General features: G+C 41.6%; 3 protein-coding genes and 1 long non-coding RNA gene across 6 annotated transcripts in view; 3 read left to right on the forward strand and 1 right to left on the reverse strand.

The window, feature by feature from the left end:
• The window catches only part of LOC139759250 (uncharacterized), an 8,048-nt gene extending 4,117 nt beyond the window's left edge, over nucleotides 1–3,931 (forward strand). Inside the window, exons 2-3 of the mRNA XM_071681379.1 lie at nucleotides 201–424; nucleotides 2,648–3,931. Of these exons, the coding sequence (XP_071537480.1) occupies nucleotides 201–424; nucleotides 2,648–2,876 (453 nt within the window). The 3' untranslated portion in view covers nucleotides 2,877–3,931. The remainder of the gene's footprint in view (nucleotides 1–200; nucleotides 425–2,647) is intronic.
• Nucleotides 3,932–8,509: 4,578 nt separating this feature from the next.
• LOC139759251 (neuferricin) lies at nucleotides 8,510–19,015 on the forward strand. Its single transcript, XM_071681380.1, has 6 exons — nucleotides 8,510–8,951; nucleotides 10,475–10,615; nucleotides 11,789–11,975; nucleotides 12,177–12,436; nucleotides 14,848–14,898; nucleotides 18,072–19,015. Exons 1-4 carry the CDS (start codon nucleotides 8,597–8,599, stop codon nucleotides 12,391–12,393), a joined length of 900 nt encoding a protein of 299 aa, XP_071537481.1. The 5' UTR covers nucleotides 8,510–8,596; the 3' UTR covers nucleotides 12,394–12,436; nucleotides 14,848–14,898; nucleotides 18,072–19,015.
• Nucleotides 19,016–23,256: 4,241 nt separating this feature from the next.
• Nucleotides 23,257–53,177, forward strand: LOC139759252 (glutamate receptor ionotropic, delta-2-like). Of its 3 annotated transcripts, none has more exons than XM_071681383.1 (17): nucleotides 23,257–23,288; nucleotides 27,517–27,571; nucleotides 27,760–27,859; nucleotides 30,230–30,330; nucleotides 30,537–30,709; nucleotides 33,628–33,729; nucleotides 34,837–34,913; nucleotides 35,115–35,360; nucleotides 36,044–36,171; nucleotides 40,036–40,157; nucleotides 40,810–41,041; nucleotides 42,206–42,351; nucleotides 43,553–43,651; nucleotides 44,112–44,278; nucleotides 49,926–50,052; nucleotides 50,479–50,589; nucleotides 52,178–53,177. In XM_071681383.1, exons 2-17 carry the CDS (start codon nucleotides 27,535–27,537, stop codon nucleotides 52,262–52,264), a joined length of 2,055 nt encoding a protein of 684 aa, XP_071537484.1. In that variant the 5' UTR covers nucleotides 23,257–23,288; nucleotides 27,517–27,534; the 3' UTR covers nucleotides 52,265–53,177. The 3 variants fall into 3 exon arrangements, with proteins under 3 accessions (XP_071537484.1, XP_071537482.1, XP_071537483.1); XM_071681381.1 differs by lacking the exon at nucleotides 52,178–53,177 and adding an exon at nucleotides 50,897–51,552; XM_071681382.1 differs by lacking the exons at nucleotides 43,553–43,651; nucleotides 52,178–53,177 and adding an exon at nucleotides 50,897–51,552.
• LOC139759253 (uncharacterized) lies at nucleotides 52,350–54,824 on the reverse strand. Its single transcript, XR_011715018.1, has 3 exons — nucleotides 54,415–54,824; nucleotides 54,026–54,249; nucleotides 52,350–52,484 (listed from the first exon to the last, which is right to left on the reverse strand). It is a non-coding gene; the product is annotated as an uncharacterized lncRNA (long non-coding RNA).
• Nucleotides 54,825–72,089: the final 17,265 nt, after the last annotated feature.

Below are 72,089 nucleotides of genomic sequence, written 5' to 3' on the forward strand. Positions count from 1 at the left end.
ATTCAAAATTACGGAGTTAGGGATAGATCTAGTGGGCGATGGTAACTTGTGAAAGGTGTCATTAATGAATAGTGATTTAATTCGTGGTTATTTTGCATGGAAGATGGTAAGACAGCCAAGTCAAATAATGTAGGGGTAGAGAAGGTGTAGGGAAGATGGTAATGTGGCCTCGTGACTGACGGTAGACGTGTGTGTTGCAGGTGCTAGCCGTGGTGTTGCTGGGGACGGTGTGCATGGCGGCCGCCTACCCTGACAAGCTAAGGGCCCTGGACAACTCCGCCGAGGACGACGACGACGACTATATAGAGGAACCCAAGAGGCCTTACAGTTTCTCTTGGACGGCCTCCAGATACTACAACGGCGCCCCGGACAGGGAGCACAAAGAACAGCGAGGCGAGGACGGCATCACTAGGGGCGTCTACAGGTGAGTATACCAGGTGACATGACCCATGAACCTGGAGTGGCTAGTATTGAGGGTAGTAGGGACAGGTAGTGGTCCAGGGACATGAACCATGCGATCTAGGGAGACTAGTCATGGGTATGGTGGGAGAGACATACCGCGGATGGATGTAGAAAATGGTGGTTGGTGCGAAAGAGATGAAATGGTGATGTGGGTAACCAGCTGTGCTGGGTGTAGCGAGAGATGGTGCCTGTAGCAAGCAGTTGGGGAGCCGCAGCAGGGAGAGAGGTGTGGGGAGAGCCTCAGTAGGGAGGGGTGTGGGGAGAGCCTCAGTAGGGAGGGGTGTGGGGAGAGCCTCAGTAGGGAGGGGTGTGGGGAGAGCCTCAGTAGGGAGGGGTGTGGTTGTCATGGTGGAGGTGCAGGTGACCGGGGACTTGGTGGTGGTCAGAGGGAAGGGCCTGTCTGTACCCGGCCTGTGTTTATATTGCCATCAACTGGGTGTAGAGTGTTGGAAAAACCAGGCAGGGAAGAACACAGCTTGGCCCTAATTACCCCTAGAGAGAGAGAGAGAGAGAGAGAGAGAGAGAGAGAGAGAGAGAGAGAGAGAGAGAGAGAGAGAGAGACAGACAGAGGCTTGGCCCTGATTACCCCTAGTTGATATGATTTTTGTCTCTGGAACGTAAAGCACGCGCGTGTGTGTGTGTGTGTGTGTATGTGTGTGTGTGTGTGTGTATGTGTGTGTGTTGTGTGTGTGTGTGTGTGTGTGTGTGTGTGTGTGTGTGTGTGTGTGTGTGTGTGTGTGTGTGTGTGTGTTCTCGAGGTTGTGTGTCTTTATTTTCATGACTCACATCTGTGATATTCGACAACACAACAGCTGCGTCGTTGCTCCTCAATTATACATATGAAAATATGGATCAAGCTTTCATGACTATTAATATGTTGTTGATGGTTTCATGGAAGGAGAGAAGCAGCGCACTGGTCTGGTGCGTCCAGCGTCTGGAGACGCTTCTTCTGGACTACAACTGTTGACCCGGATGACTGGCTGACGACCTCATGTAGAGAGTGATATATATGGCAGACGTGGTCAGCCATATATGGCAATTAAGGCTGAGGTTGGTCCAGTTTAGGGACAAGGTCATGTGTGTCTTTGGGCAAGTAGCAGGGTTAGATGAGTGTCAAGATAAAGGAAGTAATCAGACTGGAGTACAACGTGGAAGTGTTTCATAAAATGAAAGAAAAAAAATCTCATGTTGTTTGTGAAGATATAAAAAGATGAGGCAGCTCCACCGGGCCAGCAACCCTGACAGAGAGGCCATGAGATACCTGCCAGACGCCAGCCCTCAAGGTCATAACCTTCAACCTCTACAACAGGATGTACAGTCGACGTACACCTGCACACGTGTAGTGTACTACACTGGCACCTGCTCCTCCCGGAGAGGGCCTTTAGTGAACACACACACACACACACACACACACACACACACACACACATATATATATATATATATATATATATATATATATATATATATATATATATATATATATATATATATATATATCATCTGTAGCCACAGTGCCATACACCCACACCTGTGTACCTCACCAAACCATTCCCCTGGCTAACCCGTCATACATGTATGTAAATATTTATTACGAAAATGTTGACCATGTACTGTACGGTCATCAGAGTTTGTTAGTAAGTGGTACATGTTATAGTGAGTGTGTTGTGAGTGTGTTGTGTGGGGATTGCGTGCAGGAGGGAGGGAGTGCGCGTCAGGGTGCAGAATGTGGGGCACCTGAGGAAATGGTTGAGGAGGGAGTCGACCCTGACCCAAGGCCAGTAGCTTGCCATTTACGTCGTTGTCGTTGACGGGTGGGGAAGGTAAGTAAGGTAGGAGGGCCAAGATTATCTTCGGGTCAGGTCAGACCATCATACCCAGTGGTCGTACCATCGTCGTGCTCGAGGGTCGTGTCATCGTGAAGTGAGTCTTGCAGGAGCTGCCGTCATAACGCACCGTTTCTTCTTGTCTTCCATAACTTTCTCCTTGCAAGTATTTTATCATCCCGTCTTCCCCTTTCCCTCACCATGTCCTCCATGTATATGTTTGAGTGTGTATCGAACTGGTAAGGTTACACTTTTACGGTGGTCGATAATGTGTATTTGCACAATATTTGTCCAATATCTGTGTATATTTTCTTGGTATTGTATTGTATTGGTATATTTTATTGTGTCATGTGGTGCAGGTACACGGACCCCAGCAGGACTATACAAGAGGTGGTTTACTACGCTGACGAGGACGGGTTCCATGTGGAGTCGTCTAACCTTCCACAAGACACCGTTGCCGTGCAGGCCGCACGCTCACGTCACCAGGAACTGTTCGACAGGATCCAGGAGGAACATGCACGCATCGCAGAGGAGAGGGCGCTCCTCGAGTCCAATGAGAAGCTGGACACGATCGAAGTGTATCAGTAACACGACCAGCCACGGCGCCACGACAGGAAACACCATAGAAAACGACTCAGTAAATCTAAAGGCTATTGAAGAAAAATGGAATTGAGGAAGTTCGGAAACGTATGTAATGAGTGTTAATAACAAGTGCAACACGTAACACAAGAGTGGAGGTAGGAGAGAGGGGTAAAAAAAAAAACCCACGGGATGATAATCAGAAGGCTCTGTTGCTTATATTAAGTCTAGATTAGCTGGTGTCGCAGGAGAGAGAGAACCTGGAACGTACCCCAGTCTTCTGGGAAGGGGAGAGGGATATTTATAGTTTCATATTTATTAACTGCTTTGTTCATCAGTCATCTGAGAAACATATATGTAGGTTTATGTAATAAAGTAAGTTCTTACATGTAATGGTGTCATCACTGACGCTGAGTTTTAACTTCAGCTATTCTCCGAATGTATGGATATATTAACAACATCGTCTGTATATTGACTCTCTTGAATTGTATGACTACATTATTAACATTATGCTTTGATATACTGACTTCATCTCAGAATATATGGATATAATCACGTTATACTCCAGTATACTGACTCTTGATCATGACAATGTATGGACACAAAACATTATAGCTTTCACATTCCACTAGTTTATTAACACTTCTCGTAACATCTAGAACAAGTGTAATGTCTGACATGCCCTGGTTACTGATCTAGTCAAATTTTATTCTTTGTGTTACTGTCGACTCAACTAAACCTGCAACACACTGAGATGTTTTGCATATGCTTCTTCTTGCACTGTTGCCTGTCAACCTACCTCCGTCCAGGAGTCCTATGTGAGCACCTGTGATTCGTAGTTGGGGACGCTAACCATTACAACACCTTACACCGCCTATGATTACCTTGATAATATAACAACATCTTGAAATACTCTAACGTGTAATGTGGGATTTTTATCTTTGTATGTTGCTGTATGAAGTAGAAGCAGCATGCTTTTACTGGCTACTGCTAATTCTGCCCTGTATCTTGTATGTGCAATTATTGTAGAATTATTTCCTTGATGAAATAAAGTTAGGAAAAGCCATTATTTTGAGATGATTCCTCTGCAATATATATATATATATATATATATATATATATATATATATATATATACTTTTTTTTTTTCTTTTTTTTTTTGCTTTGTCGCTGTCTCTCGCGTTTGCGAGGTAGCGCAAGGAAACAGACGAAAGAAATGGCCCAACCCACCCCATACACATGTATATACATACGTCCACACACGCAAATATATATAGCTACACAGCTTTCCATGGTTTACCCCAGACGCTTCACATGCCCTGATTCAATCCACTGACAGCACGTCAACCCCGGTATACCACATCGATCCAATTCACTCTATTCCTTGCCCTCCTTTCACCCTCCTGCATGTTCAGGCCCCGATCACACAAAATCTTTTTCACTCCATCTTTCCACCTCCAATTTGGTCTCCCACTTCTCGTTCCCTCCACCTCCGACACATATATCCTCTTGGTCAATCTTTCCTCACTAATTCTCTCCATGTGCCCAAACCATTTCAAAACACCCTCTTCTGCTCTCTCAACCACGCTCTTTTTATTTCCACACATCTCTCTTACCCTTACGTTACTTACTCGATCAAACCACCTCACACCACACATTGTCCTCAAACATCTCATTTCCAGCACATCCATCCTCCTGCGCACAACTCTATCCATAGCCCACGTCTCGCAACCATACAAAATTGTTGGAACCACTATTCCTTCAAACATACTCATTTTTGCTTTCCGATATAATGTTTTCGACTTCCACACATTCTTCAAGGCTCCCAGAATTTTCGCCCCCTCCCCCACCCTATGATTCACTTCCGCTTCCATGGTTCCATCCGCTGCCAGATCCACTCCCAGATATCTAAAACACTTTACTTCCTCCAGTTTTTCTCCATTCAAACTTACCTCCCAATTGACTTGACCCTCAACCCTACTGTACCTAATAACCTTGCTCTTATTCACATTTACTCTTAACTTTCTTCTTTCACACACTTTACCAAACTCAGTCACCAGCTTCTGCAGTTTCTCACATGAATCAGCCACCAGCGCTGTATCATCAGCGAACAACAACTGACTCACTTCCCAAGCTCTCTCATCCACAACAGACTTCATTTTTGCGCCTCTTTCCAAAACTCTTGCATTCACCTCCCTAACAACCCCATCCATAAATAAATTAAACAACCATGGAGACATCACACACCCCTGCCGCAAACCTACATTCACTGAGAACCAATCACTTTCCTCTCTTCCTACACGTACACATGCCTTACATCCTCGATAAAAACTTTTCACTGCTTCTAACAACTTGCCATCCACACCATATATTCTTAATACCTTCCACAGAGCATCTCTATCAACTCTATCATATGCCTTCTCCAGATCCATAAATGCTACATACAAATCCATTTGATTTTCTAAGTATTTCTCACATACATTCTTCAAAGCAAACACCTGATCCACACATCCTCTACCGCTTCTGAAACCACACTGCTCTTCCCCAATCTGATGCTCTGTACATGCCTTCACCCTCTCAATCAATACCCTCCCATATAATTTACCAGGAATACTCAACAAACTTATACCTCTGTAATTTGAGCACTCACTCTTATCCCCTTTGCCTTTGTACAATGGCACTATGCACGCATTCCGCCAATCCTCAGGCACCTCACCATGAGTCATACATACATTAAATAACCTTACCAACCAGTCAACAATACAGTCACCCCCTTTTTAAATAAATTCCACTGCAATACCATCCAAACCTGCTGCCTTGCCGGCTTTCATCTTCCGCAAAGCTTTTACTACCTCTTCTCTGTTTACCAAATCATTTTCCCTGATCCTGATCCACTCATCTTCTACCACTTCTAAAACCACACAGCTCTTCCCCAATCTGATGTTCTGTACATGCCTTCTTCCCCTCAATCAATACCCTTCCATACGATTTACCAGGAATACTCATCAAACTTATACCTTTGTAGTTTGAACACTCAACTTTATCCTCTTGGCCTTCGTACAATGGCACCATCATGCATTCCGCCAATCCTCAGGCACCTCACCATGAGCCAAACATACATTGAATATCTTTGCCAATCAGTCAACAACACAGTCCCCCCCTTTTAATGAATTCGACTGCAATACAATCCACACGCGCCGCCTTGCCGGATTTCATCTTCGGCAAAGCTTTCACTTCCTCTTCTCTCTTAACCAAACCATTCTCCCTGACCCTCTCACATCGACCAAAACACCCTACATCTGTCACTCTGTCATCAAACACATTCAACAAACCTTCAAAATACTCCATCTTCTCACTTCATCACTACGTTATAACATCCCCCTTGCCCCCTTCACCGATGTTCCCATTTGTTCTCTTGTCTTACGCACGTTATTTGTCACCTTCCAAAACATCGTTTCTATTCTCCTTAAAGTTTAATGAAAACCTCTCACCCAACTCTCATTTGCCCTCTTTTTCAACCATTGCACCTTCCTCTTGACCTCCTGCTGCTTTCTTTTATACATCTACCAGTTATTTGCACTCCTTCCTTGTAAGTATCGTCCAAGCGCCTCTCTTTTATCTTTCACTAACAACTTCATACCACCACTCGCTACCCTTTCTAATCTGACCTAACCCACCTTTCTCGTGCCATAATAATCTTTTGTAGATGCCATCACTGCTTCCCTAAATACACTGAATTCCTCACCCACTTCCCTCACGTCATTTGCTCTCACTTTCTGCATTATACATTATACATGACAGCTAGAGACAGTGTGAACGAATGTGGCCTTTGCTGTCTTTTCCTTGCACTACCTCGCGCGCACGCGGGAGGAAGGAGTGCTACTTCGTGTGTGGCGGGGTGGCGGCGAGAATGGATGAAGGCAGCATGTATGAATATGTACGTGTATGTATGTATATGTATGTATACGTTGAAATGTATAGGTATGTATATACGCGTGTGTGGGCGTTTATGTATATACATGTGTATGAGAGTGGGTTGGGTCATTCTTTCGTCTTTCCTTGTGCTACCTCGCTGACGCGGGAGACAGCGACAAAGTATAATAATAACATTTAGCCCCCTTATCTGTTCCTTTTTCTGGAAAGGTGAAAACCGGAGGGGAGGATTTCCTACCTCCCGCTCCCACCCCTTTTAGTAGCCTTCTGCGACAAGCAGGGAATACGTGGGAAGTATTCTTTCTCCACTATCCCTAAGAGACGATATATATGAATATATATATATATATATATATATATATATATATATATATATATATATATATATATCCCTGGGGATAGGGGAGAAAGAATACTTCCCACGTATTCCCTGCGTGTCGTAGAAGGCGACTAAAAGGGAAGGGAGCGGGGGGCTGGAAATCCTCCCCTCTCGTTTTTTTTTTTTTTTTTTTTTTTTTTTCTTTTTTTTTTTTTTTTTAATTTTCCAAAAGAAGGAACAGAGAAGAGGGCCAGGTGAGGATATTTCCTCAAAGGCCCAGTCCTCTGTTCTTAACGCTACCTCGCTGTCGCGGGAAATGGCGGATAGTATGAAAAAAAAAAAAAAAAAAAAAAAAAAAAAAATATATATATATATATATATATATATATATATATATATATATATATATATATATATATATATATATATATATATTATCGATATCACTATCTGGCATTCGTCTGTAAAGAAAATTAACGAGATTTTAGTTGTGTTTTATGGTAAAAACATTTCTTGGGAATTCCTGAGCCACTCATACTGCATTAGGAGTAAAACTATATTTGATAGTCTTTACCTAGGAACAGATATACAGAGAACATATAATGTACGTAGTTTCGTAACTGATCATTACATGACTTCTTTGTACAATGTACGTAGTTTCGTAACTGATCATTACGTGACTTCATTGTCCTGTTAGATTACAAGTATGATAAGATAACTTACATATTTAAGGAGTGTATGTTCCGCAGTTCGGATCGAAAATCCTGCACATTATGAAAGATTTATATGTATTTAGATATTTGTTTAGTTTTAGATTTCGTCACAATAAGTGACGCATACACTTGCCAAGGTTAGCCGTGCTTGGTGGACAAGGGTGCGGCACAAGGAGCTTGCCGCACCCACTAGTTTCTTTAATGTTGAATATTTCCCCTAAAAGTGCAACGTTATGAGCGTGTGAAACAAAACTTCATGCTGTTTGATGTTGGTATTTTTCCTCTTATTTCATTTGTTAGTATCCACAGCTATATTATTCTTGCTTATTTCTAAGCTTGTCTATTCATTTTTTCTTTGTTCTATGTATGTAACTGACATAGATATCTTTAAATTACATCATTAATTTACTAAAAAGTCATATCCCCAATTGATCATCACTAACGCATGATTATAATTGATTCTCAAGGTAATGTAATGGATAAAAGCATTGATATTCCGTAATATTCTTTGTTATACCTCGCTGACGCGGGAAACAGCGATTAAGTACTAATGTGTGTGTGTGTGTGGGTATGTGTAACGCCATCTTTGGAGTGAAGATTTGATTAACTGGTGAACATTAGTTGTAGTTCTCGCCGCCAGGAGTGTCTAGTCTGGCTCAGTTTCCCATGAAATTCTTCCCATTTAAACTTGTCATTGTGATGTCAACAAACATTAGCAGGAGCAGGTCGCGGTTGGACGACCTGCTTACGGGGCCGTGGACGAGATGAAGACATTTGTTAAATTTATGTTGATAACTTCAGTGGGTGTGGCTCTGGTGGGGGTGGTCGTGCACGAGGTTTCTCCCCAGTACATGACAGCTGTGATGAGCAGTCCCAGTGTGAGGGGTGTAACCCTGGCCGTTCATAACCTAATCCGCCGCCTTTATCCTACACCCTCCCCGGTGGAACCAAAGACCATTAAAAAGAAAAGAGAGAGACTCTTTACACCTGAAGAACTGAGGAAATACGATGGCCAAGCAGGAAACAAAGGGCCTTATTTAGCTGTTCTTGGAAGTGTGTACAACGTTAAGAAGGGCAAAAAGCATTATGGACCAGGCGGTGGCTATGAATTTTTTTCTGGTATGGAAATAAAGTTGCTGCTGTACATTATCAGCTTCACTAGTTTTAAAAGCAGCTTTGGATGTTGTGACATTCTTCTGCAGTGGTATTATATAGTTTAGAGAATAGAAGAAAGCTTTGGAGTGATTTGACCAGTATTTTCTTTGATGTTAAATACGGTAGAAATGGTGATGGTTGAGACTATCAGGGGAAACATTAGATTAATTAATGTCAAGTTTGCTTAACACTTTCAAATTCAACAGAACTTTTGACAACTTACCTCCCATAGAAGCCAATATTTATGGTTTGAAAATTCTACCATTAATGTGGTCTGCTGCTGGGGACCATGGGGATTGGTTACTTTTGGAGGGGTTGGGTGATGTTGTGAACCGCTGCTTGGTCTGTCATATGCTGACTTTTATTGTTGTTCATATATCTACATTGATTAACATCCACGTTTTCTCATATACTTATCAACTTTCACCACTGTTGCCTTATTGATATTGTAGATTAAAATCTAATGCTCCAGAGCTTTCTCCACAACTTTTATTTTATTCTGTAAACATTACACTATGAATGGTTAGGAAAATTACACGATATCCAAAGCTGGCTTTGTTGCAGTAGACACCAATACCCTTGGTTTACTTAAATTAGAACATTAAGAAATAAAAAGTTAAGTGAGGTTTTCTTAGGTTTTGTTGATTTCAATAGGTTTTTCATATACTCTTATGGTAATTAATTCCATATATTCCCAGATCTTCAAAGCCCTCTCTCTTATAGACTTATCTTAAAATAAAAAGATTCTTCAAATCATTTTTCTGTCACAAATTTCTCCATTTTAACACCACATTTGTTGACCTGCAAAGTTATTTCTCAAACATTTGTTGAGAAAGTGGTGCAAGGGAAGCAAATGATTATGTTTTCTACGTAAAATAGTATGTGAAAAGAAAGAATACAAACCCATAAACCCAATTTAAGCTAACTTAGCCTTATGTAGCATTGTTTTAAATGGTTGCTGCAGATGGAATAGAGTTCTGATTATTATGAATTACATACTGGTATGAAAGACTGCCAATCTTGTTTTTGAAACTCGAGACAGAATAACACTGCATAGAAAATAAGATGACAGAAGCAACATATCCTAAGTGAAATAACAAAGCATTGTCCAAGCAAGCACCCAAATTCAGAAAAGCTGTTAACATTGGAATTTTGATTTTTAAGGTATCATTATGAAGAGCATTTCTGTAGATGTTTTATGGTGTTTAATGTTTCATCTTGGTGATAGATTTTTCTGTGATATTAAGGGAAATCAAACTTTCCTCACCAACAGTCCTAACAAAACCTATATTGTTCAACAACAGATTCCGTTACTTTATTCATCTTTCTCTTTAGGGTAGATTGATATTTGAATGGGTACCTAGCATAAGTTAAGATATACTCTTTGTATATGAAATAATCCATGTAGAGGGGAATAGATATTGTACTTTAGATCTAAACGAAAGACTTTATTTTCTGTTTTGTATGTCATAATTCTGGCATTACAGGTCGTGATGCAAGTAGAGCATTTGTCACTGGAGATTTTACTGAGGCAGGACTCATTGATGACATTACTGGTTTAACGAGTGTTGACTACATTGGTCTTGATGAATGGGTGAAGTTTTACAAGAGTGATTACAAATTTGTTGGTGAGTCTTGTGTCATACGTTTTAATCACACAGATAATCAGTAAACAGAATCCTGTATTCGTTAAATAGTTTTGATTTTCCAAAAGTCTTAGATTGGCTTCTTGGTTTCCATTTCTCTAGATTTTTCCTAAGATATCTTCTCTCTGATCTCCAGTGTAGCTTTCAGAAAGGTTGCGCCAGGAAAACAGACAAAAAAGGCCACACTTGTTCACACACAGTCTCTTGCTATCATGTGTAATGCATCGAAACCACAGCTCCCTATACACATCCAGGGACCACAGACCTTTCCAAGGTTTACCCGAGATGCTTCACATGCCCTGGTTCAGTCCATTAACAGGACGTCAACCCCGGTATACCATATCATTCCAGTTCACTCTGTTCCTTGCACGCCTCTCACCCTCTGGTATTTTCAGGCTCCAATCACTCAAAATCTTTTTTGCTCCATCCTTCCAACTCCAATTTGGTCTCCCACTTCTCCTTGTTCCCTCCACCTCTGATACATACATCCTTCCTCTTTGTCTATCTTTCCTCACTCATTCTTTCCATATGTCCACACCATTTCATCACACCCTCTTCTGCTCTATCAACCACACTCTTTTTATTTCCACACATCTCTCTTACCCTTTCATTACTTAATTGATTAAACCACATATAACATTGTTGGAACTACTATTCCTTCAGACATACCCATTTTTCTCCCTGGGTTTAGGGGAGAAATAATACTTCCCATATATTCCCACGTGTCAAAAAAGGTGACATATACACATTGCAAAGCTTCAAGGTAAATATCATCAAGGTTGTTGTGTTGCTTTCAGCAGCATCTCCATACTTTTTGATTTTACCAATCCCTTCCCTAATTCTTTCTGTAATTGTGAATGGTAGATAAGTGGTGATATTATATAACTTGTTTAAGATGTGTGATTTTCATGTTGTGCATATTGTTTTTATTTGCATAGATGAAGAAAGGGAGATATTTAAAAGCATTTGTAAGATTAAGGTTGATAAGAGTCAGGCAAGACAGCATCTACATGTGATGAAGATGGTAAAGGTGGCCTTAAACTCTATATTGATTTTATATATGGAACTATAATGGTGTACTTTTATATATTTTCACTGCATCTTGCATGTTGTCCGTTGGATTCATGTAGCCTAAGATTGGCATCTTTTTGATAGGAAAACTAATTGGCCGATACTATGATGAGACGGGTAAGGCAACATCCTACTACTACGATGCACAACGATGGATTACCGAAGCATACAGGCATAAAGAGGATGAAAATCAGGAGAAAAAGATGTTTCCCCCATGCAATTCGGAATGGAGTCCAGAATCTGGAGCACGAGTTTGGTGCACATCAAGAAGGTATATTGAAATATTGTGAATACATCTGTCATTTCCTAAAGGTTATGCTTTTCACACTTCATGATGGAATTAGTGGACCATCCTTACCATTGAAGGGTTAATATTGTTGGTATTTATGGAAGCTCTCTCAGTTGCTAAATGAAATTTTTCATGTAAATGTATTTGTCATCATGCTGCTGTAATTTTCATACTTATTTTCAGTGGAGGAGTGGAAAGAGACTGGGAGGGAGTGCCACGCAAATTATTTAGCCCGGGCCAGAGTAAACCACGTTGTGCATGTGTAAAAAGCCTTGGACCACCTTCCCATGATCCAAAGAGAGTGCCCCATGACAACAGAGGTGATTTAGACCACCCAAACATAGAGGAGTATCCTGGATGCCCACCAGACCAACTCACTTGTTTAGTAAAAGAAGAATGAGTGCTAAAAACTTATCTTCATCCTCAAAATATATATTGAACATGTTAGTGATGATTATTTCTTTGGTATATACGTACGTAATGATATATTCAGATATGTACATTTACTGCCAAGATGGTCATTGTTTACTTATCTTATTACCAACCCCTATATATTGACATCATACCTCAACAGTCAGTTCTCTCTTCCCATAATGATTCTTTTCACACTTTGCCCTTCACTTCTGTTCCATATCTCAAGCATGTATTTGCACAAAATTGTGTAACTCATTCTATTTGTGCTTTCTGTATTCTAGATCTCGTTTCTCAAGCTACATATGATATAAGTGTACATGAAAAGGATTTATACCAAGGTATGGATGAAGACTATGTATGCTTGCTTATTATTCTGTTACCAATGACATATGATAAAGTTTTAAGAAGAGTATGAAAGTGATAGTATAAATATGCTTTTTTGTACAGAAATTCTTTTCTTGATTTAGTGATTTAGTAATGACCAAATGTATGATAGTGTCATTTTTACACATCCCGTCTTTAGCTGTCATGTAGAAGGTAATGAAACAAGAGGTTGCCATGCACAACAAAGCCCTACAGACTACTCTGTTGTTAATCTTACTTGCTTCAAATGTCATGGCTCAGACCTTTGACATCGCATTGCTCCTCGTGTACCTCATCAGTCCAGTGTATTTTATCCAGTGTGGACCTTTTACCCTCCTATACATCCAGAACTCGATACCCTGAAGCCTCTTTCACTTCATCCTTCCATTTCGGTCTTTGTCTCCCTTGCTGCTTCCACCTTCGACATGTACATTGTCCTACTCAGTCTTCTTTCACTCATCATCTCCATATGCAAAACTGTTTTAGCATGCTTTGGTTGGACCTCTTAGTCAAGCTGCACTTAGTGCATCTTTCTCTATGTTAAACAGCCAAACTATGGATTTTTTTCACTCTTGTTATTCCCCTCATCATACAACCTTTCTTCCTTAAAGAATCAGGTCTACAAACACCAACAGAACACTACCTAATTTCTATTTTTCTTTTACTTTTTTCTTTTGCTCAAGATGGCCTAGACTAGGGTATAGTTTGCCCATACCATGTTGGTCACTATAAAAGAAAGGCTGAAGGCTGCTCTCAGTTGCCAATCAGACCTGAAAACTAACAAAAAATATCTGGCTTGCATGAGCAGTTCAATGCTACAGCACCAATGGAAGAGTATACAGAATAGACAGATATAGTTAATAGGATGGAAAGCAAGTTTCCAATTATATATGTCTTGTGTTTAGTGAAAGGAAGTGAAATGATTATGGAATAGTTGGAACAAAGCCAAACTAGATGGCAGCAAGGTACCTAGGTAGTGATTCCAAGGGACATGAGCATGCATAAAAACACACATCTAAGTTGCTTGATAGATCACATGTGCAAACTATACCCATTAAGGACATTGCAGTTTTTGAACTAACAAAATTCAAGAAAAGTTGTAGAAATTTTCATATTATGATATAATCATAAAATTGTTTCTTTTTAGGATGGAATGTTTTTTTCCCAAGAATTTTCCAAGGTTGACGTGGGAGGGGCTGGGGCTCATGACTTCGAGGCAGGAGACCATTCCCAGCTTATTACAAGACCTCATTGCCTCTTTTTAAAACTTTAAACTGAGTTCCATTCTTCTCATTATTGACATGTCGGGTTGAGTCAGATTCATCAGTGCATTGGAAATTGTTGATGAGTATTGATGTACATGAGGATTAGTAATGATAGTAAATGTGAATAAAAGCAAGGCTATTAGGTTCAGTAGGGTTTAGGGACAAGGTAGTTGGGAGGTAAGTTTGAATGGAGAAAAATTGGGGGAAGTGAAGTGTTTTAGATATCTCGGGGTGGACTTGGCAGGAAATGGAACCATGGAAGTGCAAGTGAAGTCATAGGGTGGGGGAGGGGATGAAGGTTCTGGGAGCAATGAAGAATGTGTGAAAAGAGAGAATGTTATCTCAGAGAGCAGAAATGGGTATGTTTGAAAGATTTATGTATTTGCAACAATATTATATGGTTGAGAGCCACGGGCTATTGATAGGGTTGTGTGGAGGAGGGTGGATGTATTGGAAATGAAATATTTGAGGACATAATGTGGTGTGAGATGGTTTGATTGAGTAAGTAAAGAAAGGATAAGAGAAATGTTTAGCATTGAAAAGAGTGTGGTTGAGAGAGCAGAAGAGGGTGTGTTGGAGTGATTTGGACATATGGAGAGAGTGAGTGAGGAAAGGTTGACAAAGAGGATATATGTGTCAGAGTTGGAAGGAATAAGGAGAAGCAGGAGACAAAAGTAAAGAAATTCTTAAAGATGCATATCCTACCATATAGGAGCACTTCCCCCGACTTACACTTTTTGTAGCATGACTTTGTAAATTTTTTTGATTATTTCATCTCGTATTATTTCTTGTTCAATCTTACTTTTTGTCAGGTGGTGTTTTCGCATGCCTGGCAGCTTAGGACGCTTGGAAATCTGTACCAGGTAAGTGAAACTGGCAGCTGCACTGTCCATTATACAAGTGTATTGTATAGTTTTACATTCTTTTTAAAATTCACATGATTCTTTCAGAAAAGTTAACGGGGCTGCTTTAGCTTCAAGGTAGCACTACAATTAATAGCATGGTAATGATCAATTCCTTTGGAATGAAAAGGTGTTCAATTAGATTGTACTCCATTTCATCCATTGATGATGATACAACCTGGCTTGAGGTGACTTTCCATTCATTGTGTGACCATATGCATGCAGTTTGGTAATGCCACTAAGGCTTAGTCCTCTGTTATTGATGCTACTTCACTAACATGGGAAATGGCAATCAAGTATGATAAATGAAACATGAATATTTTTTTCATACATATTTATCATTTCCTGCGTAAGCGAGGTAGAGTCAAGAAGAGGACTGAGCCTAAGAGGGAAAAATCCTCACTTGGCTCCCTTCTCTGTTCCTTCTTTTGGAAAGTAAAAACTGGAGGGGAGGATTTCCAGCCTATACATTTCAACATATACATACATATACATACGCAGACATATACGTATATACACATGTACATATTCATACATGCTGCCTTCATCCATTCCCGCCACCACCCTGCCACACATGAAATGGCACCCCCTCTCCCCATGTGCATGCTATGTATGTGTATATATTCTTTCTTTCATACTATTTGCCATTACCCGCATTAGCGAGGTAGTGTTAAGAACAGAGGACTGGGCCTTTGAGGGAATATCCTCACCTGGCCCCCTTCTCTGTTCCTTCTGGAAATTCAAAAAAAACATGAGAGGAGGATTTCCAGCTACCCACTCCCTCCCTTTTTAGTCACCTTCTACGATACGCAGGGAATACGTGGGAAGTATTCTTTCTCCCCAATCCCCAGGGATAATATATATATATTTTTATTTATTTTGCTTTGTCGCTGTCTCCTGCATTAGCGCAAGGAAACAGACGAAAGAATGGCCCAACCCACCCACATACACATGTATATACATACACGTCCACACACACAAATATACATACCTATACATCTCAACGTATACATATATATACACACACAGACATATACATATATACGCATGTACATAATTCATACTGTCTGCCTATAGTCATTCCCATCACCACCCTGCCACACATGAAATAACAACCCCCTCCCCCTTCATGTGCACGAGGTAGCGCTAGGAAGACAACAAAGGCCACATTCATTCACACTCAGTCTCTAGCTGTCATGTAATAATGTACCGAAACCACAGCTCCCTTTCCTTATCCAGGCCCCACAGAACTTTCCATGGTTTACCCCAGACGCTTCACATCCCCTGGTTCAATCCATTGACAGCACGTTGACCCCGATATACCACATCGTTCCAATTCACTCTATTCCTTGCACGCCTTTCACCCTCCTTAATGTTCAGGTCCCGATCACTCAAAATCTTTTTCACTCCATCTTTCCACCTCCAATTTGGTCTCCCACTAATCGTTCCCTCCACCTCTGACACATATATCCTCTTTGTCAATCTTTCCTCACTCATTCTCTCCATGTGACCAAACCATTTCAATACACCCTCTTCTGCTCTTTCAACCACACTCTTTTTATTACTACACATCTCTCTTACCCTTTCATTACTTAATTGATCAAACCACTTCACACCACATATTGTCCTCAAGCATCTCATTTCCAACACATCTACCCTCCTCCACACAACCCTATCTATAGCCCACGCCTCGCAACCATATAACTTTGTTGGAACCACTATTCCTTCAAACATACTTTTATTATACTTGATTGCCGTCTCCTGCACTTATACATACTTATACATTTCAGTGTATACATACATACATACATATATACACATGTACATACATGCTGCCTTCATCCATTCCTGTTGCCTTGTTTGTATTCAGTGGATGGAGGGGAGTGCAGTTTTGTTAAAGATGTAGCTTCAGAGGAGAAAGGAGTCCCTCATTTCTCTGCTCCTGCATAGGGTACAGTCACAAAGCTGTGAGATTCCTATGGAGGAGGTTCTCAGGGTTATATGATAATAATACAATGCTTTTCTTAGTTAAGGAAGACAATAACAGGAACCAAAAAATAATGGCCTCTTTTGCTCATACTCAGTCTGAACCGAGCCACACAGACTTCTCTGTGATTTACCATGATTGTTTCACTTGATCTTGTTCAACCACTTAACTGGACAACACATCTTGTACCACATAACAAAAACTAGATTTATTCAGTACATACCTCTTACCTTCCTGGATATTGCCCCAATACCCAGCCTTCCATTCTCACGGACATGCCCATCCCCTTGCCCTCACCACTGCTGGCACAAAACTTCTGTTTGTTAGTTTCTCTTTACCCATCTTTACCACATGCCCAAACTATTTAAGGATACTCTGATCAGCCTTCTCATATTGAACAACCACCCCATTTCTTACCATGTATTTGTCCTTAGACATTTTATTTGCCTCATGCCCATCCTCTTCCTTTTTTTTGTGTTCAATGGTGGAGACCCGCTTATATTCAAGTCTGTTAGACCTAATATACTTTACCTTCAGACATACCATCTTTACCTTTATGAAACATAGACCTTTCCTTTCTCATGCTTTTTAATGCACCCAAGACCTTCCTCCCCTTTTTTCATCTTCTGACCCATTTTTATCCCATGGCTCTGCTACATTCCCTACTCCCAGGTACCTGAGGTACTCCTCTTTCTCCAGGTCTTCCCCATGTAAATATATTTAGACCATCCTTTTTCACCCTGCCATACTGGACTTCATTACCTTACTTTTGTTCCCAATAACTTTCAACTCTCTTATATTTTCAGCATAATAGTTTCTTCCATGATGTAAATGCTTGGATGTGTATTTTCACAGTAAAATATAGGCAAATAATTCCCCTTTGGTTATCATTTGCAGTTTGTAGAGAATTTTACCTCACTGTATTGTTGTATTAAATCCTAAACATTTCAGTGTATAGTTTACTATAATGTCATTGCTCTTGAAATTGAAACTCATATCTCACTGATTATCTTGATAATTCTGGATGAAATTATGTACACTACATTTCAATGTTAAAAAGTGTTTTTAATATGGTAGATCATACTTTCCTCAGCTTTGCAGTTTTAGGACTTAATTGCCTAACAATTTGGTTGTTTTGATATTACAGTTTTCGTGGTTCATCTACGGGTGACTTTACTTCCATGGTGCTGGGTATAACTCATGGTAAAATTTTGCATTTAAGTTATGTTGTTCATATATATGAAGGTTCTATAAGCTACTCTGTAAAGGATAAATTTCTAAAGGCAGCTTAAGGTATTATGAAGAGGATTGATATATCTGTATATAAAGTCAAAGTACTTCATAACATTCCATCTTGTTGCTCATTCTTTTTAATTTTTTTTTACATATTCTTATATTTTCAACATTTCAGTATTGTTGGTATTCATTATCACATGAATATAATGTGTTTAAAACTTTAAGTGAATAAGATTAACTTTGTTTCTTGACCTATTTCGAAATTTGTTTATGAAAATTGGAACAGCTAAATTACTGTGTTCTGCAAAGATTTACAAATGGTTTAATGGAATGAAATATAAGATGTGTTTGAAATTAGAATGTAGATCATAAAAGAAAGTATATTTTAGATTATATTTTTATAATTGCCCTGGTTGCGTATACTTGAGATACTTTTACTGTTCACAGAAAATGGGTGGTAGGCTTATGGTGGTTCTGAATGATGAATACCTTATATGGTTAATAGCCATAACAAAATGAGAACTTTTCACTTTTTAGAATATCTATCATTACTATTGTGATGAGCAGAAGAAAAAGAGCCAGCCAAAAATAACCTGACCTTAATAGTACTGTTTCATATTATGAAACTGAATCTTACCTTGCTCTTTCATGTTTGGAAGAGAAGAGATCGCATAATTTATGTATCATCAACATCTTTGTTGTATGATGATAGCACAGCATAACTCCATTCATTCCTGTGTAAAAGTTTGTCACCATGGAAGGTCTACACTGTATTGCTCATGAATTTTCTCCATGTATTGTTATCATGTTCTTAGAACTGATGGCAGAAATTATATTTTAATGACAGGAAGCTCATTCATAGTGTTTTTATCCTAAATAGATTGTACATTAGCACATTTTAAGAAGCAAATTTACTTTCACTATTGATAACCTTCATTCAGTTTCTGCTCTGTATCCTTTCTGTGGTTACAGGTGTGTCACATGCAAAATTTTCTCCAGACATTTTGGATGCCAACTATCCCTGCACCTGCAGTTCCTGTAAAGCTGGTAGCAGTGTTAGCAACAGTAGCAGAAGAATTAATGTTGCTGTTAACTATAGCACTATGGAGTTGCACAAAGAAATATGGCTTTGTGAAAAATTTAGGGATTACTTTATGAAACACAAGGAAGACACAATGAAGTAACCTGAAAATATGAAAAGAGAAGTATAGGAGGATAAGAGAGCAAAACAGGAAATTAGCCTTTAATGAAAGAAATTCCTGGGGAGAGGGGAGAAAGAATACTTTCCACGTATATTACTTCTAAGGTTCAGTCCTCTGTTCTTAACGCTACCTCGCTAACATGGGAAATGGCTTTGAAAAATGTGTGGAAGGCAAGAACATTATCTTGGAAAGCAAAAATGGGGATGTTTGAAGGAATAGTGGTTCCAACAATGTTATATTGTTGCGAGGCGTGGGCTATAGATAAAGTTGTGCGGAGGAGGGTGGATGTGTTGGAAATGAGATGTTTGTGGACAATATGGGGTGTTAGGTGGTTTGATCGAGTAAGAGAGATGTGTGGTAATAAAAAGAGTGTGGTTGAGAGAGCAGAAAAAGTGTTTTGAAATGGTTTGGTCACATGGAGAAATGAGTGAGGAAAGATTGACAAAGAGGATATATGTGTCAGAGGTGGAGGGAACCAGGAGAAGTGGGAGACCAATTTGGAGGTGAAAAGATGGAGTGAAAAAGACTTTGAGTGATCAGGGCCTGAACATGCAGGAGAGTGAAAGGCGTGCAAGGAATAGAGTGAATTGGAATGATGTGGTATACCGGGGTCGACGTGCTGTCTGTGGATTGAACCAGGGCATGTGAAGCGTCTGGAGTAAACCATGGAAAGTTGTGTGGGGCCTAGATGTGGAAAGGGAGCTGTGGTTTTGGTGCATTATTACATGACAGCTAGAGACTGAGTGTGAACGAATGGTGCCTTTGTTGCCTTTTCCTAGCACTACCTCGCACACATGAGGGGGGGGGATGTTGTTATTCCATGTGTGGCGGGGTGGCGATGGGAATGACTAAAGGCAGACAGTATGAATTATGTACATGGGTATATATGTATATGTCTGTGTGTGTGTATATATATGTATACATTGAGATGTATAGGTATGTATATGTGCTGTGTGTGGACGTGCATGTATATACATGTGTATGTGGGTGGGTTGGGCCATTCTTTCGTCTGTTTCTTTGCGCTACCACGCTAACGCGGGAGACGGCGACAAAGCAAAATGATAATAAAAAAGTAAAATATATATATATATATATATATATATATATATATATATATATATATATATATATATAGATATATGTGTGTGTGTGTGTGTGTGTGTGTGTTTTTGTGTGTGTGTGTCAGCTTTTCATTTTATCGACTAACTCTTAGGGGTGGATGAACAGCTTGGTTGAATGGACCGAGTGCCGTAACAGGGATTCGAATCTGTGTTGTATCATGGCGCGCTAACCAGTACATCACGGAGGTAATGCTTCTCGCGTTGCCTTAATGCTGCTGTTCAAAGAGTAATGATCTGTAGATGTTCCTGTAATGGAGATACGAAGAAGCCTTCATTTAAATTTAAACGCATCACTTTATTGATCATCATTTTATTGTATGATGAGGCACTCATCCCTCGAACATCATGTAGCTGAGCGGTGAGTGGCAGGTAACTTATTGATAAGTGTTAGCTATTATACTTAGGGGATCTTGCTACTTTTAATCCAGGCCTTATGAACGTGATGTGAGTGTACTCCAAACACATCCACCAAGCGAACTTGATGCTTCACGCGAAAGGATGCCAAACATATCACTTTAGGTACTGACGTAATTGGATATGTGTATATACAGGGAGAATATATGCAGGGAGATAGTTCCATTACCGAGAGAGACAAGTAATCTATGAAAAAAGTGAATGTTTGCAAGTGCGGGGATGAAACATATTTTATTGAGCGGTTGAGAAGAGTGGCTTGGTTCAAATGGTTGTACGGTGATACATTACACAACAATGCAGTAATGGTATGATAAGGATAAAGGGAATTATGAATGACAGGTATTGATTTGAAGGGTTGGGACGTTAGACCCAGATCGGTTACAAAGAGCACCTAGCGTTGGGTTAAGTGGTGCGAATTGAGGAATCCAGTAATACGTGTGCGGATGGACACAGCTTTGCAATGGTTGATCAGTGAGGAATAGTAAATATGTTTTCGGAAAAGTGCATCGACTTATAGATATCTTTCGTCCATCCCTTTTCCCTAATTTTCATTTCTTATCTTAAAGAACAATATAGAGTTTTTAAAAACAATTTTAGATGTCTTGGAATGTTAGGCATGGAACTCAAGGTGCAACGGTTTATCCGTGAGAGTTACACACGAAGATTCCGGTTTCGGAATATTACATATGAGAGCTAGACAATGGTTACGACAGAATGAAGGTATTTCTTCCTCTTTCTGGCGTTACCATGCTAACATAGAAAACGGTGAAGAGTAGTTCATGTTTTTAAGACCAAATTTTAGGCAAAAAATTAGGGAGTCAACCTATACATGGGTAATAGTTTCGTTATGTTGAAATACTGATGGGATTTGACTGGTGTAGACCCCGTTGTTCAAATATCTGAGACGAAGGGTATTTGATTACTTGGAATCGAAATCATTTCTCTATTAGAGGCGATCATTGCCGATCGGTTAGCGTTTCTGACTACCACGCAAAAGGTCCTAGGTTCGAATCTGTCTGATTTACACACACACACACACATATATATATATATATATATATATATATATATATATATATATATAAAACCACAGCTTATGCATATACGAAATCACGAACACCACTGTGACCTCTTGTAATATATATATATATATATATATATATATATATATATATATATATATATCATATATATATATATATATATATATATATATATATATATATATATATATATATATATATATATATATATATATATACAGACGTCCTAGCTTCGTCTCTTCGATTTATATCAACTGACTTATATTTCTCTCTTGTGTCTCCCCCTGATGAAGTGATTATTACACGAAAGTGCACTTGAGGACTTATCGTGTTTCATTTTCCCCGTGGACTCAGGAATATCTTGATCACGCGCAAAATTGTGATCCCTTCCAATATATATATATATATATATATATATATATATATATATATATATATATATATATATATATATTATCCGTGGGGATAGGGGAAAAAGGATACTTCCCACGTATTTTTTGCGTGTCGAAGGCAACGAAAAGGGGGGGAGTAGGGGGCTGGAAATCCTCTTCTCCAGTTTTCAATTTTCCAAAGAGAAGGAACAGAGAAGGGGGCCAAGTGAGGATATTCCCTCTAAGGCTCAGTCCTCTGTTCTTAACACGACCTCGCCCACGCGGGAAATGGCGAATATGATATATATATATATATATATATATATATATATATATATATATATATATATATATATATATATATATATTATCCCTGGGGATAGGGGAGAAAGAATACTTCCCACGTATTCCCTGCGTGTCGTAGAAGGCGACTAAAAGGGGAGGGAGCGGGGGGCTGGAAATCCTCCCCTCTCGTTTTTTTTTTTTAATTTTCCAAAAGAAGGAACAGAGAATTGGGCCAGGTGAGGGTATTCCCTCAAGGCCCAGTCCTCTGTTCTTAACGCTACCTCGCTAATGCGGGAAATGGCGAATAGTTTGAAAGAAAAGAAAGAATATATATATATATATATATATATATATATATATATATATATATATATATATATATATATATATATATATATATATATGTGTGTGTGTGTGTGTGTGTGTGTGTGTGTGTGTGTGTGTGTGTGTGTGTGTGTGTATGTGTGTGTGTGTGTGTGTGTGTGTGTGTGTGTGTGTGTGTGTGTGTATGTGTGTGTGTGTATGTGTGTGTGTGTGTGTGTGTGTATGTGTGTGTATGTGTGTGTGTGTGTGTGTGTGTGTGTGTGTGTGTGTGTGTGTGTGTGTGTGTGTGCGCATGCGCAATGGATTAAAATTCGCCGGGATGACCCCGTCCAGGGTATTGCTGCTTTGCGATCGGTCGTGTATGGAAGGTAAGTGCTCTTGGTAAGATTCCATACGACAGTTTCTGCGGTGCTTAGTTATGGCTCGATGTTCTCTGTATGTTCCTGGCACATCACAATGATGCAATGAAAACTTGATGACATGTAAGCTCAGATGCATCATATAAGTCACTGTAGTCGTTAACTGAAATGTTCGGAAGCAGACAGTTATTATTTACTTGAAAGATTGGAGTCAGTGCCTTAGCACTGGAGTGGTCCAACTGTACAAAGCATGCATCTTATAACACCGTCATCAGACACTTTTCTAGATGTGACATTGCTTGGCTGACCTTGTTTTCGAGACTGATGCAGTAAGTGGGGAGGGCAATGCCTCTAGTACCCCATAGTTGACTGCGGCTTGATAATGGGAAAACGCGGGATACTACGATCAAGTGTATTATATGTTGATAACCACGTGGAAAATTAAACACGGTAAGTTCCCAAGTGCACTTGTAACGATCGCATCGTCAGGGGAGATGCAAGAATGAGATATAAGAATGTTCTACGTATAATATCTCACTCTTGTACTTCTAACGATGCGATCATTACAAGAAATTGCACCTGTACTCGTGGTTATCAGCAAATACCAGATCACGCGCACCACTTTGACCTCTTGTTATATATATATATATATATATATATATATATATATATATATATATATATATATATATATATATATATATATATATATTCTTTTTCTTACGTATTCCCCATTTCCCGCTTTAGTAAGGTAGGGTCCTCACTTAGCCCACTAAACTTCCTTGATTTGGAAAAGTTGAATAGGAGAGGAGGATTTCCAGCCCCCTCGGTCTTTACCATATTAATTGTATACTACCTCTTGATATATATATATATATATATATATATATATATATATATATATATGTGTGTGTGTGTGTGTGTGTGTGTGTTATTTATTATATTTTATTTTGTTTTGTCGCTGTCTCCCGCGTTAGCGAGGGAGCGCAGGGAAACAGACGAAAGAATGGCCCAACCCACCCACATACACATGTATATACATACACGTCCACACACGCAAATATGCATACCTATACATCTCAATGTACACATATATATACACACACAGACATATACATATATACACATGTACATAATTCATACTGTCTGCCTTTATTTATTCTCATCGCCACCTCGCCACACATGGAATAACAACCCCCTCCCTCCTCATGTGTGCGAGGTAGCGCTAGGAAAAGACAACAAAGGCCCCATTCGTTCACACTCGTGTCTAGCTGTCATGTAATAATGCAGCGAAACCACAGCTCCCTTTCCACATCCAGGCCCCACAGAACTTTCCATGGTTTACCCCAGACGCTTCACATGCCCTGGTTCAATCCATTGAGAGCACACGTCGACGACTAGTGTGATCATATATATATATATATATATATATATATATATATATATATATATATATATATATATATATATATGATCACACTAGTGATGATAGCATGAAGGTGAAATCGCACTTCAGTGCGATTCATGTAATTTTTCTATACATGTGACACGACATGTTTCGTGGAGACAATCTACCTCATCAGGTGCCAGTATTTAACATATATATTTGAATCCCAACGTCACACTTGAGTCCCGCCGTCTAGCACCAATCTGTACAGACCAACCACTGTCCGCTTTGTGTGGCAGTAACCGTTGTTGAGTGATTAGGTGGGGAGCGTGTGGCGTGGGTGGACTTAAGCAACTGGGTGTGTCTTGAGAGAAAAAAAATGTTTTTCATGACACTTCCAGTTAGTGAAGATGCAGACAAGTTGTCCCGGATGCGTCATTCTTGTAATGACTGCAAGTATGTTGCTGTTATGGTGACGGTGTTGTGATGCGATTGTAGGGTCTTTTGCATATGGAAAGACCCTCATTTTATGGTATGCTTGAGGTAATGAGCGTCGGACAAGGAGAGATGTGATCGTGTGCATAAATTTATCGTATAAGAAACAGACGGAGTCAACAAGGAATCAGATGTAGCTAGTTGGTCATGTTTGCCTAAGCTGTATGACAGTTTAGTATTACTGACGTTTAGTTTTATTTGGTATTTTAGGAATGTTATAACTGGCAAATAAGCATATATTGTACATTATCACTAGAGTTACTAAGTGCGGTAAGATTATACAAGCTGTGGCACACAGCGGAGTCACCAGTGATAGGGGACGAGTGGTCACGCTGGGGGGTGGGTTGAGATGGCGATTACGGGTCCTCTTGTAATATTGTAATGAGCAAAGTGTTATATTGTAAGAATAATATAAGGAATGACTGCGTTAAACTATCCGTGGCATATATCATGAGTATAGCTCTCGGCTAATTATAGAGATTAAATTGTTAAACTCATAAGGGAGATATCCTTGTCCACAGTAGTTCCCATATAAGATTATCATTTCTGGTGCTCAAATAAGAACATACAGTAAGACAGTTTCAAATAATGACAACATGAACATTTATCGAGTGTGATATAGTGAAGTGATTAACCTGGGAAACTGTAATGATCACCTTGCCAACCAACGTGGTTCCGTGTGACGCACCACACACACACACACAGGAAGGAGACTGTGTCTGACAGTATCCTATCATCATCACCTTGCAGGTTGTAACGAGGTTATTGGCTTTTCCTTAGCCCACAAAAAAGTGAGTAGTCAAAGAATGCTTGGCAGTCCATTGGCCTAAGTGGGTCATTAATGTCTGAATTATGGGGTTTTACTCAAACCACGGCTATGGGACACCATGGTAATCTCACTCAAACATCATCAACCATCATATGATAATCACTAATAATTACTACTAGTAATAACGTAGCTGCAGTATCTTGCATACATTTTTCCTTGCAATATCAAGGTTGTGTCCGGTCCATGAAACAGCGCCATAACTCCGTTCTTACGACAGCTACTGTATTATTTATCTGCAATTATCCTATAATGTTTGCCTTTCAAACTGCAATCATGTATGTGTTTATATGTAGATTTCTCGTTCTCATTCTGTTTGACAATAAGAAATCAGTTTGTTGGAAGTTGTTGGACGTAAATACTTCAAATTATCTGCAGTAGAAGAAAAGATCTGGTTAGTTCGGCAGATGCAGCAACATTCGGGCTTCATAAAACCGAAAATTCTGGGAAGTTTTGTGAGTTCGTCTGGTTGTATGACCTTGTCCAATTGTTGAATGTTTCATGAGAAAGATTATTTAATAAAGTTACAAATATAGCTATGGGCTCTATGTACTAGCGGTAGTTTTGCCACGCAATATTCATAAAGGATTCAAATTTTACATGATATGGCCATTGTATTAAGAGAAACTGCAGAATAGAATATGAAAGTTTACAAAAAGCATGTAATGTCGAGGGATTAATTACTGATGCTTATTTTTAGATAATTTGTGACTAAAGGAAATATTTTGATATAATAAATGCACATTTCCGTATTACTATCAAAACAAAAAGATATGTAGAATTTATTAGTTATAATTGTTATGAATGTGTGAATAGCGTAGATTTGTTCATATATAATGATATATTTTTTCATTTTTGATAGAGGTTCCGTCTTCTGAATATGCTATGGACCCAGCAGATATTTAATCTGGCACTGGTTTTGCTCCAAGTTTATTTGTTCGTTCCGTACACTTAACTTTGTAACTTGTATGATTTTGTTATCGTCACTGTTGTTAATATCATTGTTTATGGCTGCATAGATCTACAGATAAGTGAGAACATTTCAGATTCCATTAGCAATAAGATTCAGTCTGAAATATTAAATGTTTCGTGAGTAAGTATCAGAAGTAATAGTTTCTTTCCATTTGATTTAAATGAGTTACCTTTATACAAAGTTTTCGTTAGTATATCATTATCATAATTTGTTAGATATAGATACACAACGAAATGGATATGTAGATACACAGTATTGATAGTTTGCTTTATGTCTTTAACGAAAGAACATAACGTCATTATTTACATAATCAGGTTCCTGGGCCCACCAGATGCAGGTGGCAGACAGATACTCCTCAGATTTGTGGCTTAACTAAAGTTATCAAAACATTAAATAATTACTTAGATATATACTTCGTTGTTGTGTTACCTTTGAGAAGTCCAAAACCAAGGTAAATAGATTTAGCATGTATCACATTACAACAGTAGGACTGTTCTTCAGACCTATTTGAATTATAGGTATTCAATAAAACTATTTTCCATTTCTTATTTTTCAGACAAGAATCCTACACAAAATGAGAGACCTCACTCCCCAGCTTTTAGTCTGCCTTGGTGAGTTTATCATAATGATATCATTTTTAAACTTTGGATGTGTAAATATGAAACAAATATATAATTCCTATGTCATTATATGTTGTTATTTTTGTTAGTTTTTGTTCCACGCCATCATTGCATTAGTGTTATATGATATTTGGAGTGTTATACAGTTGTTGTTGTATATGAACTACTTCTTGAGATAGTGCTGGTGTGGAACGGCAGTGTGGGAGCGCACGACTCGCCCTCTCAGGTCTACACGACTACAGCCGCCACACCAGTCCTCAACCCTACACAACGCCTAAGGTAAATACAGAAGACAAATGTCATATACATATATACATATGTACACATGCATATATTGATACTTGCTTGCCTTCATCCATTCCTGGGGCCACCCAGCCCCACAGGAAACAGCATCGCTATCCCCTGCTTCACGAGGTAGCGCCAGGAAAACAAAGAAGGCCACATCGTTCGCACTCGTCTCACTGTTAAGTGTAATGCACCGAAACCACAGCTCCCTGTCCACATCCAGGCCCCACATATTTTCCATGGTTTACCCAAGAGGTTTCACATGCCCTGGTTCAGTCCATTAACAGCATGTCGACACTGGTATACAGCATCGTTCCGATTCACACTATTGCTTGCACGCCTTTCACCCTCTTGTATGTTCAGGCCCCGATCGCTCAAAATCTTTTTCACTTCATCCTTCCACCTCTAATTTGGTATATATATATATATATATATATATATATATATATATATATATATATATATATATATATATATATATATATATATATATCAGATGTAGATAGTGAGCAAGCATGTGTTTTTCATACTCTCTGAAAGTTGTCACCATTGTACAAGCCGTAGAATGGAGATCAGCCTTTAATAGGGAGTCTGCAGCAACTGCTTTCTTGCTCTTCCTCTTCTTGTGTAAGTAGCTTACTCATAACTGTCACACACACACACACACACACACACACACACACACACAGGAAAGTAGTATAGGTAGGTAACTCACCATCTATATGTGTGTGTGTGTGTGTGTGTTCGAGACTAAAAGGAGTCACATAAAAGATTTTGTTCCAGGAATATGCATGTTTGTTATATTGCTCTATTAGACAGTTCATAGTTTACACCTGGTGGCAAGTTTGGATATTTCCTGGTTGTGTTGAGCAGCAAGAATTTCAGTTTATTGTGACTGACGTCATGCCTCTTGTAGTCTAGTAAATTTTCGATGTTTTCTTTTTTCCGAACTGTCTTATTTTCTTGATATTTATTTGTTTAGGTCGTAGTCTAGTTTGTAGATGGGAAGCTGGCGATTGTTTGAAGGCTCTCAGATGACGACAACAACAGAAGAGTGCAGAAGTATGCATCAACAAAGATGTTTTGGGGTAATCGAGTAAAATAGCACCGTTGATATATTTCCCATTGAAGACAAATAGGACTTTATTCTTAGCACGATAAAGCAAGAAGAGATAACTTGAACTCAGAACTTAGTCACTAGCCAAAAAGTCGCGAAAGAATGGCAGAGGAGCCCCAACCTATCATTTGCAGCAGCAAGAGGTGAACACTAGAATGTTACTAACAAGAAGCTAAAAAAAAAATAACAACACCACACGACATGGCACACGCACGCGGCTCATAAAGAAATAACAGAACACAAACAACTGTTCATTTAAAACGCACAGGCGACGTATACGAGGAAAACATTTTCAAGTGGACAGTTCAGCTGTCCTTTATTTATATATTTCATTTTAGAAATATCAAATCAAACGCCTCCTTTCTCGCCAATTTTAGCCTGAAGGTGTTAAAGATGATTTGATTTGTGATTATGGACGCGGACGGCCTTAATGACCGTTGTTTTTGATAGGCCTGAAGCCGTAATAACCATTCACCAAAAACCATACATTCATATACAAAAATGTAGACAGATTCATGACTAGGGAGAGCATATGCTGTCAAGTTAGACTAAGTCCGGGCGATGCTAACAACAAACATATAGAGGGAACCGCTATGATGTATGCAGGGAACCGCTATGATTTATGCAGGAAACCGCTATGATTTATGCAGTGAACCGCTATGATTTATGCAGGAAACCGCTATGATTTATGCAGTGAACCGCTATGATTTATGCAGTGAACCGCTATGATTTATGCAATCATGTATTTAACGTTAACGCGTGTATGTTATTTTTGGCCAACTTGTTCTGCAGTGGAGTGCCTTACGACCGAACATGAGCACTGGCAATAAAAGATAACCCTATACTTTTCATTTATGTTGTCAGACTTCTGTAGAGAGATATGTGGCTAAATGACCATATTCAGCGGTCGATGGCTAGCATCATGCGTGGACGTCAGCACCTGCATAGTCTTGTACTCATGTTTCACGTCCGCTTAAGTATGTGGACGTAATGACCTTCAGATGTTGAAAGCCATCTGATACATACAGTGCTGGTGGATTAGTTTTGTTTACTATGATAAAAAGATTTGCATTTTCTGAGTTGAAGTTTATAGGATGTGATTAATCTCATAGTGTATAGAACTAAAAATATACAACACACAACCATTTGCTGATGATGTATCATGCACTCAGAAAACAAGTGTATCAGAAAATTGGTATTTTGGTAATGAATTTTTTTTTCAAGTATGTCTGTCTGTCTTTCGGCAGGAACATCGCTGAAGATTTGACCTTAGCTGACCTAGTGTCGCATCTGCTTGGCCTTACCTCCGGCCAACACTTTTACCTTGTATACGATAACGACAAGCCAGGTAGGCTGACCAGGGCCAAGTTGTAAGTTATGGTTCTGATTTGAATGGAATTGATATGAGTATATAAAAGGGGAAGAGTGAGTGACGGATAGAACCACTGCGAGATAAAAAAAAAAAAATTTATTTTTTCAAAATATATCTTGGAAATGATAACAAAAGTGATAAGGTAAAGTTTGAGACTGATCCATGATGTTTGTTGCGCACAGGTGTGGCTGATGTGGCGAGGGTGTTCCACCTGCAGGGAGACACAACTCTTTTACCTTACGACCCGACCTTCCATCTACTGACGGAGACGCTCAGGTCGTACAATCACGTCCAGGTTATAAGGAACATCTTCGTCTTCTGCAGGGCTGCCCATGTCACCCACTTGTTTGAACAAGTATGTTCACACAGTCCCTACGCTTATGTGATCAGATACGTTCTTTTATTTCTTACAGATAATATCCCATAGTGAACAAATACGTTCTCTCTATTCAGTAGGTATTTGGACAAGTAGCTTTTAACCTAATATTTTCGCGATTGCTTCAATCACTTCAAGGTAGCATTAGGAAGAAACGAGCGACGGCTTCATTTTATTCCCACGACCAGTTTTTACATTTCCTAAAGAAGTAACAGAGAAGAGAGGCAAGTGAGGATTTTCCCTCTGAGACAGTCCTCTGTTCTTGACGGTACTTCGCTAACGTGTGAAATGGCGAATATGTATGAATATCTGTCTATATATCTATGTCTATCTATCTACCTATCTATCTATCTACCTATCTATCTATCTATCTATCTATCTATATATATATATATATATATATATATATATATATATATATATATATATATATATATATATATATAAGATGGAAAAGAAACTTTAGATATAACTGGTGAGACAAATAGTTCATGAATAGGTGGATGGTATCAAGTATGATGATGGAAATCCGGAAGCGACGCCACAACCCCAGCAGCACATGTCTTGATACAGACAGTACTTGTATCACCATAAAACCCACCTCATCATACCAGGAAATTACCAAACATTCAACAATCTAGATTTTTTTTCAACAATGATTAATATATTAAGGAAGGTGTAAATTAACGTAGTTTATGAAGCCTCTCGGTAATTTAGCCTACCACAGTATGTGGCAGCGAGACAGAACCAAGACATTCGACGCTCTTGTGCTCGGGAGTAGGCCTGTGATCCCCAGTTGTGCTAGATTATTACCCTAAAGATATATTGCATGTCCTTCATCCACCCCATGGAGTGAGCAAATAACTTGCTTTGGCACTGAACTGGTGAATTACTGTGGCAGAAGTGGCAGCGTACATAGATCAGCGAGCTGGTATTCAATAGATATTAAACATTCTGTATGATTGGGGGTATAATGGGTAGGGCGAGTGTCGTGTAAACTATTACTGGTGGGGCGCACGCCAGCACTCAACGCGTATCGGTTATCACACACGATCCTGAGCTGCCATTGTTACACACTGCACGTCAACCCGTGGCTCCGTGACTGTACTCTTTAACTTCAAGGTACAGAAATAATTCCCATGATCCTAGGTTACAAAACATATTGACACCCAGCTTATGTTAAGGTAATTCCCGATTAGATAGATATGACTACGTTATTGAAAGGTAACCCTAGGTTACATAAATGTTACCCCAAGGTGAGAAATGTAATTCGAGTGGCCACAGTTTTCACAAATGCAGCCCAACTAGAGTACAGAAAAATGTTACCAGAACTTACCGTATGTAAATTTGAACCCATGACAAGGATACAAAAATGTGATCATATAACCCATAACCCCAGAGTACACACATATGATCCAATTATCTATGACTTTAGAAATGTAACCTTACTTTCTTAAGAACACCATAACCTAGTTTGTAGGGGTAACCCAGCCTAGGCAAAATTATTTCCGTCTTGGTTGATGTCCAGTTTGATATTTTAAGTCACCAGAGAGATATTTTACGACCATAGTACAATATTTCTCTGTACTGGATTGACAGAGGAAATAGAAATTATGAATGTGTCAGCACACAACAATGGAAGTATTATCGTGAGCTGGATGATCAGGGCTGCGTGGCATGGCTCACGATGGTGTCCGTCACTATGCAAGTAACTAGTCAATATCATCAGTTAGTTTCTGGATTTTGTGGTAACACAAGTGCCATCATTTGCACGTGAACATCTTTTCTTGAGTATCCCATCATCATGTAGCCCAAGTACGTGTATCCTAACCTTCCTTGTCGTCCTTAACATGGGTGGGTGTAGAGGTAAGTTTGCATTTTTCTCTTTTCTGACAATGGTTTTAGTACATTATGAAGCTTGCTTCCTGTTAGTTGAATGGAGAATAACGATGCGTTTTATTTGCTTTTATAGCAGGAAGTAAGAATTCTTGAGAAAGAAAAGTATAAATATTGGCCAGTGAGACGTGTTATTGCACAAAGCTCTTATCTTAAAAATCTTTTTATATAATCATTTCAATTTACACATGGCTCTCTCTCTCTCTCTCTCTCTCTCTCTCTCTCTCTCTCTCTCTCTCTCTCTCTCTCTCTCTCTCTCTCTCTCTCTCTCTCTCTGTGCACATACAAACATTCTCTCAGAAATATAGATTTACGTGGACTAAACAGTATTAAACCAAATTTTTTTCATAAGTTTTTAGATAAATGGTTCGGAATGCGGCTGTGTGACCTTGAGCTGGTGCTAGGCTTCATATCCAGCAGCAACACACACAAGTAATGGACTTCTTACTTTCTCTGTCATGACCGGTCTCTTAGCTGCAAGTTTTAGTTTCCTAATCTCTATTAGCCAGTAACCAAGTGTATAATTATGGAGTCGGTGTGAGTTGTATTCCTTGAATTTGAGTTTTGTACTATGACAGGTCGGTGTTAAAGTATGCTTCGGAAAGGTTTGGTCGGATAAAAACAGCATTAATTCCTGAAATCTGGCACCATGTAATTATGTTTATACAAACGTTGGTGTTATTCTTTAACTGCTTTCCATGTACGGGCACAGAACGTATGACATAATTACGGTAGCAATGGTGCGTAATACAGTAAAGATTTATAGAATAGAGAGGTAAATCTAGTTACTATATTCCTCTCCAGGAAGGCTTCTAATACCTCCATCGTTCTTGAGATATTGGTCGTTATTTTCCATTGTACATCTTCATGTTAAAGGTTTCCTAATGAATGATTAATTGTGTGGCTTTCTCTTGCCATGGTTTGTGAAATGTTTAATATAGGACGGAGTTTCCGTCCTTAATTATTAAACACCTCTTGTTACAAGCGTCTGTTCGTTTCAGGTGAGGCTCAAAGTGCTGGAATCACCGACTATAAGGTGGTTTGTCATTGTTGAAGAAGACTTGACGGAAGATGTGCAAGATCTGCTGCGTGAAGGTACTCAGGTAAGACTAAGCTGGAACAGACAACATAAAGTAATGATTATTATCACTATGGGAGAACACCTATCACGTCGCTGAGTCAATTTAGGGGCGTCTGTTGCCAGTGTCAATAACCTTTGTCTTTCTGTTTAGATTGGGAGAAAGATTGGCAGAAGTGAATTCCAGAAACACCTGGTGGTCTTGTATGAATAAGATCATCGCTGCAGACGATAAATATAGCCCAGCTTACATGAGAATCACATCTGAAATTGACGCCAAAATCCTTTCATACTTCTTTCGTTTTTTATTATGACTGTCAGTTGTTGGTAGTTGAATTGATTAGGCAGAGCACCGCAACCCATGTGAGGTTAGACCAATGTGTAAAAGGTGGCTCAATCCCTGAAATGACCCATAACCCCAGTAGGGGCGTTCTGGTGATTCCAAAGCTTATTGCACGATTCCTTACAAGGGATAATGTAGAAATATCTTCATGGAGTTTTGTCATACTGATATCAGGCTCCAGAATTATATACCGTGTTTTTTTCATTTTATTCCTAATTGATGTAAACACTATTTGAGAAAATAGAGAAACAAAGTTCAGAATTTCTTTTCAGTATTATCAAAAGATCCGTATGTTAAGCTGCAAATAAAATGAAGTATATATATACAGTTATATACATAGTGAGAGTGAGTGTACGTATATGATCTTCGAAACATCCGTAACATCAAAAGGTGTTAAAATTTTTCGTTTGGTTGATGTAGGTTGACGATGACGACTTTACTAACCCTGGATGTTGATAGGCCTGAAGCCCAAACAACCAAGTACGTATTTCATGTTTGCGGCAGAACGCGACCAAGGTATGACTTGATCAGGAACGTCTGGTTACATCCTGGCTGCCATGCTCGTATTTATTACTACATGATGCTGTGTAACACGTACGCATCCAACAATATCCACAACTTACCCAGCATTTTCTACTTAAGAGCTGAGGTATGGACACATAAGAGTAAACATTTTGTCAGTAGTTAAGCCACGCATTTCACGTTGAGCCACAGCATCAGGACGTGATAATGACTGCAGAACTAATTTCATGTTAGAGAAGATGTGTCACAACTAAATATTTTTTTCAGGTGGCACTGGTACAGCGGATCACACCCCAAAAGGCTCTGCTATTCTCATCCAGGGTTGACCCCGATGGTCAGATAAGGTGAGTGGCCGGTCCTTAGGATTAGCATAGATGGACGTGTCACGTGTCATATATAGCACTAAAGACTTGCTAACCTTTACACACACACACACACACACACACACACACACACACACATATATATATATATATATATATATATATATATATATATATATATATATATATATATACACATGACTACCGAGGACGCTCTTACAGGTTCCACCTGATTGAGTCATGGTCCCTGGCTGGTGCTGTAAGCGGCAGAAGCCAGCGCGTGAGGGGTGAACTGGTTCCTGACCTTCAGCAACTCTATTCCAACCTCCATGGGCGTCAGTTGCTGGTGACCACAAATAATAACAGGCCGTTCTTCACCATCAAAGAACTACAGAATGGCACTGTCATACCCATCTCTGGTGTCGACTATAAAGTGATCAGCACCCTTAGTGAAACACTCAACTTCACGTTAGTACAGTCAGCAGCTCATGATGAGCACTCTAAGTAGATACTTTTATTCAGTATCATTCACTTGTATTTTCAGTGATCTGTTCGTCAGAGTTTTGCTGTATAGTTTGTGAGTGAAAATATCTCACGCTTTATTAACCGTTATGGACAGACAATAGAATCATAATGGATTATTTGTCACATTATATCCTATCCAGAACTGCACTGGCTTCTTTGTTCCATCATAACTTAACTAAACTTGAAAAGTTTTGATATATAGCAAAAAAAAAAGAAAGACCTCCTTTTACACATTCTGGAGTATGTCGTAGTGACATCATCATCGAAGTTGAAATATCACGTTGTGTAAATGAGGTAAGTAGATTATGTTTCATCACCCTTATTCATCATATATACACATGTATATTGTATTTCAAGGTTGTTGCAATAAATGCCACTTTATCTTGATAGAATTTATCATAAAGTATGATAGATTAGGATGCACGTTATTATTCCTTGAAGTCTTTCATTTACTCATAATTCACTGCCCACATACAATTACAAAGATATGTACATGCATACATTGAATTTGTGCATCATTTTTACCTAATTCCCCTTTGTATGTTGCAAAGAAAAAAGTTGGCATTTCAAAACCATACTTTGGACGGTGGTTGTGCATGATGAGTGGTTGTGATATATTTTGACAGGTACCGCATTATACGACCCCCAGATGGCAAGTGGGGTGGACCCCAGCCAGACAACACCATTACAGGCCTTATAGGGCAAGTTGCCAGGCATGAAGCTCACGTCGCACTGTGTGAGCTCACAATCACAAGTATGTTCTTTCCATAGGTTCATGGTGAAATGATCACAAGTAATTGGTCTCAGTATTCCAGACGTATTTGTCAATGATTTGTTTTAGTACGGAGTGAACTGCATTGAGATGCAATCCACTCCACATCGTTTCATCTTTCAAAAACTTTATTAATGTATCTTAGTAATTTTTGGGAGGTGTATTATTGGACTCTGCTTGTGGCTACACCGCAAGTTAAAAGTCACGTTTAGCAGGACTTTATCAGTTGATGAAAGAGATTACAATTTATCTCCCTGCCTCTGATTGTAATGCAGCCTCGAAGCCGCAGAAGTCCTACAAATTTGGCCTTGGGCTTATCTATGATATTAACAATACATTTGAATTCTACTGAAGATTTCCAGATTTACAGTTATTTAGAAAAAATAAAACTAAGTATTGTATTGCCGTTCTCAGTGATGTGTAGTAGAGGAACACTCATATTTCAGATTACATCGTCATACTTATATATAATAACCTCTCTTTTCCTTTCTGTCTCTTATCAATTTACCATCTTTTCAAAAAAGATATGGCACATTCTGGTCTTTGAAGTCAATAAAGCAAACGTGCACCAGATCAAAACATGAGGTAATTACGTTACACTTTAAACAGATGGAGGGGGAAACGTGGCACAACAGAAGGTAATCTAACGTCTTGAACTTTCATATTAAGATAGAAAAGAGAAAGTTACATAGAATAATTAATGGCAGATGTGACTATAGTTATGTATATTAGGACATACATACCAACATGACACCGTCTTATGATAGATGAAAGTATATATATAGATGAATTATGAAAAACTTTGAAAGGAGATATGGGAGAAAAGGAAGGTAAAAGTTTGAAACCTGTGGATGAACAGAAGAGAATGGAAAAGAGGAAACATGGGATAAAACTAATTGAAGAAAATAAAAGCTGGCAAATAAAGGAATTCCATTGTAGAGAACAGGTTTAAAGAGAAAATGATCTATAGCATGAACGAGAAAGTAAAAGTATTAATCATGTAAGTAAACGAAGCAGAGAACTTAAATTCCGAGATTGGATCCTTTATAGCTAGAGACAGTTATGAAAATATTCCAGGTAAATATGCGGCACTTGGTCCTCAGTCTACTCAGCAGTTTATTCTACCCGGGGCTTGTCAGCTATTTGGTTGATATCATAGATGAGATGGCCCTGATCAGGACATTCAGTTGCCCATACCATTTCGGGTTGAAAAAGAGGGCAAATGAGAGTTGGGATGAGAGAGTATCATTAAATTTTAGGGAGAATAAAAAGATGTTTGAAAAGAGGTAAATAACGTGCATAAGACTAGAGAACAAATGGGAATATCGGTGAAGGGGGGAAGTGATAACAGGTAGTGATGTAACTGATGATAGAGTGGCAGATGTAGGGTGATTTGGTCGTGGTGGTGTGATGTGCGAAGTGAGAGTCAGGGAGAATGGTTTGGTTAAGAGTGAAGAGGTGGTAAAAGCCTTGCAGAAGATGAAATCAGGCAAGGCGATGGGTTTGAATGGTATTGCAGTTGAATTTATTAAGAAAGGGAGTGACTGTGTTGTTGATTGTTTGGTAAGGATACTCAGTGTATGTAGGGATCATGGTGAAGAGCATGAGATTTGGAGGAACATGTATAGTGCCATTGTACAAAGGCAGAGGGGATAAAGGTGAGTGCTTAGATTAGTCATAAGTTTGTTGAATATTCCTGGAAAATTGTATGGAAAGGTATTGATTGAGAGGGTAAAGGTAGGTACAGAGCATCAGATTGGGGAAGAGCGGTTTGGTTTCAGAAATGGTAGAGGATGTGTGGATCAGGTGTTTGCTTTGAATGATGTATGTGAGAAATACTTAGAAAAGCAAATGAATCTGTATGTAGCATTTATGGATCTGGAGAAGGAATATGATAGGGTTGATAGAGATGCTTTGTGGAATGTTTTAATAGTATATGGTGTGGGAAGTAAGTTACTAGAAGTAGCAAGAAATTTTGATCAAGTGTGTAAGGCATGTGTACCAGTAGGAAGAGAGGAGAGTGATTGGTTCCTCGTGAAGGTCGGTCTGCGGCAGGGGTGTGTGATGTCCCCATGGTTGTTTAATTTATTAATGATGTGGGGTTACGGAGCTAAATGCAAGAGTTTTGGACAGAGGGGCAGATATGCAGTCTTTTGGGGATTAAAGGTCCTGGAAGGTGAGTCAGTTGTTCGCTGATGATACTGCGATGATGGCTGATTCGAATGAGAAACTGCAGAAGTTGGTGACTGAGTTTGGAAAAGTGTGTGAAAGGAAAAAGTGGAGAGTAGATGTGAATGAGAGCAAGGTTATTAGCTAATGCTCGGCAGGGTTGAGGGACAAGTTAGGTGGGATGTAAGTTTGATTGGAGAATAATTGGAGGAAGTGAAGTGTTTTAAACATCTGGGAGTGGAAGGTTCTGGAAGCGATGAAGAATATGTGGAAAGAGATAACGTTATCTCGGAGAGCAAAAATGAGTGTTTGAAGGAATAGTAGTTCCAACAATGTTATATGGTTGTGAGGCATGGGCTGTAGATAGGGTTGTACGGAGGAGGGTGGATGTATTGGAAGTGAAGTGTTTGAGGACAGTATGTGGTGTGAGGTGGTTTGATTGAGTGAGTAATGAAAAGATAAGAGACATTTATGGTTATAAAAAGAGTGTGGTTGAGAGAGCAGAAGATGGTGTGTTGGAATAGTTTGGACATATGGAAAGAATGAGTGAGGAAAGATTGACAAAAAGGATATATATGTCAGAGGTGGAGGGAACAAGGAGAGGAGAAGCAGGAGACCGAATTGGAGGTGGATGGAGTGAAAAAGATTTTGAGCAATCGGGGCCGGAACATGCAGGAAGGTGAGAAGTGTGCAAGGAATAGAGTAAAATGAAACAATGTGGTATACCAGGGTTGATGTGCTGTCAATGGACTGAACCAGGGCATGTGAAACATCAGGGGCAAACAGAGGAAAGGTGTATGGGCCTTGATGTGGATAGGGAGCTGTGGTTTCGGTGTATTATGCATTATTATGCATGACAGCTAGAGACTGTGAATGAATGTGGCCTTTTTTATCTGTTTTCCTGACGCTTCCTCGCGACGCAGGGGGTGGCGATGCTGTTTCCTGTGGTGCGGGGTGGCACCGTAATGGATGAAGGCAAGCAGGTATGAATATGTGTATGTGAATGTATGTATATATCTTTGTGTGTATATGTTGATATGTATATGTCTGTGCGTTTATTTATATAATATTTGTATGTGTGTGGATGGGTCGTTCTTTGTTCCCTGGCGTTACCTCGTTGATGTGGGAAACGGCGATCAAGTATGATGAATGAAAATATAGGAACCAATAAGCTGACTGACTGGCTATGTCACAAATTGATTTGGCATCCAAACAACCATTATTGTTTATGAGTACATGAATAGATTTATATATTATTACATATTTGTATGTTTTTTCCATTTTTCACTTTTGCTATGATAGATATGCTTTCTATTAAAAAGGGTGTTGGTATAGAAGTTGTAACTCGTATGCTTGGTTGATTAACTCTGTTGTTATTCCTGCAATGTCTGGAACACTCCTCAGCCTTTGTTACTTGATTTCTGTACTTTACAATGTTTTCATACAATTCAGTCTTAATTTGTTCTTTACCGTCTACCAATACTTCACAAAATAAAAAGAATGAACTGTTGAATCTTATCCATTACCTGTTATTGTTTGAAACCACTGATACATCATCATGTGCTTCTTTTCATTTCATTCATTAACTGCTTAGTCTAGTCAGATGATTTGTACCTAATTATATAGTTCATTCCTTCAATTTGTTCGACTATATTTTACCTACTTTTGCTCCTCTAGGTAGTCGAGAGACTGTAGTGGATTTCACAACACCTTACTATATGGAATCCACCACGCTGGTGTCACCTGCTCCCAAGAAAAAGAATCGATCCTTTGCAGTCTTCTCTCCCTTCACCCTTGAGGTAAGGAAGTTGATCAAACAAATATTGTGCATTAACAAACATATAAATTAACATTACCATCAGAAAAGTGAGAATTTCATGACTTGTTTAGAATATTAGCTTTATGTCACTATTGTTGTGATTATGTACCATAGCAAGTATGGACCCACTACTGTATGTGCTGACTTAAGTTATTATCACTAAAGGGCACAATGGGTGTGGATGTATCACAGTACCTGCTAACTAGAGTTGTAGTTACCACTTGCCCCACTACATGTGGACCCATTGCTCTACTTGCTAAGTTATGAACCACTACTTCATCTAGTATTAATGGCTGTCTTCTTGGTGATGGAGGTAATGAACCAACCAATTTACTTATTGATATATGTTATAGTCAGGATTTAACCAGCAGTTATGATTATTATCCTTGTGATGGTGCAACTGAACTTGATGCCATACTTCCTGACTAGTATTATAATCAATACATGCCCCAACTGGTGCGACAGTATCCTGATGTAAGTAGGCCTGTGGCTGTAACAGCTTATCCATGTCATAAGTCACCAATTCTTCAAGCAGATGTGATTGTGTATCCTACTGGCAACAGTGCTGATAAATCTGTTGCCCTGCCTGCTGACCCATGATATAATCACCGCTTGCTGTAATTCCCTCACAGGTGTGGTTGTGTATCTGCCTAGTGACTGTGCTGGTGGGACCAGTACTTTACTTAGTGACTCGTCTACTCGTGATGTATTTTGGGGAGGAAGACAGTGTCCACTTCTCCTTGCAAAGCCTCAGCTTTAACATGTACAGAAACTTGATGGTTCAGAACAATCTCATTCAGTCCCATCATTGGTCCCTCCGATTTATCTTCTTCTGCTGGTACCTCTTTTCCTTCTATGTATATGGTGAGAATGGTTTAAGCAGTCTTAAATACTGTAAAACATACATTAATGTTTCTTGAAACCAAAAAGTCATCTGAAATATTTGGTCCATCACTTGAAAATAGAATATTTCTTTTGAATAGTAATATTGATGTTTTTTGTAACTAGGATACCATTTCTGAGGCTATTGTAGCATTAAGAATGCACTTCAGACAGGAACAAGCAGTTATGAAAAAAATCATGAAGCAATCCATAATTTCAGGATGATATGCCTTACATGTGTCCAGTAGGGAAAGAGATTTATAGTGAAGAAAATGTCGAAGAACTGGCCTGGAATTGGAAGACCTCATTGAAAAAATTATACAATTAAGTTCAGTAATGAGCAGTGTGATGAGAACTTTTATTACAAAAGAAAGATGATAGTGAAAATTTTCATTGCATATATAAAAAGTACAATTGAATGTTGTGTGGTGTGGTTACCAGTAAAGAAAACTTAAATCAATGAGAGAAAGAAATAGAATTAAAAGATAGAATGAAATTTAGTGTGTAAAAACTATACACACTGAAAGGAAGAAGAGAAAGATATATGGTCTTCTTTTGTAATGTATGAATAACAACAGATGGTGGGAATCAAGAAAAAGTATCCTAATTTTAAAAGCTTCATGAACTAGAAAAAACATATTAGATCTGCTTGAATTTTGCAGAATATCTGAAAAAGGTAGCAAACAAAAAAGTTCTAGAGTCCAGCAAGAAAGCTGTAGAGACTGTTCATTGTTTTGATTAGTGTGAGTAAAAGTAGCCAGGTATTAGCAATAAAAATTTCATAAGAAAACAGGACTAATGTCTTAAAGCATTTCTAGATGAAACCATGATAGACTGCCGTGCTATGTGTGGCAGCATAACATTATTGTATTGTGAAAGAAGGAAGAAATGGCATGATTGCTACATGTTAGTCATACCTTAAGAAAAATCTTGTTATAGCTACTCATAGGTAGGTACACTCTCTTTCTGTGCAGTGAGCACTTCATGCTAGTCCTGCCATTTTGGTTTGACTATGTCATAAGTACTCCTACTTACTAGATGCTGTTTGTCTCTCATGACTGTATCTATCTTTTACTGTAGACGTACATGTGCATGACATATTGGTTCTTTATTCATTTTAATCTTAATTTTGATATCCACCTCTAGCAATGTACTCAGGGACATTGACATCAGTGCTCGCCATCCCAGCTTTTGAGACACCCATCGATTCACTACATGAGCTAGCACAGGCTCATGATGATGGCCACATAATCAGCACCACAAGAGACACCAGCTTTGAAGCAGCCTTGAAGGTCATTTTCTAAAGCTTCATTCAAAGTTTAGTCACACTAAATAAGTAATAGCCTCAGTTTAGAAGTAGCGTAGTCTGATTTTTGGGTTTACAGTATTTACCATGAACTTATATAGGAATGTTATTTGTTAGTTTTGGAATTACCTGAAAGAACTATGCCCCATACATTTTCAAATGAATGAAATTCAGTTATTTCTTAAGAAAAATTAAGATCAGTGTGTGTGACTGAAAAATTACAGTGAACATAACACACTTGTCAATGATTCACTCTAGAAAATGTCATACATGACATAGTGGAGTTCATGAAATTCACTATGTCTTATACAACACTTCCTGTTTACCTCACATTAAAACTTGTCCTTGCAGGCAGAGTGAAATCAGTTGATATTATAATGGTGAATTAGTCATATCTAAGATGTTAAGATCTTAGAGAAAGTGCAGAAATGAAAAAAACATAAGTCATGATGCCACTCAGTAGTGGCCAGACTTTGTACATACTTGTAGATGAAAGTAAGATATGCAAATTCTGAGTATACTCAACATACAATAAACATGAAAATCAAATCATTTTTTGACCAGATTGTAATAATTCTGTATTACGATAAACTGAAATTGTACCATAGAAAATAACTGAAAACTACATTTAGCAATATTGGTTTCATTAATCATTACATTAAGCATGTTTTATGCAGTTCAGGGAAGTTATCCCTTTACAAAGTTATGAATTAGTTAGATATGAATACCAGTAGTATAAATGATTTTCTAACATGTATGATTAAAATTCATATCATAAGTTCCTAAAATGCAAGTTTATCACATGAAATCCTGCTCTTTCTATTTTTCTTCATAAGCATTAAAATTTAGTTTTTTTTCCTTGCATGCCTCAGTTTTCACTCCGTGCATAAGCACTACAATATCTGTCTTCTGATGTTTGTCACATACACCAGTGTGCTTAGCTCTATGTTTAGAGGAAGTTTCTTTGAAAATGTTGATATATATACTTATACTGTAACTATATCAGTTATCCAATAAGTATAGATACATATAGGATGACTATTTCATTTGCGTACATCTTTGTATACTCTTTTCTGACTACCTTTCCAGACTGAATGTATGTACAAACTGAACAGACATTTACAGTTTAAAATTTGTGACTGAAATCAATGAACATTAAACAGATTTAACATTGTAGTGTTTTTCAGGCTGCAAAAAGTGGAATTTACTATGAGGTGTGGCAGCTTTTTGACCATGAGCACCCAGAGCAGAGCTTCCTGCTTAACCCAGAGATTGGCTTCAGAATGGTGAGGCAGTCAGGTATCCAGAATCCACTTGCACATACTGCACACACAAATGCACACAAGCATGCACACATATACACACAAAATGAATGGTCTGAGGGATGGTAGAAATGAGTCTATGAAAGAGAAATGCTGTCATAGAGCAACAGAGGCCAGGATAATCTGAAAGATTTGTAGTCACATTCTTATTATTCCTGACTGATCTTGAATGCTCACTGCACTGTAATAATGGAAGGTATATGTAGGGGTATATGTTAATATATGGCACTGATTATGCATTTGGAAACAAAGATTTGAAAATATCTGAAAAAAATCCATCTCAGAAATGTTGAAGGGAAACTTTAGCATATGCAAGAAATTATTCCTGCTTCAAGATTCAGAAGATGGAAAAATTGTCATTATGTAAGGGTCATAAATGTATACAAAAATGTTCTGTTCAGTTACTTATTCTCTCCTCTTTCAGGTCAGGGATAAAAAGTATGTGTTCATCAATGCTCAGCTCAATTCTAAGATGAAAGCTGCCCAATATGGACGAGAATATTACTACATTGCCCGCCATACCTTCCTACCCCAGTGTTATGGTATTGCCTGCAGTAGTGGCTCACCCTTCAAGGATGTCTTCAGCAGGATGTGAGCACCCTTAGATTCTCAATACATTAAATTTGAACCTCTTGGTGTTTCTTAAAACTGCAATCTATTTTCTCAGAACTTCACTGACTTGGACTCCTTACAGGCAAAGAGTTCAGTTAATTGATTATTGCTCCTGTGTCTCTGACTTTTGACTCTGTTACTAGTTTAAGAATTACACAAGAAACACCACAAAATATTTTAAGAATGAAAGTGACTTTTTTGTAGATACTATCATTGTTTTCTTTGTTACATGGTGAATATCTTTTAAAAGTTAAATTTCTTTTTCTTTGTAAGTGTGCTTAGTGATGTGCTGTTACAGCATGTTTTCTTGAACTTATTTTAAAACTTGTCTCCATCTTTCTTTTTACATTATATGAATTCCGGTGTTTCAGGTAAGTTTCCTTCTACAGTATTTGAAATATCTCTGTAGGTGTGTGAAAAGCAACTGGCCAATAGTCACTTACCAGTTTTTCCAGTTTAGGTCTGAGTTGTGTTTTATTGACTGGAGATTGATGCACATACTTAAAATGCAAATCTAATGTTAACCGGTAGACAGTTTTTGCTTTTTGACAAGTCTTCACATGGTGTTCTAAAAACTAACCTGATGACAGCAGCTGTTGCTGTGATAGGCAAAATGTGCATAGTAATGTAAAAAGAATTTATATTTTTGCAAGAATTGTAATTCTAAAAAAGTGTCGAACAATTGGAAGTTAAAATTGATACTGTTCATCCTTTAAGCAGAAGCAAATAGCTTACCATGTAACTTATTGTAAATTGACTATTTTCCTTTTTTAACTCTTGATGCGATATTAAGCAGTACAGGTACCTCTTGTTCATATAACTGAAGCCAACCTTGTAGTTAGCTAAAGTGAAGTATGTGTACTTCACAACTTTATATGTTTCAGGAAACATCATATGGTCATCATTATATATTTAAGTGTACAGTGATTGATTGCATAGGCATTACTGAGCTCTGGTTGCATGTGGTTATGATACTAGTGAAAGTCACCTTTAGGAAGCCAGTATCATCATTTATCAACAAAAAGGAGTATGATCTTGTAGAAGAACTGCAGTCCAAAGGAGTCCATCATTTCCTTGCCACAGTAGAAGTAGTGCAACCTTGAAACTGCAGAGGCACCTTCAGAAAATGAGGTCCTGGGGTTATACATTGATAGTCATTGTAATAATGATGATTTTTACTGTTAGCAGACTGAATCAGGGCACATGAAGCAACTGGGGAAAGCCATGGAAAGGTATGTGGGACCTGGTTGTGGATGGGGGAACTTTGATTTCATTGCATTACACATAACAGCTAAAGAATGGATATGAGCGAATGAGGGCTTTTCCTCATCTGTTCCTGGTACATGGGAAACAGTGAACAAGAATGAAATAATTATAATGATAATGCAGTGATAATGAATTAGTTTTTTGTTAAAGGAGATATAGATTTCTCCAATGGGATTCTGTGTTCTCAGATCATTACGTAACTGTGATCTGACCTTACTTTTAGGCGTTAGCTCCCATATTCCTTTTCTGCTTTTGTTCATCATTACGTTTTCCACATGTATTGATGTATTTATTTGTCATGTACACCTTATTTAAGATTGTGTCAATTGACTTTAACGTATCAGTTTATTCTTGTCAGCATAAGCTATTGTTTTTACACTGCTGAAGGTATTTCATGGTATCATATGTTTACTGTAACAATATCTATTAATCTATTTATATCTGAGGCCTGTTCCCTCTGGGAACTTCCATTAAGGTGATGTTCATAGCAAAAGAGTGTGCACTTATCCCAGTCCTTACATGCCTTCCTTGCATACACAATTCCACACATTCCTCCACAATTTCTCTCCTTCCACTAATCTTGATTTCCCCATGTTATTGATGGTTTTCCTCTCACACCAACCCCTTTAATTGTACAATCACACACTCTCCTTATGAATTTCCCATTTTGCATTTCCAGATGCCCAAACCACCTCAAAGTATTACTTTTCACTAACTTTACTACTACTCAATTCATTCCCTTTACATTCTCCAGCCATACTAAATCTCACATACACCCCCTCATTTCTTTCTTCATTCCATTTAGTCATACCACATGCTCCTTTCAAGCAACTCATTTCCACAGCTTTTATTCTTGACCTTTGTTATTCATTCCATGTCCATGTTTCAGCTGTGTAGGTCAGGGTTGGGAGGATTGTACTGTCTTGTATTCCATTCTTCCCTTCCATACTTACACCTCTACCCTTCGTTATCATTTAACAGTAGAGTTGAGGAAAGCAGAAAGACTTCATTACCATGGTTGTTGATATTAAAAGTATTAATTAGTTGGGGAGAGAAGGGGTTATAACATGCAGCATAAATAAAGATGTCATCCTGAATAAATGGAAACTGAGGGTGTTATATGTGGATTTTGTGTTGGCGACAAAGGAACTGGAAGTAATGAAGGGCCTGTGGAGGAAGGAGAAATAAAGTTAGAGTGGTCCTCTACAAGAAATAGATTAATTGGTATAAGAATTGATTTAATGAGCTGTAGATAAGAAAGTTTCGGTGATTAGAGATGTACCAGTAAACATTGCAAAGAATAGAAGTTGAGGTAACTCTATTTGGAGAGTGATGAAAGCAAAGGAATTGTAAACCACTAGAATGGTTATTAGGTTGTAAGCACTTGAAATTAATTTTTCTATAGATAGATGGAAAATCAGAAGAGTAAGTATAGATAGTTTTGGGTACTGAGTGTTTAGATGGTTGGAGCATGTGGAGAGAATCGGTGTAGAAATACATATATACAGGCTGACAGGTGGATTCATGAGGTTACTTATACTGTTGCAATGATAACATACAAAATCTATAGCTTTTAAGGAACTTAATCAGTATGGTAAGTATGATGCTTGTAATATATCAGTTAAAGGGTGTAAGCTGAAGTTACCACAGCATAAAAAAACAAAAATAAGTGGGGGTGGCATTGCTGTTTCCTGTGGGACAGGGTAACACCAGGAATGGATGAAGGCAAGCAAATATGAATATGTACATGTGCATATATGTATATGTCTGTGTGTATTCATATGAGTATATGGGTATTAATTTATTTATATATTTTGCTTTGTCACTGTCTCCCGCATGTTAGCGAGGTAGCGCAAGGAAACAGACGTAAGAATGGCCCAACCCACCTACATACACATGTATATACATACACGCCCACACATGCAAATATACATACCTATACATTTCAATATATACATACATATACACACACAGACATATACATATATACACATGTACATAATTCATACTGTCTTCCTTTATTCATTCCCATCGCCACTCCACCACACATGAAATAACAACCCCCTCCACCTCATGTGCGCGAGGTAGCGCTAGGAACACAACAAAGGCCCCATTCGTTCACACTCAGTCTCTAGCTGCCATGTAATAATGCACCGAAACCACAGCTCCCTTTCCACATCCAGACCCCACAGAACTTTCCATGGTTTACCCCTGATGCTTCACATGCCCTGGTTCAATCCATTGACAGCATGTCAACCCCGGTATACCACATCGTTCCAATTCACTCTATTCCTTGCACGCCTTTCACCCTCCTGCATGTTCAGGCCCCGATCGCTCAAAATCTTTTTCACTCCATCTTTCCACCTCCAATTTGGTCCCCCACTTCTCCTCATTCCCTCCACCTCTGACGCATATATCCTCTTTGTCAATCTTTCCTCACTCATTCTCTCCATGTGACCAAACCATTTCAAAACACCCTCTTCTGCTCTCTCAACCACACTCTTTTTATTACCACACATCTCTCTTACCCTATTATTACTTACTCGATCAAACCACCTCACACCACATATTGTCCTCAAACATCTCGTTTCCAGCACATCCACCCTCCTGCGCACAACTCTATTCATAGCCCACACCTTGCAACCATACAACATTGTTGGAATCGCTATTCCTTCAAACATACCCATTTTTGCTTTCCGAGATAATGTTCTCGACTTCCACACATTCTTCGAGACTCCCAGAATTTTTGCCCCCTCCCCCACCCTATGATTCACTTCCGCTTCCATGGTTCCATCTGCTTTCAAATCCACTCCCAGATATCTACAACACTTCACTTCCTCCAATTTTTCTCCATTCAAATGTACCTCCCAATTGACTTGACCCTCAACCCCACTGTACCTAATAACCTTGCTCTTATTCACATTTACTCTCAACTTTCTTCTTTCACACACTTTACCTAACTCAGTCACCAGCATCTGCAGTTTCTCACATGAATCAGCCACCAGCGCTGTATCATCAGCGAACAACAACTGGCTCACTTCCCAAGCTCTCTCATCCACAACAGACTGCATACTTGCACCTCTTTCCAAAACCATTGCATTCACCCCCTAACTACCCCATCCATAAACAAATTAAACAACCATGGAGACATCACACACCCCTGCCGCAAACCCACATTCACTGAGAACCAATCACTTTCCTCTCTTCCTACACATACACATGCCTTACATCCTCAATAAAAACTTTTCACTGCTTCTAACAACTTGCCTTCCACACCATATATTCTTAATACCTTCCACACAGCATCTCTATCAACTCTATCATATGCCTTCTCCAGATCCATAAATGCTATATACAAATCCATTTGCTTTTCTCAGTATTTCTCACATACATTCTTCAAAGCAAACACCTGATCCACCCATCCTCTACCACTTCTGAGACCACACTGCTCTTCCCCAGTCTGATGCTCTGTACATGCCTTCACCCTCTCAATCACTACCCTCCCATATAATTTCCCAGGAATACTCAACAAACTTATACCTCTGTAATTTGAGCACTCACTCTTATCCCCTTTGCCTTTGTACAATGGCACTATGCAAGCATTCCGCCAATCCTCAGGCACCTCACCATGAATCATACATACATTAAATAACCTTACCAACCAGTCAACAATACAGTCACCCCCTTTCTTAATAAATTCCACTGCAATACCATCCAAACCCGCTGCCTTGCCGGCTTTCATCTTCCGCAAAGCTTTTACTACCTCTTCTCTGTTTACCAAATCATTTTCCCTAACCCTCTCACTTTGCATACCACCTCGACCAAAACACCCTATATCTGCCACTCTATCATCAAACACATTCAACAAACCTTCAAAATACTCACTCCATGTCCCTCTCACATTGCCACTACTTGTTATCACCTACCCATTAGCCCCCTTCACTGAAGTTCCCATTTGCTCCCTTGTCTTACGCACTTTATTTACTCCTTCCAAAACATATATATGTATATATATATATATATATATATATATATATATATATATATATATATATATATATATATATATACATATATATATATATATATATATATATATGATGTGTGTGTATGAGTAGGTGGGCCATTCCTCATCTGTTTTCTGGCATTACCTCGCTGATGTGGGAAATGGGGATTGTGTTTAATGGAAAAAATAAGAATGTTAAAAAAGTATGTATTGATAGTAACAGTTGAAAGTAAGTGGTAATAAATATCTACACTTGTATGAATGATATTAGTCATTTTAGATGTGCAGTTATGAATCTGATTGACCAGTAGGGTAATTTCTGTTTCCATTTGTATGCTTTTTTTTTTTTTTCAGTTTGATCCGGCTGACAGAGGCAGGGTTGGTGTACAAGTGGGCATATGATGAGGTGAACAATGCCTCCCCAAACTTCTCTGTGTCTGGTCTCACTGGGCCCATAGCTATTAATCTTCAGCACCTACAGGTACTACCTCAGTTTATTTCTCTTCTTCTCTCAAGGCCTGCATGGAATAAACCCAGGATCATTTGACATTAATGAAATTAAATGGCTAAAGTTATAGTTACAGTGTATATACAAATATAGCCAGACTGATTATTTGATAAGTTGAATTAAAAATGTAGATCTGCATTATCTAATCACTATGGTACAAATTTTATTCTGTATATGATAATGTATATGCATCTTTGTTTCTGGATGTTAAGAATGTTGCATAGTGGAAGCAGAGCTATAAGTGTCATAAGTGAAGCTAGGTGGTTATGTATGTTAAAGTTTCAAATAATAGGTTTGCATTTTCCGACTGCCTTCTTTTTCATTATCTGTAATATACTATTGTTATTCTTTTAAACAGCAACAGTATGCAGTTCTAATAAGGTGGATTTGTATTTTCAGGCAGCATTCTTCATATTGCTGTTGGGTTTCACAATATCAGCAATAGTTTTGGGTGTGGAGATTATAGCAATTAGATGGTGCCAGGGCATCAAGACAACACAGATAGAAAAAGTAAGCAAAGTTATTGTTTTTATAGTAATGTATTGGGTGACTTTTCTTTCACAGTGAGTGCCTGTAATTGCCTGATTTTATTTCTGATGGTAATTGAATTATGTGACTTGTTTTTATCTGGTCAATATACCGTATATACTCGTCTATAAGTCTACTTTTTGTATAGGTTGACCTTTGATTTTTGGTCAAGAAATCGTTAATTTGTGATGTGCCTCATGTATAGGTTGACCCAAGTTTTTGAGGATAATGGAACAACAAACTAGGGTAATGAAACACCATATTTTATGGCATATAAAATTCATTTCAGAAAATCTTCACAACCAGCTCTGCATCCTATAAACTGAGGTTCATTAAGCCTGAAACACCAAGCACCGAAGGCAATTTGTTAACCATGTATTATTACAACACAAACACAGATAGTTTCAGCAAGAATATTGTATATTTCCATTCAAGTATTCATTTATGTCAATTAGGACAGAATAATGTTGTAATACAATAGTTTTTTAACTGAAAATCATTCGAAATCAATTCCGATAACATCTTATCAAGAACGAAAGACTGCAAAAGTCAATTGTTTTCGTCATGATTTAATCCCTTTCCATTGTGATACCTACATTTCAGCAAAAATTTTATATTTCCGTGAATGTATTATATCAAGCACAGAATGAATAAAATATCATTGTAGCATAACAGTATTTTAACCGAAAACTTAAAAAAGCAACGTCTTTTGAATATGGAAGGTTAGGGAAGTCTTGTTTTTGTCATGTATTTTATCCTATTTTACATTGAAATACATCGTTTAAAAAAAATCTCTTTCTAAGAATTTATTCATTCAAGCCCAGTTAAGATGAAATGTACATGATGTAACACTTTTTAAATTGAAAACGATTCGAAAAACACGTATTGTCTAGCTGATACGGCAGAGCCCTGCGGGTACGAAGGCTCTGCCTTTACATGGGCCCATCTTGAGCTGCCTTTTAATATTACTGTATATGAAATTGTGTTTATACTCTTATTGTTTTGCTTTTTATTTTCCAGAAACATGACAAGTTTGTATACAATACAGTTTTATGGTACTATGGATTACTAATTCGTACATAGTTCACGTTTCTGTTGTTTCCTGGCAGTAACTATTAATATTTTTCATGTCTGAAGCTAAAGTTGGTCTTTGCCCTTCCCATAATGCACAGATTTTAACTTAACCAATTATATTACCTATGTACAGGTCGACCCCCAATTTTTTTTGCCTTATGATTTGGTCTTAAAAACTCGAACTATACATGAGTATATATGGTAAGCTTTGTCATGGAATGGAAAACAATATGACAGACTGACTTCATATTTCGAGCAAATGATTTGATTTATTGAAGTGTGCATAAGGTTTATAGAATACTTTTTCCAGTGTTTCATCTTTTACATAATGTTTAAGAAACCTCGTCAGTTCATTTGTGGCATATGTTTTGGAAATTTTATCATACAGCCTGTCGTTATGTTGAAAAGAATACAATGCCTTTTATCAAAAACTATATTATAGTGGATTCAGTGACACAGTTAGCATATTTTGTGTCTGATTAGAAACCTATTTCAGGTTGTGATTCAGGTCACAGACCATCCTTCATCATCAAGTCAGTCGCCCAGAAAGTCCATGTTTAGCAAGACAGTTCCATTTGTTTGAATGGGTGATTGTTACTAACAGTATCTTATAGAAATATATAAAAATCCTTTGTTGCATTTATGATTTGTGCAAGTTTTATAGATATAAATGTGAGTGTCCTCATATATACGACAGTTAGCAAAACTATGTCTTCACAAACTGTAGGTATCGTATGTGGTAGCCATAAGATCTTATCAGATTTCTTGTCATAACCCAACGACAAGCTGAGGTTTCCATGGCTCTGTTGATCAAAACAATATTTGGGTCATTAGATAGTTATACATTAAGCCAAAAGAGGTGATTATTTGTTACACAATCAATTCTCCCGCCTTAGCAAGGTAGCATCAGGAATAGATGAACAATAGCCTTATTTTCACACTTCTCTCTGAGTGTCATGTAAATGCACTGAAACCACAGCAAAGCCCCACAGACTATTCCATGGTGTACTTCGACTGCTTCATATGCTGTGGGTTATAATACAGTGGCTCAAAATAGTAAAAAGTCAGATGCTGCTGAGAAATAACCATATTTAGGCTATTTTGCCCAATTACCTGGTCCCACCACATGCTTGGAGCACCTTAGCTTGAGTTTATTGTAGCTGGCAAGAGTCAGAATGTTTTTGTTCAGGACGTGCATGCACTCTTATCTAAGACGCTCTTGTTCTGGAATCTGAAATATCAGTCCTCTGGATTGGTTGTGTTGAAGTGGGATTGATGAAATGTCTTGGCCCAAAAATCATTGTAAACTTAAAACCATGGATGAAGAATATGTCGATAAAGATATGAATTATTATAGCTTTGAATAGAGTTAAGAATTAAGGTAAACTGATGATGTGGTCAGATGTATATGTAGTTCAATGTAGATAAATGTAAAGTGTATGTGTGTGAGCATGGACTTTGTGAGTGTTAGGAACAAATAAAATTAGACCAGGGAATTGCTTGGTTTATTAAGCCCTTATTAAACGTCATAGTACGACCCATGGGTATAATGGCCTGATCTTGTGTCCCGGGTCAGAGGTAGGGACATCATACCTAAGGTCATACCGTCGTGTCCATGGTTCATACTAAGGTCATACCGTCGTGTCCATGGTTCATGCTAAGGTCATACCATCGTGTCCATGGTTCATACTAAGGTCATATCATCGTGTCCATGGTTCATACTAAGGTCATACCGTCGTGTCCATGGTTCATACTAAGGTCATACCATCGTGTCCATGGTTCATACTAAGGTCATACCGTCGTGTCCATGGTTCATGCTAAGGTCATACCATCATGTCCATGGTTCATACTAAGGTCATACCGTCGTGTCCATGGTTCATACTAAGGTCATACCGTCGTGTTCATGGTTCATACTAAGGTCATACCGTCGTGTCCATGGTTCATACTAAGGTCATACCGTCGTGTCCATGGTTCATACTAAGGGCATACCGTCGTGTCCATGGTTCATACTAAGGTCTTAAAGAGGTTGAAGGAATGGTCTCTCAAGAGATGTAAGCAGGTGTTACAGACCACACTTCCGGTAGCTGTGCAGTTGGGTATAGTTAATTGGTTATTACCAGCACAGGAAGTGCAATGGTCGGCTGTTTACGATGCCCACATCTGAAAAACAGCAGGAGCTAGGCGAAGGAAGGGAGCTGATGGAGGTAGATGTCTAATGTCTCTGATGTACTGGTGAAGGTAGAACTGATATTGGCTTATTGTGTGGCAATGTCAATTTTCCTGGTCAAGTCCTCCCTCCCATCCTGTCTTAACGTTCAGCCTGTTAACCACGGGCTGGCCTTACCTGTCTTGGCCTGACCACCTGGCCAGGCGGGCACGAGCCATGCCATGACTCGTGCTGATGATTATAATGATCACGAGCAGCAGCAGCCGGCGGTCCAACCGTCTGCCAGGCTGTCGCGCTTCCTTCCACAAACACCAATTAGGCGCCAAGAGTAGCCGCCAGCCAGCCTGCTCTCCCTCAACCACCGTCTCCACCTGCTGGTGCTCTCTTCTTGCTCTCACCACCTATTATTGTATACATATATGAACATGTTTATATCGTGGTAATCGGTGACCGTAGTTTACATGCGAGTTGCGTGTATTGGTTCGAACTTACAAGCATTTTGTTAGCACTGCGTCGAGAGATAAAGACGTTTTTATCATCATTTCCCACAAGCCGTACTCCCTTACCTCAAGGTTATCTCAGTCGCCTGTTTCCTTACCCCTTCCCCAGGGTGGGGATGTGATCATCCTGAACGTCTCAGCTGTGGAGTCACTGGCCAGGAAGTTGGTATTGTTCTGAGGCCCAGGTGTGCCAGCGAACTGGTCGCATGGCGCGGGAAGACATTTCCAGGTACTTTGCCTGCCCACACCCCACCGTCAACACGTACATGTTATACTGTATTTTTGTTTGTAGTACAGTACTAGACTGGTCATTTATTGAATCTCAAAGGATATGCCTTTTTTCATTGCTATTACGTTTAGTGTAGCAGCTTAGAATTAGTTGTCTAACACTTCGGGATGTTTATGAATTGGAAAATGTGACAAGATTTGGTAACTTAGATAAGTGTAGGCTACAGATGTTTCCTGTACCAGTAATATATTCGTTTGGGCACGTGTCACGTGCGTGTGTGTGTGTGTGTGTGTGTGTGTGTGAGGCAAGGGCGTCACATTGACCAGATGACGCTGGTCCAGTCCTTGCCGGCGTTAGATGGATGGAGTGGGTAATCTTGTACCTACCATACGGCTTCGGCCAGTCGCCTTCCTGTACAGTTTGATATCTTCTGTGTTTCTCTTCCTTGATTAATTCAAGTTATGTTGTAAGTGTATCGAGGCCGTTTTTTTTTCCCTTTTTTGTGGAGGCGGAAAGTTCATAGCCCTGGATGGTGTGATGATATACAGGATCACATTAAATCAGACCCTATTCAGCACTGACATTTATCTGTATAAATAACTGATGAGATGTGATAGAAGTGCCAGCTGTTCACAGTAAGCCCAAGGTTCCTGTCATCTGTGTAAAATGTGACAGACGTTGATAACTTGGAGACGGTGTGAGTGCGGATGTGTTTGCGATATATTTTTGGTAGACTCCTTAGTGAGTTTGCATGGTGCGCGTTGTATTGAAAAAATGACGCAACCCGTGTGGAGCAGATCCACTCCCCTTCGTAAGTGCCCTTTAAATGATAGTCAAGCCCTTGATTGCCCTTTTATATTAGACACCTGTTACAGGAAAAATTTCACATGAATGGAAGTTTGCCAATGCAACACCGATATTGAAAAAAGGTAATAAGTCACTGCCCGGAAATTATTGTCCAATTAACTTAACGTCTGTAGTTGGAAAACTTATAGAAACCATCTTTTGAGATGTACTTGTAGACCTTCTAGAGGATCACTACTTAATACAGTATTCTCAGCATGGTTTTCGACGAAATCGCTAATGTCTGACAAATATGCTTGAGTTCTTTTATGATATAATCAACATATATTACGAAAGTAAAGCAGTTCATGCCATCTATCAAGATTTTCAAAAAACATTCGATGACGTTCCGCATCAAAGATGACGGGCAAAAGGTAAACTACATGGCACTGATGGGGGAAACTGGCTGACTGACCGTAAACCAGTTGTGATGATTGGTCAAGGCTCAGAATGGTTACACGTAACTAGTGGAGTGCCACAAGGATTGGTCTTGGGACCAGTTCCATTTCTCATACATACTGATAATATTGATAGTGGGCTGCATTGCAAGATACCAAAATTCATTGATGATACAGTATGTATTCCGTTGAACTGTAAAAGGTTAATGAGGAATAAAACTTTATCATAATAATCTCTGGTGACCTTAAATCATGTAAGCAGAAGAGCGCGAACAAAATTCTTGGTTTCGTAGGTAAGGCCTTCGAATTTTAGACCTGGGAAATCATCCGTACTCTACAATTCGCTGGTTCGTTCTCATCTTGTACACTGTGTTCAGTTTTGGTCAACATTCCTAATATCAGACAAACAGAATGAAGAAAGTACAGCATCGAGCTACCAAGATGATTCCCAGCCTGAGAGACAGATCATACGACAGTAAACATTAAACGACTTGAATCTACTTAGCTGTAGACGGCTAAGAGGCGATCTAAAACAAAATGATCAAAGGTTTTGATGATCTTGATCTATCAAGTTACTTATGTTTGTGTGTATGTTCAGGAGAGTGTGTGTGGTTGTGTGACTGACTGTTGTTTCATTTGGTTTACCAAATAGCTCTATTCAACCCTTATATTGACAGTATTAACCACACACACACACACACACACATATACAGTAAGCTCCGTAGGTCATGTAGATAGTAGCTGGCAGGTAGGTATGGTATCACTACTACCCTTCTAGGTATCGGGAGGGTTAGTGACAGCCACGTAGTGAGCCAGCACTTCAGTGGCTGTCATGTGTCACTCCATCGTCTCAGGTAGCCGTCTTTTGTTTCTGCCTCACCCACACGTGGGTTGCTGACTTTCAGTCCACAACATATAATCTTTCCATCTCAGTCGTAACGCTCCACAAAACGTAACACATACAACTCGTCCTTCATAACTTGATCTCTTCCAGCGGTAAGCACTACGCGCTACCCTTGCCGTGTGACAGTTTCGTCATAAGTAATGTCGAGCACGTCCACCAGGAGGGAGGCCTCAGCCAACCCCGTCACTGGTAACATCTCAACCATACACCCAACATACCTCATACCCCACCAGTGTCCATCCTAACCTCCTCCTCACCACCTCACAACCCCATCATCTCAACCTCCTGCACAGCACCAAGCGAACCTCACGCATCAGACCCACCACGTGTCTCCTGCGTTTCGTTTAGTGCTAAGCCTGTCTTCCCACCTGCCCACCCACTCTCTAGCCCCCTCACTAAACATGCTAAGCCCAGGCCACCCACCCCTCAGGCTAAGCCTTCTCCCATATACCCACCGCCCACGCCACACACTTGCCAAACTTTATTCATCTTAACATTTCCAAACATCAGAAATTTGAAGACAATAGAAGAAACCATATTATGTATGCATGAAACGGCAATCATAGGAATATATATATATATATATATATATATATATATATATATATATATATATATATATATATATATAGATAGATAGATAGATAGATAGATAGATAGATAGATATAGATAGATGGAGTAATCAAAAGTATGGCCAGCGGAGGCGTGGGGAAGACATTGCACCAGTGGACGGGCCCCGCTGATGTTCATATGGTCGCTGGGAAGAATTTCAGATACGGTGTATGTTCATTATGGGTGAGGCTGAGGAGCACGTTCTTCACTGAGGACCCCTGTGTACTGCCGACGAAGGTGGGGTGAAACATGACCTCACACCAGAGGTGTAGTGGATGGCTCCAGCATCAGTAACAGACGAGACGCCGAGGATACACTACGTGGCTGGGTGTGAGCGGTCGACCACAGTCAATGATTCAGGAGAGATGAAAGATGCACTTGAGTCCAGGTCCAGCCTGGTGAGAGACGCTGACTCGGGCCACATTAAACATGATGCACTTGTTCCTGTGTCCGGCTCTGCTGACCCACCCACCCCTCCTGCTGCACCATAACAAATGCCCCGGCTGCCCACACATGTTCCTGCTGCAGGTGTGGGAGGAGCCCAGGAAGCACACCTGACTGTGGGCGGTACACTGGCGAAACAACAAGAACTGTGTGGGAGGAAATGTAAATGAAGAGTGTGGGAGAGGATATGTTGTTGACACATGCTGGGATTCTCTCTCTCTCATATATATATATATATATATATATATATATATATATATATATATATATATATATATATATATATATATATATATATATATATTTATATGAATTATGTACTATAAACAATAGAATATATGATAACGGTATACTACCTATGGGCAAGGAGAATTCGAACCCAGTGGAGAGAGAGAGAGAGAGAGAGAGAGAGAGAGAGAGAGAGAGAGAGAGAGAGAGAGAGAGAGATTCACAAAGAAAGTAATGATTGATATAAGTGTAGGGAAGAGTACATATCATACGTACAAGTGTAGGAAGACTGTACATCCTTGACCTGCCCACCACACTCCCCTACCCCTCCTGACCCCTACTATAAGGCCAGTTTAGATGTAAATTTCTAGATTGTTTATGGTAATTTTCCCGCCACATTTTGATAGGAGTGTGTGTGTGGATGGCAGAGCCCAGCCTTGCTTTTTCCAGGAAGTGATTCCACGTGGAAACTTTTCATACTTTGTTTATATTCCTCCAGCTTCTACAACCATGGTTGTTGGTGTTGTCTTAATACTACAACCATGGGTTGTTGGTGTTGCTCGTCTTAACCAGGATTTAGTGTGTTTCGTTTAAACCATCTTTGATTTTGTGTTTAGAGATGTTTTGGGTTAGGTTAGGTGTGGTTAGGGTAGGTTAGGTTACGTGTGGTTAGGTTAGGTTAGGTTTGGTGTAGTTAAACAGATATAGTGTTGATTGGAGGGTAGACACCAAGGTAAAAACTCCAGCCCTTAAATCACACATACATAACTCTGTCTCAATGTGGTGACCACTACGCGCATCATGGCCTACTGTTGTGGTGGGTCCTGGTAGGTAGGTACATCCTGCTTGTGTGTGTGTGTGTGTGTGTGTGTGTGTGTGTGTCGTCCTTCATGTTGTGTCATTACAGGGGGTCGTCTCTGCTGCCTCTCACTCACTCACACCGTTGACATGTTTAGCTCCTCGCTCGACGCTCGTATTTACACAATGACACATTTCAGCCACGTGTCCTTCCCCACATACCGTACTGACATGTGATTCTGGTGTTTATATGTGGGTAAGTTTGGTTACGACGACATGACTCAGGGTTGATGAGATGAGACAGTAGAGGGGGATGATAGTGTGTTTCCTCAGTGTGGGGAGGAGGGAGAGGATGAGACAGTAGAGGGGGATGGTAGCGTGTTTCCTCAGTGTGGGGAGGAGGGAGAGGATGACTGGGAAGAAAAGATGGTGAACCAAGAGATTGTGATTGTTGGTAAGTCGTCACGCTGCCTCATAGTTTGCTTGTTGTTGTTACACGTGTTGTTGTTGTGTGTTGGTCAGTAAGGTGGTGTTACACGTGCTGTTGTTGTTGTTGTTGTTGTTGTGTTGGTCAGCAAGGTGGTAGTCATCATGTAATGACCGGCATCATCATCTTCCCGAGTGTTCATCCCTGGCGATGTGCTCTGACCCAGGTGTTGTGTGTACACTCGAGCAAGTGTTGGCTCTGATGATATCATGATCCATAACTTCAAGATATTACTGGAGGCTCTCTCTCACTTATACAATTATTACGGTGGTTGTTATCTTACATATAAGAGAGTAGTGATGATATTTACTGATATAACCGCAGAGGCCACAACTAGAAAACAGGGAGAACAAAACCATGGTATCAAGACCCACCTCAGCTCTGGCTTATCCACTACACGTTTTCTTCCAGCGGTAACGTTTGTAATGACGCCACAATACATTTTCTTCAGTGTTGTCCTCATGAAATGTTCCTCAACCTGGCTCTTGCTACACATTGTTGCCCACATTTTCCCCCATATGTGTTTTGGTGTCCATGTAGGGAACGTATCTGTCTACCCTCCAATCAGCAGCAGAGTCATGTGCACACCACTACGAGGTTCCTGTATTGACCTCCCAACTCTTCCAACCTCCACGAGTGCGTCCCGCGCCGCGTGCGTGCCTGGCAAACCTTCCAACAGTAGCGCCACCCACGCCCTCCCAACCTCTTGTTGTAGTGCCTCCCAAACCCCGCTATAGCACCACCCACGCCCTCCCAACCTCTTGTTGTAGTGCCTCCCAAACCCCGCTATAGCACCACCCACGCCCTCCCAACCTCTTGTTGTAGTGCCTCCCAAACCCCGCTATAGCGCCACCCACGCCCTCCCAACCTCTTGTTGTAGTGCCTCCCAAACCCCGCTATAGCGCCACCCACGCCCTCCCAACCTCTTGTTGTAGTGCCTCCCAAACCCCGCTATAGCGCCACCCACACCCTCCCAACCTCTTGTTGTAGTGCCTCCCAAACCCCGCTATAGCGCCACCCACGCCCTCCCAACCTCTTGTTGTAGTGCCTCCCAAACCCCGCTATAGCGCCACCCACGCCCTCCCAACCTCTTGTTGTAGTGCCTCCCAAACCCCGCTATAGCACCACCCACGCCCTCCCAACCTCTTGTTGTAGTGCCTCCCAAACCCCGCTATAGCGCCACCCACGCCCTCCCAACCTCTTGTTGTAGTGCCTCCCAAACCCCGCTATAGCACCACCCACGCCCTCCCAACCTCTTGTTGTAGTGCCTCCCAAACCCCGCTATAGCGCCACCCACGCCCTCCCAACCTCTTGTTGTAGTGCCTCCCAAACCCCGCTATAGCGCCACCCACGCCCTCCCAACCTCTTGTTGTAGTGCCTCCCAAACCCCGCTATAGCGCCACCCACGCCCTCCCAACCTCTTGTTGTAGTGCCTCCCAAACCCCGCTATAGCACCACCCACGCCCTCCCAACCTCTTGTTGTAGTGCCTCCCAAACCCCGCTATAGCGCCACCCACACCCTCCCAACCTCTTGTTGTAGTGCCTCCCAAACCCCGCTATAGCGCCACCCACGCCCTCCCAACCTCTTGTTGTAGTGCCTCCCAAACCCCGCTATAGCGCCACCCACGCCCTCCCAACCTCTTGCTGTAGTGCCTCCCAAACCCCGCTATAGCGCCACCCACGCCCTCCCAACCTCTTGTTGTAGTGCCTCCCAAACCCCGCTATAGCGCCACCCACGCCCTCCCAACCTCTTGTTGTAGTGCCTCCCAAACCCCGCTATAGCACCACCCACGCCCTCCCAACCTCTTGTTGTAGTGCCTCCCAAACCCCGCTATAGCGCCACCCACACCCTCCCAACCTCTTGTTGTAGTGCCTCCCAAACCCCGCTATAGGGCCACCCACGCAGCACAACGTGAAGGTGACCCGGTTTTATTGATGGGTGAGAATGAAAGAAAATGTGGACGCAGGTTACCCTCTCACACCCATACGAGGAGGAAGGCTTGATTGTAAATATAATTACTATAGTAATAATGACATTATTTCATGACCGTAATGATGACGATACTACATAAAACAATGATAAAATTATTGTTTTTTGTACATGTTCGCCATTTCCCGCATTAGCAAGGTATCGCCAGAAACTGCCAAAGGAATGAAAGAATACATGTAAAAGACGTAGAATAATAATAATGATACTACTACTACTACTACTACCAATAATAATTATAATGATACTACAACTATTACCAGTAATAATAATAGTAATGATAATGAAACTCATGATGTCTTAAGAACAGCAGGAACCAAAATAATCTACAAAGCAGCAGATCAGTAAATGTAGAGCAGGAACTACAGTGATGTAGAGCAGGAACTACAGTGATGTAGAGAAGGAGGGAGGTACAGTAATGATGTAGAGGGGGGAGGGAGGTACAGTAATGATGTAGAGGTGGGAGGGAGGTACAGTAATGATGTAGAGGAGGGAGGGAGGTACAGTAATGATGTAGAGGAGGAGGGAGGTACAGTGATGATGTAGAGGAGGAGGTAGGTACAGTAATGATGTAGAGGAGGAGGGAGGTACAGTAATGATGTAGAGGGGGGAGGGAGGTACAGTGATGATGTAGAGGAGGGAGGGAGGTACAGTAATGATGTAGAGGGGGGAGGGAGGTACAGTGATGATGTAGAGGAGGGAGGGAGGTACAGTAATGATGTAGAGGAGGGAGGGAGGTACAGTAATGATGTAGAGGTAGGAGGGAGGTACAGTAATGATGTAGAGAAGGGAGGGAGGTACAGTAATGATGTAGAGGAGGGAGGGAGGTACAGTAATGATGTAGAGGAGGGAGGGAGGTACAGTAATGATGTAGAGGTGGGAGGGAGGTACAGTAATGATGTAGAGGTGGGAGGGAGGTACAGTAATGATGTAGAGGAGGGAGGGAGGTACAGTAATGATGTAGAGGTGGGAGGGAGGTACAGTAATGATGTAGAGGAGGGAGGGAGGTACAGTAATGATGTAGAGGAGGGAGGGAGGTACAGTGATGATGTAGAGGAGGGAGGGAGGTACAGTAATCATTGAAGGAGGGAGGTACAGTAATCATTGAAGGAGGGAGGGAGGTACAGTAATGATGTAGAGGAGGGAGGGAGGTACAGTAATGATGTAGAGGTGGGAGGGAGGTACAGTAATGATGTAGAGGTGGGAGGGAGGTACAGTAATGATGTAGAGGAGGGAGGGAGGTACAGTAATGATGTAGAGGAGGGAGGGAGGTACAGTAATCATTGAAGGAGGGAGGGAGGTACAGTAATCATTGAAGGAGGGAGGGAGGTACAGTAATCATTGAAGGAGGGAGGGAGGTACAGTAATCATTGAAGGAGGGAGGGAGGTACAGTAATCATTGAAGGAGGGAGGGAGGTACAGTAATCATTGAAGGAGGGAGGGAGGAAGAGTGGAGAATGTAGTCAAGAGTTGGTTGGGGGGGGGGGGAGGTTAAGGAAGATGGTGGTGTGGTTAAGGTGTGGGTGTCTTGCTGAAGGTCAGGGTCATGACCTTTGACTCAAATTATTTATCTTACAACTTTCTCTTCTTTTCCTTCTGCAGGGAAGAGGAGTAACAGTGGAGCTTTCCTGATGTGAGATGTGTCGTGCGACCCTGGTGAGGTAAGGATGGGATAACATCACCAACTGTCCACAATGATGATGTTGCTGATGTAAGGTCACCACAAACATCCAGCACTGGATGTTCCCTTCTTCAACACGAAGCTACGACCAACATGGTACGACCCTTGTGTCCAGTGACCTGACCTAGGATAGTTAGGTCAAAGGCCAGGCCATCATACTAATGGTCGTACCGTCGTGCTCAAGGGTCATACCGTCGTACTGTGTGCTCGTACCGTCGTGCTCACACAAATGTAAGAGGCGTTGACAACTTTAAGCTGTTTGTCAGCGCGACAGATCCGTCTGGTAGTACGACAGATCCGTCTGGTAGTACGATAGCCTCCTAGTAGCGCCATTACGCCTTTTGGTTGTACAACTAAGTTCAAGTTGTATGACTGCCTCATGATAGAGACTTTTGCTATATTCCTCATACCACTACATCATCATCATCCATTCACTCACATCTTCCCTCATAAACTGGCAGGTTGTAGTTTTCATCCATACAAACAACCTGGGCCACAACCTCCCGGTACATGAGAGGGAAGACCTAGGAAACCCACATGATGATTTATGACGAGGTTATGACCTGGTGAGAGAAACATCAAGTATGTATGTAGACGGCGGCAGACAGGCTTGTATGGCACTAGGTTCCTCCCCACACACCACTCTCTCCGCTACATAGCAAGACTGTGTCATCTGGCATGTATGTATGTATGTATGTGAGGTGGAGTTAGGCCTCGTCAGCGGTAGGCTGGTTTGTTTGTAGTGCTACATAATTACGTCGTTAGTTGGCTGAACCTCTTGTTTGATGCTGGTGTTTTGCATACACACGTCAGCACACACCACCATATCCTGGTCCTCAACTTTAAAGGTTACATAACATACAAGATGTTACGTGGGGGGGGGGGGGGGGGGTAATACAGTAAGTTTATGTAGGGGTCAGGGAAATACTTGAGTCGCATGACGCATTGTGGAGAGATGCCTTCATTAGAAACCCCTGCAGCCGGCCGGCCAGATGGTCCGTGTTCTTGTCACTATCGGCCAGTTAACAGGCCGGCACGGACCACCTCAATAGATAACTAGAGGTGAAGGCAGATGTCCATGGTTCCTTCACGCCGAGCAAGAAGGATTTACCTGCCACATGAGTGGTGTGGACACCCAGCAGAAGGTCCTTCTCTTCTTCACTGGTTCACAACGTCTCGTCAACTCCCCTTAACCTGGAGGTAGCCGACCTTGTGTGGCCTGGCGTGACCCTACCCCTGACGGACGGCCCGGCCCGGCCCTCCACCACAACCTCGAGGGTTAGCTCAGGGGCCGAGCATCAAGGCTCCTACCTACCTGACCTGGTCTTGGCGAGGCGAGATACCGTCCAGCAGTTAGTGATGACCACCAGTAATGACCGGGTCAGTAAGCCTAGTCCTCCTGCCAGTCAGAAATCAGTTATACGACGAGCAGCAAACATGTGTACACAACCCTCATGCTGCCCACACCTCACCAGCCTCCCCTCCTCCTCCTCTTCCTGTGTGTTGTAAACAGTGAATGGTTCACTAACATGGTCTCTTGCATTACAGTTGTTCTGTTTCTTTACGTTACATTTCGCTGTAATTTATGCGCTGGTTTTATTTTCGTCTCGCTTGACGTGCGGGCCAACCTCGACATTGAACTACAGAGCGACACACTAACACAAACACATGTCACACGCGGTAATGCCACTCGTCTGTAATTTGGGAATTGTTGCTTGGGTTGGATATGTTCCTCACGTGACACAGGAGTGAGATAACTGTGTCGTGGAGACATGATGTCATCTAGGCCCACCGGTGATACCCCCCCCCCCCCATAAGCAGTACTCACGTGGATCGTGAGTACGTCACTTCACCTTTCATGTACGATAGCTCTCCCAGGGCCACACGTGATGTCACCTGATGCATGTGTCTCCTATACAATGGAAATTTCAGAAATGCCTCGTCCGGCAGACGTGAGAATAACTGGGGCTTTGTAGTGGTGCATGGTGGCTGTGTATATGAGGCAGTAATGGTTAAGGTGCGTATATACTGGCCGTTCTGTTAGTAGGGTCAAGTGATTATCTTGCTGTGATGTAGTTAAGAAAAGTCAAACTATTCATAATACGAAATTATTAGAATCAATCTCGAAATCACGTCCTGTAGTGAAGCATTAGACTTGCTTACCACCCCTGGGTGTTTGCCAGGCCACATCATTGTTGTGTTGGATAATCACTGTACGGGAGGACCTGCTCTCACTCAGCCACACAGATTTACATGTCATCAGGGTAGTCCAGCGGCTGCTGGGGAATTAATCATACGGCTGACAACCAGAACATTATGTGCACACCATGCCAACTACTTTGTCATGTGCTGCCGCCCACAGCCCAGCCAGAAGGTCAGAGTGCCATGCACAACCTCCCTCACACATTTTGGTCAACAGATTCAGCAGTTGGAGGCCGCCATATCTGCCACACTGTCTGTATGTGGGGAATTACCACATGCCGGGGTGACGTGCCTGCTGGTGGTGTGGCCTGCAGGACACTGGCGCCGGTGTACAAGGTCGTCACTCATACATCTCACGACCGTCGGCGGGAAGTGTGAGGCACACAACATGTGTAGGTGGTGTCTCCCGGCCCTCGTCTCTCCACGTCTCTTCTCCTACTGCTGGTGAGGTCATGGTCGGTGGAGGCCAGGATGTTGTGGTCCAGCACAGTAGGTCAGAGTAGTAAACAAACTAGTGGACCTGTATAGCGGTACATCATAATATAAACAAAAACATTATGATTAACATGATTGATATATTTGTATCAGATGATGTTATGATATGTAACAGTATCACATGTTACTATATGTAACAGTGTCACTAGGTCGTTGTGTTACCTTCCTCCTTCGTGGTATGTTATTTGTCCCATGTGCTCCCCCCCTCCCCTCCCCCCACGTCAGATCCCTGAAGACATGGACTCGACCTTGGACAAGCTGGTTCGACCCTGATGATGACCCTACCCTGCGACCTGACCTTTAAGGCGTCAGGCAGTGGTGCACACGTGTGTGTTGTCCCCATGAAATTATGGCCTGGACTGCTACTCGCCTAGCGGGTATGACTCGCTGAATACAAGGATGAGTCCTCAAGTACTGTGTCTCGTGTCCTAGTATTAAGACTTGTATGGGTTGTTCACTAGAGTGTTTCCTTCCCAGTAATTAGTGCTTGTATTGGTGGTCAGGGTGTGTGTGTGTGTGTGTGTGTGTTTCCTTCAAATTAAGCGATGTGTTGGTCGTGACCGACGATGAGTGAGGTGAGGGTTGGTGGCGGTGGTAGCCAGCCTGCTGCTCGCCCTGGCCAGGGCTTAAGCTGGGAGTGGGGTACCTGTGTATAGGTTCTCTTTAAGGACGTACTGGCATAATAGTTACCAGGATCGATTGAAAACAGGAGACTCGATAGAGTGAAGCGTGTTGGAGGGGGGTTCGTGTGTACCTTGGCATTGATATGAGAGGATTTAGGCCATTTTTCAGATTTATATTTAAATGTATGTTCATTGGATGTTACTGTAAAATAGACGACGGTTCTCGCTGTAATAGAAGATTGAGAATGTTGCTGAACAGATTCAAGAAGGTGATGGACTCTCTCTCTCTCTCTCTCTCTCTCTCTCTCTCTCTCTCTCTCTCTCTCTCTCTCTCATGATGCAGTAGTATACAAGCAAGGCAGCAGTTTGGAGACCATGTTGAAAGAGTCAGATTGAGGAGTTGAGGCCGGAGTGTTGTGATGATGGCAGCCTTCATCACGAGGCACGAAGTTGATGTCAATATTTGTATATATTTAAGAAGGCCACTTACGCCTCCCTGTATTGTGTGGTGACGACGTAAGCTGCCCACCATGATGCAATCAACACTCACGACACAATGCACAAACATTAGTGAAAATATAGGACCATACCAAGTGTCAGGTTGGGTCGCTGCTGCACACACACACACACACACACACACACACACACACACACACACACATGATACACCTGAAGGATAAGGTCTGCATCGTATTTACGAATTCCCGAGTTCGTGCTAGATGCAAAAACTTGACGTAGAAGAAAGAGATAACGTAAGTCTAAACATGATTCTTGCAGTGTATAACGAGATCTTGTTAGGGAGAGGTGGCGCGTAGCGCTCATCACATGTCTACAATAACCAGTCCTCCTCCAGAGCCAGCCAGCCACACTGTACACTCCTCCCGGGCTAGTCTGGTGACCCAGTGTTCCACCGCATCTACCTGGCAGGACCTTACTGGTGTCTCCACCTGGCTGGGGTCAGGTCAGGCGTCAGTGTGTGTGTGTGTGTGTGTGTGTTGCCACCCATCATAGTTACATTTGCCAAGGATATAGTAATGTATCAGCACTTTTCAGTGTATCATGTGAGTGTCACTACTGCCACATTGATACATGATGATATGTGGTCACACGTGAAGATCATTACTGACGCTGGTCTGTCTGTGTACCATACAGGAGTTGCATCTGTCGCTTACCGTCTGTCTTGAAGTTTTCATTACTTGCCTGTCCGTCTGTCTGCCTGGCTGTCCGTCTTTCTGCCTGGCTGTCCGTCTGTCTGCCTGGCTGTCCGTCTGTCTGTCTGTCTTATACATCACTCCTCCTCCTCATTTGGTCATTTTCCTTTGTATCAGGTTAGCTTCCTTATCTCTGGTGTTGGTCATGATCCTTATGATCACAAAATAATTTTTCTGCCAATATTTTTCTTGTATTTTTCACTAATTATTTTTTTTATTTGTTATTTTTCATCCCCCCCCCCCCTTCCTCCATGACCACGACGGTGCGACTCATGGATATGATTGCCAGGTGTGTGTGACCTGATCTTTAAGGGTCAGGTCAAAGGCCAGGTGGTCGTGAGGTCGTGGTCACACAGGTAGGTACTATGAGGCTTGTCACCTACACAAACACCTCAGGTTACGCTGCAGTCTTAAGATTTCTCAAGATATTTGGGTTTCCTTCCTTATGGTTCATATTGTTTACATGATATTATGGTTCATGTTGTTTACATGATGTTATTGTTTGCTGGTGTCCATCCTGAGCAGGGTGTGGGCCACTGCTGTGCTGGCCTGGTCATTCCTTCTCTACTGAAGGTTTCTTCATGTAGTTGTGTTTACAAGTAGTTTTCTTGTTTTCTTCCTTCCTTCATTCCTTAGTGGGAAATATCCTGCGATGTTTCCTCCGTACACTCACCTCTCTCCTCCCTCCTAATGTCCTCCAGTCATCTCTAGATTTCTCTTCCCAACATTCTGATAGGCACAGCTCAGGTGGGGCGCCCTCTCTCCCTACGTCTGGACGAACACACATCACAACACTGTTGGTGGCCGGCCAGGTGGTAGCACTACTTTACTTGCCTAGTGTATGTAGGATGGTATCCAGGATGTAGGATGGTATCCAGGATGTAGGATGGTATCCAGGATGTAGGATAGTATCCAGGAGACACATGTAGGATGGTATCCAGGATGTAGGATGGTATCCAGGATGTAGGATGGTATCCAGGATGTAGGATGGTATCCAGGAGACACATGTGAACCATGTTATCAGTCTGAAACATTGCACATTGTATATACTTTCCTTCCTACCACATGTACAGCCTCAGTGGTGTGGCACCACCTCCCTCCTCCCTCCCTACCATGACCTAACCTCTACCACACAGCGCTCTGAACATGACCAACGTCTGTGTGTGTGTGTCTGTGTGTGTGTGTTGGAGCCATGACCTGACTACCTTCATCAGTCTTGACCATCTCGCACACGTGGCTTACCAGTAGGTCAATCTAGGTCAGATGTCGGCCACACCTTCTTGGACTCAGGTCAGAGGTCACATACCACGGCCGGCTGGGGTCATCTGCTCATGTTGCAGATGGTGTGAGTCCTTAAGCCGGGGGTGCGGGGGGGGGGGGGGTCAGGAAGGGTTCCTGGTGCCGTTTTGAGGTTGCTTACTCTCACGTGCAGAGGGTCACGTGCTCTCATCCTGCACCGAGGTTAAACCAAGGTTTAACGAAGTCATTCGCTCGGTTAAGAACGAAGGGTTACACTTACGTTTAGTAATGACATCACACATATGTTCAACATCTAAAGTACGACGGTACGATCCTTGAGTACGACGGTACGACCCTTGAGTACGACGGTACGATCCTTGAGTACGACGGTACGACCTTGCTGGGATATGCAGACGTAACCCTGAGGTGGGTCGTGCCTCAGCAGTGTTCCTGTACTGGTGAGGGTGGAGGTGGTGGTGGTGAGAGGTGGTGGTGGTGGTGGAGGTGGAGGTGGTGGTGGAGGTGGAAGTGGTGGTGGTGGTTGTGGTGGTGGAAGTGGTGGAGGTGGTGGTGGTGGTGGAGGTGGTGGTGGTTGTGGTGGTGGAAGTGGTGGAGGTGGTGGTGGTAAGAGGTGAAGAGCCTTATGTTGTCCCTGCTCACTGTATCACCCACCTTCCCACAAGACCATGACCGGTCAACGAAGATTTACCATATGTAAACCCCACGGTGAGAGAGAGAGAGAGAGAGAGAGAGTAGTAACGATGAACTGGGCACACGCGTAGGGGACAAGTGGTCGTTGACCGTGGTACGGCTCTGGTCAACGAGAAAGGGAAAATGATAGTTTCAATAACGAATCAGTCTTCTTTGGTTAACGAGTTACGGCGTGGGTGCCTTCACGATCGAGCAGGTCTCGGACATGTCTGATCAACGAGCCATAGTTAAGGTGCAACTTCGCTCAACGAGCCACAGCCAGCTTCCGTTTACTTTGAGAGAGCCAGGGTGCTCATGCCCAGGATGCTCACGCCCAGGGTGCTCACGCCCAGGGTGCTCACGCCCAGGATGCTCACGCCCAGGGTGCTCACGCCCAGGATGCTCACGCCCAGGATGCTCACGCCCAGGGTGCTCACGCCCAGGATGCTCACGCCCAGGATGCTCACGCCCAGGGTGCTCACGCCCAGGATGCTCACGCCCAGGGTGCTCACGCCCAGGGTGCTCACGCCCAGGATGCTCACGCCCAGGGTGCTCACGCCCAGGGTGCTCACGCCCAGGATGCTCACGCCCAGGGTGCTCACGCCCAGGATGCTCACGCCCAGGATGCTCACGCCCAGGGTGCTCACGCCCAGGATGCTCACGCCCAGGATGCTCACGCCCAGGGTGCTCACGCCCAGGGTGCTCACGCCCAGGATGCTCACGCCCAGGATGCTCACGCCCAGGGTGCTCACGCCCAGGGTGCTCACGCCCAGGGTGCTCACGCCCAGGATGCTCACGCCCAGGGTGCTCACGCCCAGGATGCTCACGCCCAGGGTGCTCACGCCCAGGGTGCTCACGCCCAGGATGCTCACGCCCAGGGTGCTCACGCCCAGGATGCTCACGCCCAGGATGCTCACGCCCAGGGTGCTCACGCCCAGGATGCTCACGCCCAGGATGCTCACGCCCAGGGTGCTCACGCCCAGGATGCTCACGCCCAGGGTGCTCACGCCCAGGATGCTCACGCCCAGGATGCTCACGCCCAGGGTGCTCACGCCCAGGATGCTCACGCCCAGGATGCTCACGCCCAGGGTGCTCACGCCCAGGATGCTCACGCCCAGGGTGCTCACGCCCAGGATGCTCACGCCCAGGATGCTCACGCCCAGGATGCTCACGCCCAGGATGCTCACGCCCAGGGTGCTCACGCCCAGGGTGCTCACGCCCAGGATGCTCACGCCCAGGGTGCTCACGCCCAGGATGCTCACGCCCAGGGTGCTCACGCCCAGGATGCTCACGCCCAGGATGCTCACGCCCAGGGTGCTCACGCCCAGGGTGCTCACGCCCAGGATGCTCACGCCCAGGGTGCTCACGCCCAGGGTGCTCACGCCCAGGATGCTCACGCCCAGGGTGCTCACGCCCAGGGTGCTCACGCCCAGGATGCTCACGCCCAGGGTGCTCACGCCCAGGATGCTCACGCCCAGGATGCTCACGCCCAGGGTGCTCACGCCCAGGATGCTCACGCCCAGGATGCTCACGCCCAGGGTGCTCACGCCCAGGATGCTCACGCCAAGGGTGCTCACGCCCAGGATGCTCACGCCCAGGGTGCTCACGCCCAGGGTGCTCACGCCCAGGATGCTCACGCCCAGGATGCTCACGCCCAGGGTGCTCACGCCCAGGATGCTCACGCCCAGGATGCTCACGCCCAGGGTGCTCACGCCCAGGATGCTCACGCCCAGGATGCTCACGCCCAGGATGCTCACGCCCAGGATGCTCACGCCCAGGATGCTCACGCCCAGGGTGCTCACGCCCAGGATGCTCACGCCCAGGGTGCTCACGCCCAGGATGCTCACGCCCAGGGTGCTCACGCCCAGGATGCTCACGCCCAGGATGCTCACGCCCAGGATGCTCACGCCCAGGATGCTCACGCCCAGGATGCTCACGCCCAGGGTGCTCACGCCCAGGATGCTCACGCCCAGGGTGCTCACGCCCAGGGTGCTCACGCCCAGGGTGCTCACGCCCAGGATGCTCACGCCCAGGGTGCTCACGCCCAGGATGCTCACGCCCATGGTGCTCACGCCCAGGATGCTCACGCCTAGGATGCTCACGCCCAGGATGCTCACGCCCAGGATGCTCACGCCCAGGGTGCTCACGCCCAGGGTGCTCACGCCCAGGATGCTCACGCCCAGGGTGCTCACGCCCAGGATGCTCACGCCCAGGGTGCTCACGCCCAGGATGCTCACGCCCAGGGTGCTCACGCCCAGGATGCTCACGCCCAGGGTGCTCACGCCCAGGATGCTCACGCCCAGGATGCTCACGCCCAGGGTGCTCACGCCCAGGATGCTCACGCCCAGGGTGCTCACGCCCAGGGTGCTCACGCCCAGGATGCTCACGCCCAGGATGCTCATGCTTTCAACAAGACAAGTTATAAGACGCCTCGCCTCTGTTAAGCGCGACTGAGTCCGGGTTTGCCTGTGTTGCCGTCGTGCAGATAAGGTCGGCTTTCTTCACGCAGCCACAGCCAGGTGAGCACCTGTCAATGTTCAGAGAGTCATATTCATAGTGTTCAACGAGTCAAGCAAGGTATACACTTGTGTTCAATGAGATACAGTCAGGACTCCCGTATTGACCGAGTGGTACACGTTGAACGAACCAGAGCTAAGTTACGCTTAACG

Source organism: Panulirus ornatus, chromosome 32 (genome assembly GCF_036320965.1).
Source record: "Panulirus ornatus isolate Po-2019 chromosome 32, ASM3632096v1, whole genome shotgun sequence".
NCBI classification, from domain to species: Eukaryota; Metazoa; Arthropoda; class Malacostraca; order Decapoda; family Palinuridae; genus Panulirus; species Panulirus ornatus.

What these genes read in the sequence shown, in the direction of transcription:
- LOC139759251 (XM_071681380.1), top strand. Translation starts at nt 8,597, where the DNA reads ATGAAGACATTTGTTAAATTTATGTTGATAACTTCAGTGGGTGTGGCT. An exon ending in TGGCTATGAATTTTTTTCTG is followed by an intron (nt 8,952 to 10,474) that starts GTATGGAAATAA and finishes CTGGCATTACAG; the next exon opens with GTCGTGATGCAAGTAGAGCA. An exon ending in GAGTGATTACAAATTTGTTG is followed by an intron (nt 10,616 to 11,788) that starts GTGAGTCTTGTG and finishes TCTTTTTGATAG; the next exon opens with GAAAACTAATTGGCCGATAC.
- LOC139759252 (XM_071681381.1), top strand. Translation starts at nt 27,535, where the DNA reads ATGAGAGACCTCACTCCCCAGCTTTTAGTCTGCCTTG. An exon ending in TGCTGCGTGAAGGTACTCAG is followed by an intron (nt 33,730 to 34,836) that starts GTAAGACTAAGC and finishes TATTTTTTTCAG; the next exon opens with GTGGCACTGGTACAGCGGAT. An exon ending in GACCCCGATGGTCAGATAAG is followed by an intron (nt 34,914 to 35,114) that starts GTGAGTGGCCGG and finishes ACGCTCTTACAG; the next exon opens with GTTCCACCTGATTGAGTCAT.